The 72,089-nt window shown below is 41.2% G+C and overlaps 2 protein-coding genes across 6 annotated transcripts; both read right to left on the bottom strand.

Annotated features, from left to right (window-relative positions):
- Window positions 1–15,590: 15,590 nt before the first annotated feature.
- Window positions 15,591–26,943, bottom strand: LEO1 (LEO1 homolog, Paf1/RNA polymerase II complex component). 3 transcript variants are annotated; one of them, XM_059823861.1, is made up of 12 exons: window positions 26,852–26,943; window positions 24,918–25,643; window positions 24,553–24,657; window positions 23,712–23,806; window positions 22,889–23,034; window positions 21,402–21,486; window positions 20,965–21,059; window positions 20,548–20,682; window positions 19,806–19,941; window positions 19,318–19,504; window positions 18,949–19,046; window positions 15,591–15,721 (listed from the first exon to the last, which is right to left on the bottom strand). In XM_059823861.1, exons 1-12 carry the CDS (start codon window positions 26,907–26,909, stop codon window positions 15,617–15,619), a joined length of 1,971 nt encoding a protein of 656 aa, XP_059679844.1. In that variant the 5' UTR covers window positions 26,910–26,943; the 3' UTR covers window positions 15,591–15,616. The 3 variants fall into 3 exon arrangements, with proteins under 3 accessions (XP_059679844.1, XP_059679843.1, XP_059679845.1); XM_059823860.1 differs by having other exon boundaries at window positions 24,553–24,660; XM_059823862.1 differs by lacking the exons at window positions 20,965–21,059; window positions 21,402–21,486.
- Window positions 26,944–27,893: 950 nt separating this feature from the next.
- On the bottom strand, window positions 27,894–54,142 carry LOC104251801 (tropomodulin-3). Of its 3 annotated transcripts, none has more exons than XR_009484265.1 (11): window positions 54,122–54,142; window positions 47,344–47,529; window positions 45,741–45,897; window positions 38,166–38,288; window positions 37,459–37,548; window positions 36,813–36,943; window positions 35,510–35,617; window positions 33,914–34,057; window positions 33,424–33,568; window positions 29,524–30,977; window positions 27,894–28,184 (listed from the first exon to the last, which is right to left on the bottom strand). XR_009484265.1 is itself a non-coding variant. In XM_059823834.1 (10 exons), exons 2-10 carry the CDS (start codon window positions 47,467–47,469, stop codon window positions 30,946–30,948), a joined length of 1,056 nt encoding a protein of 351 aa, XP_059679817.1. In that variant the 5' UTR covers window positions 47,470–47,529; window positions 54,122–54,142; the 3' UTR covers window positions 27,894–30,945. The 3 variants fall into 3 exon arrangements, 1 of the variants encoding a protein (XP_059679817.1); XR_009484264.1 differs by lacking the exon at window positions 27,894–28,184 and adding an exon at window positions 32,153–32,294 and having other exon boundaries at window positions 30,943–30,977; XM_059823834.1 differs by having other exon boundaries at window positions 27,894–30,977.
- Window positions 54,143–72,089: the final 17,947 nt, after the last annotated feature.

Genomic DNA, 72,089 nt, shown 5'->3' on the forward strand with positions numbered 1-72,089 from the left:
GACTGCAGTTCCCCCTTGCTGTCCCTACACAGGCCACTGTATTAAGAGCAGGCTGCATCCCACCCCACCAGGAGCCAAGAGGCATGTGATGGGTGGTGGTTACAGGCACTGAGGTTACATTAGGAGACATTTAGCTCTTGGCTTGTGACTTCTAAATCCTTCCTTCTCCAAACAGTTTGCTGAACCCTTAGTACACAAGATGGTACAAGCAGCACAAACTGCCACAGACTCTCTCACTGTGAGGTCCACCTACCACGAGGTCCACCTAACTTAGGGATGATCAGTCACCAAGACGAAAATCCTGCCTGTTTGCAGCAAGGTGGAGTTCACCCCGCCTGGGCAGCAGAAGTGGCTGACGTCTCCTTCCCACCTCACACCAGGCTGCCCCTCGGGCTGTCAGCGACAGAGCTTTTTATGGGGCTTCACTAACTGAGGAGCAGATCTAGGTCTTAAAATCAATACTATTAAAAGCAAGAAAGATAAAATCGTTTTTGTGTTTGCTTTAAACACAGACCTGCTCGGCGCAGAGTCCCACACGCAGTTGCGTCACCACGAGGGGAGGCTCACCAAGTTCCAGAAGCCGGGCTGAGAAGCCAAGGGTGGAGTGGGGAACGTTGCCACCAACGTGCCTGCACTGTGAAAGTACACCCACACCAGCCCACTGCATGAACAGCCCTGTCCTTCACCCCACAACTTCCCACTGAACCACCGTGACGGTGGCAGCAGTACTGACAGGGCTGAGGAGCGGGCTGCTTCGCAGGTCCCCAGCTGGACAAGTCTGCCGAGAGCCCTCCCAAGCCAGGCAGTGAAGCAGAGCCTTCAGACCACAGCACGTGCCAGACTCCTTCAGGGGAGCCTCCTCTCCCCGCTTCTTCCGTGTGCCATAGATGGCCATGGAAAAAAACAGCACTATGGGAGGTGATCCTGTCGATGGTGCCTCCTAAGCTCCGCACACCAAGGACAGCATCCTCGAGCACGGTCAGGATCACGGCGTCACATTCTTTGCTTGCCACAACCTTTCTTCATGGATCTAAGGGGACCCCACATCTCCTTAATGACTGTTTCAAAAAGAATGCAAGAGTGGATGTATCTAAAACACTGCAGAAACCAACATTTCCACCAGACACCAACTAGGAGGCATCTCAACGCCAAGGAAACTGTGCTGGACTGGCAGAGCAGGGATTAACCGGCTGCTTTGGACACTCACCATCCCGAGGAGAGGCTGCTCAGAGAAGCTGTAGTGCTTGAGGGACAAGGTGGTGCACAACAGGCAAGGATGGATAGCAGACTGCGGGATGCCTGTGGAGAACAGCCTGCCTTCCAGCCCCTGGCATGCGAGGAAACCACATCTGCAATGCAAATTGACCATGCACAAGCAAGTTACCACCCCAGACAGATTTGCAGGCCTGATCCTCTTTTGCTTCTGAAAGGGAAACTCGGATTTTCACCATAGACGTTCATGCGGTAAAAGTACTGTCCAGCAGCCAACTACTAGAGGAGGAATAAGCCAACTATTTCAACTGCAATTCAACAAAGATTTCTCTGGAAAAAAATCCAAAGTCTTGGGGGTTTCACTGCCACTCCCAACATACCCATCCCTGTTACTGCCTACCTTTACCAACATCAACACCCAAGCCCCATCCACCAGCATCAGAGGTTGTTTTGATGTTGCACATCCCCAGCAAGCCGACTCCAGCACTGGGGAAGAGAAAAGGCCGCTCCCATGGGGATACCATGTTAAATCGGGCAGCTGACAGGGACAACCACAGGTGGAAGCTAACAAAAGATCTTTCTTAAGTGCAGTTTTACACAGTGCTCTCAGTATTTGATATATAACCCATTTATCAGTATCATAGAAGGTTTGTACTCGTATAATTAACCTAAGCATTAGGTGAATAATTTACCTGGCCCAGAAAAGAAAACAAAAAAAAAAAGCAAACCTCACAAGCCCTGACACAAGTGTAAATGTGTCACATCAGACAGCAAACCTTCTGTAGAAAAACATGAGACATGATAGCTCTTCACCCAAACAAAAAGACCTGCCGCACACTTTTGAACCTAAATTTCCTGATTTCTACAGCTGCTGTGGCAGGGGGCAACAATGAATTACTGGAGCGCATGAGAACTTATTAACCTGGTTTGTTGCTGGCAAAGCTGTGTGCAACCCTACGCTGCAACACAGCCAGACACCCACTCCCCGAACAACGAGGGGACCCGCAGGCTTCTGCTGGAGGTTACCTACCGCTCCCACGGCTCCGTCAGCCCCAGCTTTGGGCACAGCCAGCCGGGTCACCTGAAGTCACCACCCAGTGCACGTTCAATGATTCCTTCTACCGGCACAACTGTGGCAGTGTCCAACCGGTGGGCAAAATGAACGGTAACATCTTTAACATGCACAGTTAGCAGCTCTCAGGGATTCTCTATGGCTTCGCTAACTGGAGGGCTCCAACTGGGAATCGTTTTAAGAGGACTTCAAGCCTTTACCAGACCTTCCAGGCTCTCACCTCCCCACCCGTACCACTCGTGAGGAGCACGGGGAACCTTTGTATCCGCACCAAAGGTGAGTGAAGCAGAAAAGCCCCCTCAGCACGCTTCTGCACAGCAGCACACCAACCTCCAAGTGGTGAAACAGATTATGTGATAAGAAACAGCAACAGTGACTGAATAATTTATGTGATAAACCATTTCTGGAGCATTTGATCAGCTCTACTGGCTACCATTATTTTTGCTGAATCAACAGCCCCCATCAGCACATATGCTCTAGCAAAAACAAGCAGCACTGTGACAGGTTAGGAAAGACATTTACTAAATTAAATGTACACTCCACTTGCTCCGCTGAGCCATAATGCAGTACATACATGGAAATCTAAGCAGCTAAATGCATGCTTTTCCTGAAGTGGCTGTCTGACCGTACACAATCTGTCCCTTCAAGGTTTTTCCATTAACATACCCACGTGTAGAGCTATAAATCAAAATGAAAGAGAACAGAACAGGCCAGCAGAAGAGCAAGAGAAAGAAAATACACTGCAGGCCGTTTTGCAAAAGGCGGTGATTAACTATTATCAGTTAAAAGCAGTCATGGATAAAGCAATTCTGCACCTCAGCGGTCTGCAACAGCGGGCTGGGGAAGTGGAAGGAGGTCAGAGAGAAACAAGGTGTTCAGCTGCTATTGAAAACAGAAACAAACATGACAACATTTTTTTTAAAAGAGATTAAAACCATTGCTAAATACACACTTCAATTCAGAATTTACCACAAGCAGAAAGAAGACAACAGTGTTGACTTCTGTAGAGCAGTTAGAGGACCCAAAGCAAAGGAGGCGAATGCAGCAGTGAAGCACCGAAAGTGCCCTGGCAAGAGGACGGTCTGCACAGCTGCCCTGGTACCTCCCTGAGGCTGCTCAAAGCGCTGCTGTGGCGCAACAGGCTGTCCACATCCAACACAGGAACGGAACTTACGCCAGCCATCCCTCCACTTCAGAAAGTAGTACCTGGGATTTGCTGGGGGTGGACGTTACCAGGTTTTTACTACAAACATTCCCCAGGGACATCCCTCACTCCTACAAAATCTGAAATCCTTCCTTGCCACCACCTTTCTCCAAATGGCAGCGGTGAACCACTCTTCTTGTTGTACAGAGTTGGCAGATTTTCAGAAAAAGAAAGAAAAACTGCCATGAGGCATTGCTGTTGAACAGATGATAATTTGATCTGCACTGGGATTACAAGACTTCCTTTGCTAGCGGAAGAGCAGGCATGGTATGCAAGCCCCCATACTCGCACCAAACCTCTGGGATCACCTTGGCAGCAAAAAATCACTGCTGAACTTGTTTTCCCAAAGGTGCATGGCGATGGACAAAAGGAATCCCAGCATATGCTGGGATCTTCAACTCAAAATATGAACTCCCCTCATATTCGGTATTAATACACACAAACTCCCAACTACCAGCCGCATGCAGAAGGCAATCTCATTCTCTACCCTTGATCATGCTGAGATGCCAGTAGGGTTCACAAGAAGGCCCTGGACCAGCAAATAGTTTTGGTTCACGGGGCAGCGGAGAGCGCGGCAGCGCGCATGACAAGGCAGGAAAGCTGCCAGCTGCCCTTCAGCTGCCGGAGCAGTTCCTATCTGCACAAACACACTGGCACAACACCCACTTGCTATCTGGCAACAGCCGATTTTACACTGCTCAACACTGCTGTTAAATACAGGAACCATTTTAGAGCACAACAACAAAGTCACACATAACGGGTTTAACGAAAGCTGCGTATTTTCCTGCTATGGAAACCGGTCACAAGAACCAAAAAGCTGCCCAAAGACAAGAATTTTGTGTGCTGCTCTCTCTTAATCTGTCCTGTTCCCGTCTGAAACCCTAAAACTGATGAACGGCGACATGGGCTAGTTACAGCCGGCACAAAGCAGCAATCTAAGCTTTTCACATCAAAGCTCTGCCAATGCGTTATCAAGGGTCACACCGAAGCGCAAAGATATTTCACCTGCCACCTCCAAACGACCTCATGCAATGTGCAGCCTTGCTTCATCTTCACAAAACGGGCTCCCCACATACAGACAGACAACAGACCTTTACGTTGTAAGGCCTTAATACACTTTTTTTTTCCAGAAGGAGTAATAATCCAGAAGTCCAAGAAAATGGGAGCTGGCGAGAGCTCAGTGGTCCACAACTGAATGAGAGAGACACCACCACATTTAGAAAAAAGCTGAAAAAGCAGCTGCGAGAATTACAGCTTGTCCTCGTTTACTGAGAGTAGAAAATGTACTGACTGAAGCTGTAGCAAAAGGTGAGCTGAGATTCAGAAAACCTGTGGAAAACAGAGATAGCTGAGCAGCACAGTCATCACTGGGAATTGACAGGTTAAAATCTGTCAGGAAGGCTTACCTCCAGTTTATCCTGTCTTAGAGCACGGAGGTCCACATCCAAACCTATTTTTCTATGAACATAAACCCACTGGTGTTTCATGCCGAGCAGCCCAAGAACAAAAGCACTCAGTATTCGTACTGCAGAATTTTGGCTTTAGATATTTGCTACTCTATACATCTCAGCAAACATTTTCCTGCTTTCTAAACATTTACGTAAACTCTTTGTAGGATTTGTAAGCTATGCTCCCATCCATCTAACACCAGACCCTCCAGCTGGTCCTCCCCTGCCATGTCACACCATGGCCCTGAACTCAACCCGAGCCTCAGCGGGGCTTCGCACACAGGCTAAACCCCAATGCTGTCAACAGCCACACACTCACAGGATCCCTCCCGTAAATTGACTATCTTGGAGCAGAATAAAATTGCACCTTGTCTGAAAAACGCTTAACAGACCGTAACTTATGCAACAGCCAAACACTTCATACGCAGGGAGGTGCAGCCCTGCCTTGCAAGAGCAGAAACACCCGCGAAAGCTCAGGCACTGAGATGGAACGATAAACAACGACTAGCAGGAGAAGACACACACAGAGGACAGGGGGCACGAGGAGCCCTGCTGCGCGAGCACGGGGCTCCGTTTGGGTTAGTCTGCTTTGCGCCCCAGCACGCCGCAGAGGTGGAGATGCACAGCTTGGTCCAATCGGTGGGGCGCAAAGGCACAGAATCTGTGCCTGTGAATATATGTGAAGTATCACATACTTTTGTTGTTGAAGCCAAATAATTTTTCAGCCTAAATTGCATTGATATGTGTTCTAAATGGGGTTTTTTAATGCAAGTTTTCAGTTTATTTTACAGTCTTTGTTACCAGTTTTAAAATACATATATTTATATGGTTTAGAAAGAACCATCTGGAATCACATCCTGAAAAACACATCCTTCTGGCAGACAACTTGTGTACTTCTGAGTAATTAATGTGTGTTTATAGAAAGACAGGGCATGCTTGGGGTTTTTAATTTGTGAGCCCACTCGTCATTAATTATATTTTCCAAAGAGCGAGAAATAACGTTCTGCCTCTCTCAAACTCAGCTGCAGCAAACCCCTGTGTACAAGGCCAAGATATAATATACACTGCAGATGACCGTGACCTGTGCCGTCATTCCCCACCACCACCTGTACATTTCCTTTGCGTGGTCCCGCAGGGCTCTGCCCCAGGGGGGTGGCTACCCATGGGGAGGCAGAGCGCCTGCAAGCACCGCTGATTCAGACAGCCGCAGCTTCATCCAACAAAGCCCCTCTGCTAGATTAAACACCTGCGAAGAGTTCTGCCATTCCTCTGCTTCCAAAACAACAGCTTTTCTTCCCATCTATTCCCTCTATTTCAGACTGCCTTTAATTTTAAAGCTCTTCAGGCTTTTGAAACACCTATACAACCTGATTCTTAACAGCTGCTAAAAGACGGACTCCTTCAAGATCAAAGGCCTTCAAAAAGACAATTTACCTAAAATCTCTAAATCTTTGAAAGCCGTGTAGTCTTTTTAAATTTCACAATCACAGTCTGCTGAAAAAAAAGTGTGTTTGCTCAGAGTTCAGCCCCGCAGCATGCAATGCGTCTGTCTTAAACTGCTCCCAGAGATCCCCAACTCAAATGTGACACCTTGGATGATGTTGTGTAAGAGTAAAAACCTGTTTGGCCTAGGAAGGTCTGAGGAGATTTAGTAAGACGTTGTGAAAGGGAGGCAAAAAAAAAGGGGATAAAGATAGGCTCAGAAGGAGTTTATGAAATATGCCTCAAAATAATTTCTTCCCTTAAAAAGCCTCCTCCCAGCTTCTCTGGGAATTGTTCTTTCTGTGCAGCCAAGTGTATTTCAGATGCGAACCACTGTCATATCCAGTACTACATACAAAACTATGAACTGTCCCAAGCGTTCAGGTCTGCGCTCTCAACCTTTTCCAATTTGCGGCCTCAATTCTTAACAGTAGTATTAGCTCTTCTGCATATCCGACATAAGCCTATTCACAAGGGGCCAGCTTTTCTTAGTAACGCGGTGTGGATCCCTTACAAATAAGTTCAGCAACAGAGATCACATTTAAAAACACTGCTCTACACAGCTATGTGACTTTGGCAGAGGTGTATTTCTAATGAACATATTGCAATCACATTGCATTACACGTTTATATAATTCACATGATGTAAATCCAGAATTGCCATGAACAAATGTCATTGTCACATTACGGACATTTAAATTACTTGAGAAAGCTCAGATAATCCTGCTTACTGAAAAACTTTGCTGGCTAACTGAAGGGAGAGTTGTCCTAAAATTTAAAAACACAGGAGCAGAGGTAGTAAATAACTAAGGAAAACAGCAGCCCTGAAGTCCAGTGAAGTGCCAAATTACAAAATGACTCAAGTCCTCAAACTGGCAGTGCAGCATTCACAGATTTCATTTTCCCCAGCATCTAGTAATGTCATGCTATGCAAGGACTAAATCTTAAGACAGACAACCACATACATGGTGCTGCCTGCTCCATGCCAGCAGCTACTCCAGATTTAGTGTTTGAGAAAGTCTGAGAGCCAGAATAATCCTATTTACTTCAGAGAGATCAAACAGGATTTGTAAAAGGGTAACATATCCACAGATTAGTGAAATGTTCTCAGTTTAAGTGTGGTCACTTTGCAATCATGTTCAGAAAGCATTTTCTTCTGTAGATACAAAGAAAGTTTTTGACCTTGTCCAGAGACATTAGAATTACATGGAAAATATACATTCATATATATGAAAAAATACTGGGAATGGTATTTGTAAAACACCAATCCCCCCTTATCTACTCCTCATACAAATTTTGACTCACTCATTGGTACAGGAAGGTTCTCCCGCAGCCATACGATCAACAAAGGGAACACATCAGCAGAGCACAGCATCTCTTCCTTAGCAAAGGAAAGCCCATCAATATTCTCTAGTAGTCAACTATTCTAAACAGGTTTTTTTCAGAAGGAAAAAAGTATTTAAAGATACTATCAAAATGCCAGTTGTTTAAGCAGGTGAATTCCATGCTGATATTATCTACAATTAATTCATAGTGAATCTAAAATGATGCACTGATGCAAGTGTCTTCCAACCCAGCACGCAGCTATATGCCTAAACATACCTGTAATGACAGCTATTAACAGTTCTGAAGTGCTTCCCAGAGCTCATTGTTGACACGGTCCTTAGCAATAGCTTAGATATGAAACTTCCAAGTCTTTGCTCTTAATTTTTTGTGCTCTGCCACTACTATGAAAATAGCAGTATCACTCAGCTCACCACAGAAAAGCCTCTACCCAAGGGAATTGTGAATGACCCGCTTCCAGAAGAAAATGCAGCCCACTTAGATCACGGGAAGATACTGCTCAGTGGACTGAGCTGACCGTTGGCAGCATCAAGCCACCGACATCACCTGAAGGGCGGGAAGGGACCCTTCTGAAGGAGCTTTCTACCACACTCTATTCCGAAAGCAGAAAACCAGCCACCTGCCACTGGAGATCCTGGGAAAACATTATCTAAATGGTTACAGCAGACACAAACCTAATTATCAACCAGACAAGGACCATAAATAACCTAAATAGATGCACAGATGTTACTTCTGTGATAAGAACAGGGGCAGTTAGAGCTGCAGAAAACTCTGGATCTCATTCAGCCAATATAGGATAATTCCTGCTATCCTTGAGTATTCATTCCCCTGCCCTGTAATTTTTTCATCCCATTGCATTTAAGTATTTTTATACTCAGACATGGATATTTTAACATCCATCAAACAGCAACATCCTGCCCAACATGTCTATACAGCAAGGGCAGCCAGAGCAAGTCAGCTGGCTGTCAAGATAAAAATCAATATATTCTCTATGCATATCCCACTGTCCATGACTAAACATGACTGCAGGAGAAGTGCTCTTGAGTTTAGCTGAAGATACAATCCCACATTGGAATACTTTGACTCAGGGGACAGCAGTGCCTTAAGGGTGCTGTGCTCGGCGGGATTTCTCTTCCCTAAACCGAAGGTTAAACCAGCCCCTGGGAACTGACTGGGCGCCAGAACTCGCTACCTGTTACAACGCTGCTGCGTTCCTCGCTCTGGGCTCTGACGGACCCTATTCCAAACCTGCCCATGCGGCAGCTGTATTGCCGCTTGCTGGCTCGTCCTGTAAATTCTTCGAAAAGTTGCAGTCCAGACCTGAAATTAATACTGACAGTGACCAGGCACTCCCTGTAACTGCACACTTCACTGGGTGCTGAAATGAAGACCCATTTGTCTTGATAACTTCAGGGAAGGGAACCGCTAGTAACAAATTGCGGTATTTTCTACTGAAGATAACTTGTCTCTCTTTTTCTTCTCCAAGCATGCTTTATTTGCACATCCTACTTAAGAAAAAGAAAACTTACTTTCTCAGGGAATCTGATCCCCCTCTTGCTTGAAACAAATCTCTTGTTTTTACAGCAATGCCTAGTCACACAGTGACAGGTCAAGACTGAGTTAGTGTTTTCACTGGACAACGCGTTTCTTGATTCTTTTACGAACGTACCGTAAATACTCACCAGGGACTATAAGAGGCTTTATATACCCTCCTTAGATGAACAGACAGATTTTTTTTCCTTAAGACAGCTTTCACATCCTAGGCTGAGTGCCTGTAGTTCACTGGGTTAAGGATCCTGTGTGTTTATTCTGGAAGCTGCTTGTTTTATCTGTACAGTACTTTAGCTTGGGTTGGCTATCCTTCACCATAAGCCCAAACACTTCTGAAAGTGTCAACCCTCCTTAAAAACCACAGGCCTGTCAAGTCAACTTGCTGACTTGAAGGTTGTTCCCCTCGAAATTGAGTTCCATTCATTGTTACGTATAGACCACTGCAATGTACAACTTAGGTATATTAGACCATTTAGGCATAACTGGACTGTTACAAAACTTACATACTTTCCCGAAACTGTAATTTGAAAGTTTAGCCTTCATCAGTTTAACTCTTTTTAAAATACAGGCGGTTGCTATAGGATTAAACCTCTTTACTGTTGGTACTGCAGGAGTTTGATTTGCATCCTATGTTCTCCCACTAGGTTGATCTAAATATAGTTAGTCCCAACATATGATTGTGTTCCAGTCATTTTCGGAAGACTAATTTAAGAATCCAAACGTATTTGGGCCAAAATTTGCAGTTCTATGAAACCATGAGCTTTTTACATTAGACTAAGACTGCCTATGTTCAAGAAAGCACTGGTGTAAGTTCCAAGAATAAAAAAGTAATACCATCTACATCCCAAGGCAATTCACAGAACTGTTGGGACGAATAACAGACAAACTTTTCTAGTCAGTAAGCTAACACGTCACTATTTCTGTCCTTGTTATTAAGCCTCTTGTTTCACCATCAGACATGAAGCTGTAAATGATCACCAATGCTTCTCAAAATGACAGTAAGTATTTTGCATTTTTTTCCAAAGGAAGAATATTCTCATTTCCTTTCCTAATCACCAGAAAAACCTGTACTGAGAGAAACAACACAGAAAATTCAATCCAAAAGACAAATTGCTGATCTGACATACATAGTGTAGCAAGGTGGGTATGCAAAAGGGGTAATAACTCAAGTTGCGTTAATGTTACTATAAAATGAGGTATTGTCTAAGAAAAATGTGAAAGATCTATCTTCACTTAAAGAAAGATACCTTTCAGAGTCTAAATTAACAGTTTCCCTTAAACCAACACAGATTAACTTGCTTGCAAGAAAGGAGAAATCCCCTATCAGGTGTGAATTTGGGAATACGCAAGCTGCCCAGGGTCAATTTTAAATTGCACAACTGTGATTTTGGCATTTGAGCTTTTTCCAGTTACTTTTGAGAGGGAACAACAAGAAAAGAAAAAAACCAACCAACCAACCACCCAAGTTTTAGCCACAACACTTTGGCTTGATCCTTCCTTATCTTCTCTGGGATATACTCCTCCCTTCACAAATATAGCATAGTCCAAGTAGTTTAGTTTAAGCTGAAAACTAAGACTAGGAGTTAGCAAGCTCACACAGTTTAAATACAGTTACCTTATTCTATAGAGTTACAAACCTCAAAGCTGCAGGCAGTAAACATGATCAGAACCAACAGTGGACCAACAGCTGTAGCAGGATTCTAGGGCTCAAAATCACCCCCCCAACCAAGCACATGAACACTAAATACAAGTGTACTAAACACCTGAAGGGAAGGGCTGGTACTGCTGTTACCAAACCCCTAATGTTTATTTCCGTTCCATATTGAAAATGAGAGTGCTCCTTCAGTATCCATGTACATTTTCCAAAAATGGATTTATCATAAGATCAACAATGAGTCTCATTGTAAGAACCTTTCCTGTACAGAATGTTTGTCATACATCGTTACGCTTGATGAAAAAAAAAAAAACAAACCTCAGAAAACTGCCAAATTACCGGGCTAAGGTTAGCACCTCACTTCCACAGTCACATTCTGAAGTGAGGTATCTCACAAGGAACAGGAAAAGCATGAAACAATATAAAATGAGATATAATCTGACTCAGTCATAGGTTAAAAAAAAAGAGGGTATGGTAGGTAATACTGCCACTGTTTTATAAGATTTTATTTATCTTTAATTTACAATAAATACAATGTGGATGTGACTCCATGACTAACAATAACTGCACGAATGCTACTGCTTCCCAGAAAATTTCAACATAACCCAGAGACTTGAAGTTACGTTTGTTGGTAAACTGGCTCTACCACCTCTCATTTCTTCAAGACTAAGTCTTAATGGAAAAAAAAAAAACAGACCAAAGCAAAAACCACTTTCTGGAGTTAAGCTTCCACTTCAATAACTGATTTATTCCAAATAGTAGCCCAGTAAACTAAGATTCATAGGGTTTTAAAGCAGAAAAAGACCCTTTAAAAACAACCACCAAAAATCTTAAGAAACCAAAAGTCTTGTCAAAGGATTTTTTTCCCTTTTTCTTTTTAATAAAAAGGCTTTGTGTCAGGGAATCATTTCAGCACAGATTTACTTAATTTTATGTTTTCTCAACTACGCAGCTTATATAATTCCTCAGAATGCCCAGGAGTTTTAAAGCAATTAAAGATACAAGCTAGTAATCAATACCAGTTTGCAGCTTTTCTGCAGGTCTTTCATGTCCAGACAAGTATTAAAAAAACCCAGCTCAAGTCAAAAGGCATCACTAGGCAACAGTAGGTATTAGTCACATTGCTCTCCAAGAAGCACTTCCAAGTCAAGCCACAGGCAAGTTCCTGTGCGTTCGAACAGCCTACCCAAGTTTCACAAGTGTAAGACATTATACCTCTTACAGCAAAAATTAAAAGAACATTTATCAGAAACAAATCATTTTCTCAATCGTTCCCGTGTAACAATCTCTAGACATCGAACACCACCCAGAGCCTGATGAGCAGTCTAATGCTGTTAAACAAAAGCACTCTACTAGAATGGGCTGGACCCCCATGCCTACTGGCTGCGAAATAAACACCCATGACTTCATAAGAAAGTCACCATCTCATGTTTAACACATTCCTCGGGCTGCAGCTTCCTATCAGAGCTGAGCTAAAAGTTGCTGCCATGTAGAAGATCTGTCCTGCTCCACCTCTGCTTCCCCTTGCACCACCCCAAGGCACAGCTGACTTCAGTGTGCCAGTTCAGGCAGCTACACCAGAAGAAAACTAGTCACTTCTTTCTGCATGGTCAGGACAAGTTTTCAAAAGAAAGCCAAGTCAATGTTTACCTCTGCCAAAGAGATCACCCTTCCCTGATGTCCCCCAAGTCGTGACCACACCAACTTACTGAGCTGGCTCTGATGCTCACATGGCCAATGAGGCAGGTCTGCCGGCATGCCTGGCAGAGAGCACAAGAACTCAGCAGAACAGAAATTTCCTGACAGTTTAGCAAGTTGACTCACTGAGCTGGGCTAGTTATCGCCCAACCTGCTGCTAGAAGAGCGAAGGACTGCATGAGTAGCTGCTCCTTTCAGTGGGCACTCCCCAGTCCATCAGGTGTGCTGCAACATGAAATCCACACCAAGTTGCATGGCTAGGATGGAGAAAAATGGCTGGAGGAAAACGCTACCAGGTACTAGAAAGAAAACGCCAAATCAACAACTGGAAACCAGGATAGAGTTGAAGGATATACTTGAAACAACAGAACTATATAGCCAAGAGCAGCTTTCAGTGACTGTTTCAAGAGAATTTATCCTACATCCTGCCACTTGCCAGAAATTCTAGTGCTCACACAGCTTAGCATCAGCTCTTCAAAGAAATATTTCTTTGTTGGAAATTGTTCAAATCATGCCCTTTCTGGAAGAAATATTCTGACCAGTCAGTACAAGAGTAAACACAGTTCAATCCACATTCTCTTTCCTTTGGCTTAATGTTTTTAATTTGGGTAAAAAGAAACAATTCCAAGTAATTCTCTCCTACTTGGAGGCTGGGAAAAGGGATAGCAAAAACTGTCTTCCAGTTAAATATAACTATACATTAGACTCACAACTAAAAAAATACTGTGGATAAGGCTAAGTTCATTCAAGTGACTTTAATTACAAGATGATTGTTAAACCAATTTAAGCTGAGAAAACACTTTCTAAAATGCCACATTTAAGTAAGACTTTAAAGGGCAATTTACAAAAGAAGACAGTGTAAAAAATTGCTTCTTTTCATCTTTGTAATCCAGAAAAAGCCTCATTTTTGGAAGCTAAAATGGATGACTTACTTAAAGGCTTAGTCAGCATCAAACCTATGAAAGTGATGAAAACATTTTCACTCTTAGGAGTGTAGTAACAATAAAAATTGTCAATGCTTTAATTAAACTTACATAAAAGCAAACATATCACCAGTGAAATGGTGGTGTTTCCCTACGCCAATTTGTTGTTTAAGAGGTATCTGGCAGGCTTTTATGTGGAAGTACAGCATGTTACATCCGTATAGAATGAGCCCCTTTCTATACAGCTGGCTTCTTCCCGAGGTTACAGAAGGAAAGCAGGTATCCTCATGTAAGGGACCCGTCTCCCAGCAGAGGTCTAAACTAAGAGGATTACAGGGTCAAAATTCCAGCAGATGGAGAAAGAGGCACAGAAACTCTTAGACAATTTAATTATAGAAAAAAAAAGAACAGTTTCTCAGGCACTCAAACTTCCAAGTTGAAGCTTTTCACTTTGTTTTCATACTCGCAAATGTCTCCGCTGCAGTCAGCTGCTCAGCAGAATACATTAACACATGCAGAGCTCCATGCCTCTGCAGCTAGAACACTTCCCGTACCTTCCAGGCAGAGGAAATGGAGGTAGAGTATTTTGACAAACTACTAGCCTAATTAAAGATGACAAAAGCAAGATGTCCACGTTGAAAGCTGTATCTCAAAGAATCAGGGAATGTCACGAGAGCACTTGCACCCTTCTACTGTTTTATAAAAAAGCAGAATTCAGCTGGGCAGGAGAGAGATGGGTAACACTCCTTCTTACATAACTATCAGCTACTTTACTTCATCTTATGTAACACAAATCCACATAATAAACTTTTCACAGCATCAGTCAATGGTTTTCTTGAAAGAGGCATTAAGCTAATTGTGTTTTCTTTGTTACCTTTTTCAAGTCGCATCCAAACTCTTCAAGACTGTGTGACAGGTCAGTTAAAAAAGCAACAGTTAAAATCTGAATGCTCTCTCACCAAGAGAAACTACATATGGGATATCTCATCTTGGAAAGGAAGTGTGGAAAAGTTCAGATATTTCTTCTAGCCTTTCCCCACTTTACAACTGGTATTGCATCATCAAATAAGGTGTTTAGAAATAGTGTAAAAGCACCAATGATTCTGTCCAGAACATTCTCCTCCAGTGACTTCCCAGCTAAACAAACCTACTTACAAAACCAACCAGGAACAATAGGAAATAGCACCATAAAGATTATACAAGATTATGAGACACTAATGTTAGGATATGTTTTTGCATTGTGGTTCATTTCACCTGTTAAAGGAGACTTTCATCTCTGCTGGCAGAAATTTCTTAGTTTTGTTTAAGTAAGTGGTTTTACTCTGACATTTATATCACTAGCATGTGGCAATTACTATTAATATTATTGTAATTAGTAGCAGTAGTAATGCTCAGGCAAGATGCAAATTTTCATTCTGGGCTTCAATGCATGAAAAATAAATGCCTTATGTGATCAGGTAACTATTCTAACTGCAGGAACTTCAGTTTACTCAAACATGATAAACATTTTCAGTCATCAAAATATACCAGCATAGTACTGTACTGTCCACAGTCAACAGGAAATAAGGAATATCTAGGAAAAAAACAGAATCGTACTGTACCACTCATATGTTCTTCCAACCCTTCCCTACAAATGGTAAGCTACATTGCCATACCCTTGTCAGGCAAACTTATCGTTTAAGCATTCTATAGAGATTAGAATGGTTTCTCCTAATGAACTCAGTAAAAATCACTGATCAATTCAGTTGGATAACCAGTTACTACAACTCTCAAAACTGAAATGTACTGTGCAAGATAAAAATCGCACTGTGATGGTCCCTGGTGCAACAGACGCTGCAATAAGAGAAAATCTTAACAAATAAAAGGAAGTCAAAAAACTTTATTCACACCAGAAACACAGACTTCAATGGAATTTTCCTTTATCAAAATAACCCCATTATGGTTACTTACATCTTTGCTGTAAGAGAACTGTACAATATATCTATAAATATATATTAAAAAAAAAATCCATTTTTGTGCTTCCTTAATATTAATCGTCATCTTCTTCCTCTTCATCGCTGATGACATATTTCTTATGCTTCTTACTTGCTTTGTCATCATCCTCTGCTTTTCTCTTTCCAGAAGGTTCACCTTCCTAAAGGCAAAAAAGGACAAAAATAAAAAAACCCCAACATACTTCAAGCTAAAATAAAACACTCAGAAGAACAACAAAAGGATCTCAAAGTATTTCTCATAAGAAAAGCCAAATTATTAGTTCTAGTTTTTCCATTTTGTGCTACTGTGATGCAGGATTTCTGATGTATTAGTACTTTAAGTTCAGTCAACATTGCTACCAGTCTCAACCCCCAACCTGAGAGGGTCCATAACACAGCTGCAGCTCCCTTTACCTCACTGGACATGCAACCATATCTGCTTCAAACTGAACTATGGCATGGAAGTAATTTATGTCATAGTATGGATTTATGGCACGTGCAATATCATTCTCAGCAAGTCTTACGAGCATGGGTAATTCCTAGAATTTGTAGTGAATTTTTCAACGTGCAGAAGCTTTCCCTTCAGGCAGCCTGTGTAGCTTTGCTAAGTTATCAGAATATTGACACTTGTACACCCTAAATTAGAGCTACTGAAGCAAAGAAGAGATTCAGCAAGTGGGTAGGCATTTTGTTTGTTTGTTAATTTAAAAAAAAAAAATAAACTGCTCTCTGGCATAAAGGAAGAAGACTGAGGAGAAACCGCTAGTATTAAGAATCAACATCACAGTTTCCAGTCTGAGAAAGATAATAGTTCAGGAGGCTTCAAAGAGCTGGTCAAGGGAACTCGTATCATTGAGTTAATTACCTGTTTGCAAGCAATACCATAATGACTTTTTTAGCACCTAACTATGCAGTCAACAGGTTGATTTTTATTCCATGTGCGCTTACACCAGTTCAGTTTAAATCACCCGTTCAAACAACACTTTAAATAAGAATGCTATGAAAATGTTTAATCAAACTACAAATCACTAGTTATTAATGCAAAACTCATCAATTTTGATATGAAGAACACGTGGTAACTCAATTATTGTTCAAAAAGAAAAGTATCTTTAAAAATACTACGTAACCTCATCCCTTTTTCCATTTGTTGGTTTTGGTTTTTGGGTGGTTTTTTTTTAAGCAACACATATTACTTGGATTTTAAGAAACAGCAAAGATTGAGTTTCAGAACTTCAATGAACTATTAAGAGTTTCAGAACTCTAATGAATAATTTTTTATTCAAAGCATTTTATTCTATATTAACATATTAAGTTAGTACAGTGGGAACCTCAGTTAGGAAGGAATTTTAAGCACAGAAAACAGAAATTAGTAGGGGTGGGAATCTCAATGATAGCTTCTTCCTCAGAACAGCATTCTCTTGTAAGCTAACTAGGCTATTGTTAAATGATTCATCTTCCTGTTTAGCAGAATATCCCTACTAACTACAGTAACAGTAAAACTACTTGCCGTGTGGTGATAAAGTGTATTAATAGTAGATTGATGTTTTCAGTAATGGTAGCAATTTGTTATCAGGAGAAAGATTTGTGCTGTGTTGTTGACTGACAGCACATAAAAGCAAGTCTGTGTACAAGGAAGTCCGTGTTTCACGTATGCAGATACATATTATAAATGCCGTGCTTCCTACGTGGTGACTGAAAGTAAGTAGTTATGCATCACGGCTTTTTTTTTCAGTAACACTGCAGCACCCCTCCGTGGCCCTGAGGGGAATATTACCTTTAAGTCATATAATTTTAAAATGGAGGCTATCGTTCCTCAAGCAGCAGAGAAATGCTGTTGACTAGACCTTTTCTTCTGAGAGACTGGAATTGCAAAGTCCTGAAATTGCTATATCATAAACTAACAACTAGTAGTGTCTTACAAATAAAGAATTCAATTTCTACTAACAAATAGTAACAGAGTTCACAAAATTACAGTTTTGTCTACATGCCTCACTATGGCTGTCTCCAGGATTACTGTCATACTTTCTGAAATACTAAATTTTCCTCAACGTATAATAAAAAGCCAGAATCTACGTCTTTAAAAGAAAAACTAATTTTTACTTCTGCTTCATATTACAATGCCTATTAGTGCAAATACTCAGCTGACAGTACAAAAGGAGTAGTGTCACAGCAGCAAGAACATGCATTCAGCTTGTAGCCAACATCCAAGAGGCTGGGAAAGACGACATGCCTCCCGAGAAGTTTACAGGCAGCACAGTATAGAAATGCAAATGAGAGTGAACTTACTCCTTCAAAAATTAAGATTTCTTACATTATAGAGGTATGTGTCATACTGAAAACGACGTCATGTATCAGTCATTTAAACACAGCTTTGGAATTTCAGCAGCTGTGATTACAGAAGTCTGACATGCATTCATTCACTAGAAAGACACAAAGCAAGCTACGCTGCAAAATTACTCTTTTAAGAAGAAAAGGATGTTTTATTATGGAAGCCTCTAAAATTAAAGAATAAGGTTCTAGCCACTTCAGCAGCTATTGGAGTAGCACACTAGATATGACTGTAGGAATGAGGAGCAAGGGTCAGGAAAATAGACTACACAGGTATAGCTGATATAGGACAGAGTCCATATGTTTCCTGGTTCCACTTCTACCACTGGATGAAAATACTTAAGTTTTAATCTCAGAAATGGTATCTGTCAATTTTGAAAACTGTTACACTGCAGTGCTGTATCAGAAGAAGCGGCATTACTTGAAATGAACTAAACCTCAAGACATGATATATGCAAAGATTAATTTCCTTATACCCAGCAGTGATAAATTACAAACCACTAAAACACAGTTTTAGAAGAGGAAACAGCAATACTGCTGTAGCTAACAGTTAACTTGATCATGGCCTAATTTTTAGGATGATACTTGGGCAATGGATAACAGCTATTTAGCAATGGACATTAACTCTTTTCAACTCAGTTTAACTCTTCTATTTAAAAAGAGCAGAAATACTAAGTAAAAATGCTTCTGCTATTTCCATAATAAACAGGAGAGGACCATGTAGCTTAGGAGACAACACTGCACTAGGATTCCGATATTAAGTCTTCTTACTCCTTGCATAATTTTGGTAAAGTAATTTTAAATAACTCTGCATAAATTTTTCCATCTTGAAATCAGCAGTAACAATAGTGACCTCCTTTGGGAAATCACTCAGGTCTATGAACTAATGCAGCGTGTAAGAAATTGGTGATTAATTACTATGGAAAGCATGCCAAGTCAAATAATACATTCATCACAGCATAAATGAAACTACAAAAGTCTCAGCTTTAAAAACTAGGTTTAGTGCAGGAAATGTTCCTGACTGAAAATCGTTAGCTTAAGAACAAAATCCTTTTCTTACCTCATCACTAGTAAGTTTCTTTGCCTTGAGTAGTCTTTGTGTTTTATCTTCATCTGAGCCCTCATCACTGTCAGAAGAGTAGATTCTAGCACGTTCCTCTACAGTGAAAAATGAAAAGACAAATATTTATCTTTATCTGAAACTGGTGAGGAGAGAGAATATTAAAAATAATTCTCTTACATTTAGTCTCACAAAAAGCTGGCAAAATCTAAGCCCAGAGTAAACAAAATAAACTTAAATGAGCTGAATTTATGTCTCCTCATGTATCAAATGAACTAGCAAAACACAATCTTACCAGGACTATCCTGTGAAATTAATCCATCTGAATCGCACAGATCCTACTTATGTGCTGGTAAGGTTTATTATTACCTCTGATGCCACCTTTGTATCTGTTTTTGATAGCTGCTAGACTGATTGCATCATCTCCCTCATCCTCTTCATCATAGCGATCAGGTTCTAAATAATTTGCACTCAGACCACGCTGATGCTGCTTCTCCCGCATTCTTCGCTGCTGAGATTCTCTACGGATGGAAGCTCTTAATCTCTCCTCTTCTTTCTGTCCAAAGAAAGAAGCAATATGTAAAGACTGAGGGAAAAAAAAAATACTGAAGAGCACCTTGGATTCTACTGTAGCTTTTGAAATAATTTCACAGAAGTGTAAAGTTTGTACATATTCTGATTTTTTTGTAATCTGTAAGGTTAAGCAAACTGCACCCATGGCTAACAACTCTTGTCTATAACTCCAAAATACGCTCTGTTTTTCATGAAGTCATAAAATGTTCAGAAATATTCAGCTATATTACAGTTGTGACTTTTTAGATTAAATCACCAGATAAGAAAGTTCCATGCCACAATACCTTAATCATTTCTGTGCGCTGAGACTCTGGATCACGACCTGCCATTGGCAAAATACGAATTTTCTGGGTCTTTGAACATCTATCTGCCAAAGACAGAGTCATCTTCCTGTGAGTAGCACTGTCCGTAGAGTGTGGCCTGTTAAAAAATTGCTATGGGTTAAATACTTCTTAAAGGAATGTACCCAGTTGTAAAGAACAACGGTAAGGCCAGCATACTTAAGATTTCAAAGATTCATCTGCACAAAAGTAAAAGCATCATCTTTTTTTTTTTTTATCATTTATGTGCTTTGTAATGGCTACTGGAGACATCCAATTCCTCTCTCAGCAAACCATCTGCAGTCCATTACCAGCCTAAATAATCACCCTCACATTTCACATGAATATCCCAAGACAAAATCATCATCTTGATAGCACCTGTGCATCAGAAGAAAGGTTAATTTCAGGGAATATTAGTATTCTTTCTGATTCAGATGAGGACTTGAACTTAAAAATGCAAATTAAAATATGTATTAAAAAATGAATGTAGCCTCTGTATTGCAGTGAATAGCATATTAACCTTCCAAACTGGGACACCTAATTTAGGAAAAATCTTGTCGAAATACCGACTTTGGAAAATAGCACATGCTTATTAAACAGTTAAGCTCTGAAGGTTTACGAACTGGTATCTCTAATTTTTATATACTAGTTACAACCCTTAATTGCAAAAGTAGTATCAACATTTGATATAGAATAGCATGTTTACCTGAAGGTTAACTTGGTCTTGAAAACAGCCTGTCCTTGTAGACCTGTCCCTTGTCTGATAAACAAATGGTTGTGATCTCCCTGTAGTGGTGCCTTGTACACATCAAAGACCTCATTGCCCAAGTGGAGAGACATGCTTAAAAGAGATTAATGTATCAGTTACTTGATAAAGCCACTACAGTCTATTTTTCTGCCTCATTTATAAATGAAGAAAGCCTTCATGGTTCCTCTTTAAATACAGTCAATAATTATATTTCAATCCAAACTAAGCAGAGCATAAAATTTTCAAAGCACTGAGACTAAAATAATTTCTGCTCTGCAGTACTGACAAAGTTTGTTGACCTTCCAATTTTGCATGCTATGGCATTTCACTGTAAGAACAACTGTATTCCTTCAATAGCAAAAAGTTCAAACTAACCTTCCATCCGACCATTTGACTATCCGTGCATTACTTTCTCTGATCTCATTCCCTTCCTCATCTCGCCGCATCCGCCATCGTATTGTGTTTTCTACCTGTGGGGAAAAAACCCAAAACGCTTTTTCTAACTCATAGCAAGGAATACTGAGGTATAATATACTCTAATAGGTCAAGAATTACAGCTAGAACGGCTAGATAATTTGCTGCATGATGCAAAGAAATGAAGGTGAAAGGTACCCCTTTTATAGGTGAAATGCAGCTTTCAAGCTTTTTTAAAATTTATTACTAAAATGGATCAACTTTCCTCAGTGCTGAACTGCTCCACACTTTCATAATCTGAACCATAACTCAAAAAACCATTCTGAAATACCTGAAACAGACTTTGAAGAAGTGTGGCTAGATAAGTGTAAAAGAGAAAAGGAAAAGTAACGTTATACCTTAAGTTTTAACCTAGTTCTACCCTCTTCATCAAGCATCTCCTCGTCTTCAAATTCATCTTCATAATACTGGGGATCAAAAGGTCTGCAATAAATGATATAATACAGTCTTTATTCTTCTAAAAATTAATCCCGATTATACCTGTAAAATAACAGGTGCTTGAAAGGTTTAAATCATGCACTGCACACAACAGTAGGCACTGCAGCTGTGAGACAGCCACTTCTGCAGTAATGTAATTTACTGCATTGATTCTACACCACGGGTGGCCTACCCGAGTGTCTTCACTACCATCGATTACAGCCACTCTGACATTCAGACCCTCTAAATGGCTCTAAAGAAAGCAAGTCTGCCTCAGAAAATACTGTTTGTTTAGTAGCAGGATGATAAGGTCAGGGTTAAGTCTGGAACAAAATATGTACAATATTATACAGAGAAAATAAAAGCAAAATTATCATCTTATAAATGCAGTGAGTTAGGAATTTTCTAAGAGCACAATCTTTGCCATTTTTTTACTTGAATCTCAAAAACAACCAAAGGGAAAGGAAGATGGGATTGTTTTTCCTCTCTTCCTTCAAAAAACCTGACGACTGGGGTGGGAGTGAGTGGGGGGAGGCCATTCCCTCGCCTCTTTCGTAATAGTTCCCAGGCTGCTGCAAGCGAAAGAAGTGATAAACAAACTCTGCTATTGTACAATTCTATTTTCAGTCCTGTCTGACCCCCAAAGATCCTCAGGACTTCTCTCACTGATTACAGCCACTAACCGGGTTCTTAACAGTTGTCTCCTGAAACAGTCTATAGCATGAAAGCCAGAAAGAATGATTTAACTAATGTATAACAGAAACAATGCCACACCGTCAGCTCACAAGACACCTATTAAACAATGCAATAAAGTTGCTTAACAAATCACTTGAAGGGACAGATTTAACAGCAATTTACTGGAAGTGCTGAAGGTGGGCTTTAGTGCCAAACCTAACATCACAAACAACTCTAATAATTTATTTTGTTTCTCCTCATGAATTCCAGAAAATTTCTTCAGCTTGGGTTAGGTAAATAGGAAGATGAGTAAACAGCCTCTTCATTGTTAAATAGTACATTTAGCACAGACAAATAAAAAAGGGATTATTCTAAAACTCAGAGTGACGTTTTTATCACTCCAAAGTGGATTAAGATCCTGTGCATTAGGCTTTCACATCTCTGAGATGTGTTTAAAAGTCAACTGATAGCATGTGCTTTCAATTAAATCATATTTGTTTTTTGAAGACAAAAAGTTATTCAATCAAGCTGAAACCCAAGCTCCTAAGAAAATTACTCAGCAATTGATTAGATAACAATAGATATTACTATTGACTAATCACAACCAAAAGTGTGTAACTTAACGTCAACCATTTTAAATATGGCCAACATCTTTAATTGTATTACTAAAACAAAAGCAATATAGGGAAACACTAAGAAAACCTTATCAATCATGTATTTAAGGTGCAATTACCTGGGCTCCACGCTAAGGAAGTTGGGCAGCTTCACAAAATACAAATCATTACCCAAGTCTGTGTTTACTTTTGGTATTTCTACCTCTATTCTAGTCTCTGGAATAGGCTCTTCTTCCTGCTGTTCTTGACTTAGTCCATTCTCATCCTAATGAAAAAAAGGCAAATAGGAGCATAAGTGAAAAAAGTCTAGCTGGCTACTGTTGCTGTAAGAAGCACTTGCATTTTGCTTGAAGAAAAGTCATCCATATGCACAGAGAGAGATCAGGAAGCTTCAGGTAAAAGAGCTTGCACATTTTCAGTGAAAGCAATCCAATTCAGTATTTTCATATGCCACTTAAAGTGATTTCAAGCACCAGTGCAAACTCAAGAGACGAAAGACAGCAAGGAGATAGCAAAGGAGCTGACATACAGTTTTCAGCTAAGCACTGGAAAGTAAACGGGGGAAAACTTTTCCCAAATAAAAAAAAATATTTTTCAGTATTATCATCAAGACCCAAAATTAAGTATTTGTCAAATAGCTGTACGAAGGTACCAAAGACAGCTAAGACTTTGTATTTTACTTGATGACAATCAAAACTACTCAGTATATTTCTTTCAAGTACAAAAAGTGGAGCAGGGATGGGGGAAGGCAGATAAATCAATCCATCTGATATTGCTATGTATAAAAAATTAACAATTCTTTTAGCTAGGGCAAAATTATCTGTAATGCTTACTTAATGCCAGTAAGTCTTTTTTTCACTAAAATATTATCAAACTCAACCAGTGTTCCCCATTTCAGAGTGGAATGGCATGTTAATTATTCCAAAAGTCAAGTCTACTCACAATGGGCTGTCCTGGCGTTGGTGGCTTGTCTTCTCCATCACTCCCTGAGGAAATGTCATCTGCACCTCCAAACAGATCCATGACATCTGCGTGCTCTTGAGCAGAAAAATTACTATTTTAAAACACAGATATATATGCACACCCCCCCACACACACATGCAAGCACACTCACAGAAAAAAGATTAACGCATCCTTCACTTTTATTACCACTTAAAATCACCTACAAAGGTTAAAAATTGAGAATGTTTATGAAGCACACATTATTCTCTTATCCTGAAAAAGAGTTTTCCCTTGTATTTTTAAGCTAAGGATTCAAGGTATATTTTCCTGGAAAAGCTCTATCAAATAAGAGAATCTAGTTGAAAAATGGAAACAGAAGAATCAAGAGTATAAGATCAGCCTTTACGCAAGTAAACAACTTAAATATATGTAAACAGCAACTTCATTATGCATTTTGGAGGTTTTACTTCTCAGAAGAATCAACACGTCTTTCTCAGCCAGCTAAACATCACAAAAACAGTTTCTCTGGGCTACTCTGATTAAAGGCACCGTTTCTTACCTTCTTTCAGTAAAAATGTATGAACCAACATTCACAAAAGAAAAGCTCTGTCTCTCATGGAAGAAACTGAAAAGCCGATACAGCTAACTGGAGATAACCACCAGAAGTTCTGAGTGTACTTCCCCACACGGAATTCTGGCTGTGGGGTTCTGTTATTTCGTTACCATGGTTACACTGTATAGCCTGTGCCATCGATTTTATCAAGTTCTGTAGCAGATGAATGGCACACTTAAGATGGGGATTAAATGAACCAAAACCCCACAAAACAATGCCACCATTTACCTTTCTGTCCTTCTGTATCACTGTCCACTTCTGAATCTGATGCAATTGGTTTCTTTCGCTTCATTCGCAGAACTTCATCTTCGCTATCACTGCCCCTTGCAGACTCTACTAAGGAGCATAATTATTCTCAGCAAATTAGAAATTTTGTTCCACATATTTTAAAACTCCTTTGTATTAATAAGTTGTTTCAGATGAAAAGGAATTTAAAAGTGCTGCATAAAAAAGCATTACAAAGATGACTATAGTTGAAAGCTATGGGAATAATGCCTTTACACTGAAGTCTGAATCTTTTCAGGCCAATATAAATGAAACAATAAAGAGAGATCAAACCAGAAGCAAATCATTACCGCTGTATTCAGCCCTACCAGACTTATGCTCTTGGTCCTCCTCATCGGAGTGCTGGGCCCTTTCGTCATCGTCAGAGTTCTGCATCTTCTCCTCATCAGAATGCTGGGGTCTTTCATCATCGTCTGAGTTCTGCATCTTCTCCTCATCTGAGGCCTGTGGCCTCTCCTCATCATCAGAGTTCTGCATTTTCTCCTCGTCTGAGTTCTGTAGTCTTTCCTCATCATCAGACATCTGCGGCCTTTCGTCTTCATCGGAGTTCTGCACTTTCTCCTCATCGTCAGAGTTCTGCTGTCTCTCCTCATCATCTGAGTTCTGCTGTCTCTCTTCATCATCTGACTGATCACTTTTGTCCTCCTTGCCCCACTTCTCATCCTCTGAAGGTGCTTTTTCAGAACCATCTCCCTCTGAATGATGACTGCCTTCATCTGACCCATGACCACGATCCTCCTCCTCATCATCATGAGCAGCTTCTGAAACACTGTGCTGGTCCACGTCTGACTGATCATTATCTTCATGCTCAGAATGTCCAGAAGCTTCAGATCGATTGTAGGATCTTTCAGAGTGGTTGTCACTCCCTGTGTGATGGGATGCCCCTTCATCCTCACTATCGTCTCCAAATAACTCCTTGTTACTAGGTTTTATTGCCTCCCTGTCATCATCCTGGTCACTGTCGCTTCCAGAAGCATTACTACCTGAGCCAGCATTCTCCTGATCAGAATCAGATTCAGATCCAGAGTCGGAATCTGCAAAACAAACATCACCCTTTCAAGAGTTAAAACGTCCTTACAAGGATGCACATAAGATGATGGGCATTGCTTAAAAAAAAAAACCCAAACCAAAAAACGCCCCAATGCAGAGAGAGAACTTACAGAGAACTGTAAGAAAGAACTATGAAAGTTACCTAGAACAATAAAATAAAATGTCTACTAATAAAGGCACAGCCAATGAAAGACACAATGAAAAATGATGGATGCCACATAGTTTCAAGCCACAAGCTGTTGTCTAAGATTCTAAAGATGTAGAAAGAATAAGCAGTTAAACAAAAGTAAAGAAAATAAAATTTGAAATAGTGAGGGTTTAAAATAAGTAAGTACACACGTATGGCTTATGAGATCCTACAAATCTAAAACGGTCATCATTTCCCTAACCCAAGTTAGCTGCCTCAGGTACCCTGACACGCTCGTTACAATGGCACTACCCTTGAATGCTGAGGTTATTGATGGCAGTTTCCAGCAGGAAAAACACAGGAACGTCTGCCTTGAAAAATAACTGCCAGAAATTGAGACAAGCATTTAAAAAACATACAAATGACTTAAATCGGGAAGTGTTCATTTTTCTTTATATGTTTACGACAGCTAAAACTTCTGCAGATAAGAGGGGGCAAAGAGGAGACGCGCCTTGTTTTCACCATCCCGAATCCAAGCAGCTCTAAGCAAGCATGCGATTAAACGTTGGCAGACGCCGAAGCGCGCTTTGCTTTTGTTTCTGATCGGGAGTTTTCCACGGCTGCAGCGATGGAAAAAGAGTCACTACAAAGAGCCGTTCCATGCAGCCCCCGCCGTGCGACCCGCTCTTTCTTTCAGAGCGGGTAAACGGGAACGGAGGCACGACCGAAGGAGTCGGAACGCCCCCCGCGCCGTGAGGCACTCCGGAGCGGCGGGCAGCTACGCCAACGTGGTTTTCTTTGCTTTTTGGCCATAAGAGCAGGAGTGCAAAGGCGGCCCGGGGCAGCGCCCGCGGCCTGAGCGCTGCCGCCGGCAGGAGGTACGTTCACCCCTCAGCCGGGGGACCAGCGCCACCCCCCCTTCGCTCCGTCTCCCGCTCCCCGCTCCCCGCCGCGCCCGCGGGCTGCGGAGGGGACGAGGCGCGGGAGGGCGGCGCGGCCCGCGCCAGACCCGCCTGCGGGGCGCCCCCGAGCGGGGAGGGAAGGGGGAGCGCGGCGCCCCCGCACCTTTCTGCTCAGCCTCCGAGTCGGCGTCGCTGCCGAAGAGGTCCTCCATGTCGGCCATGGCAAGAGGACGGCCCCGCCGCCGCCGCACAACAGCCGCGCGCCCGCGGCCACACCGCCGGCGCCGCTCAGTGACGCAACTACGGGGCGCCGCACGGCACCGCCGGCCACGCCGGGGAAGGAGGGGGCGGAGGAGGCAGCACCTCCTCTTAAAGGGGCCGCGCCCCACGGCGGTGGCGGGCGCCGCTGCCGTCAGTGGTGAACGCGTGGCGGCGACAGCCGGGCGGGCGGCGGCTGCGACCCCGCCGGAGGCCCCGAGCAGCCTGGAAGCGGGCAGTCAGCGGGCGAAGGCCGGCGGCAAAACGAGGAACAAGAGCCACGGGCCTGGTGGCTGTCGGCACTGACCCCGCCCGCCGCCCAGGGGTCACTCCATAGGCATTCTCTCTTCAAATGCCTGTCGCTGGCGCTCGTGGAGTACAGGTCACCCCGCTCTTCTGGCATCTACTTTAAATAGCAGTTCTCCACCCGTTCCAGGCTTACAGACCACGCCGGTATCGGAGCTGGCTCCTCTGCCTTTGACATCGATGTCGAAGGGAAGACCCCGCCCTGTTTCTGCAGGTGGGACACTGCACACTCAGCTGAGAGAGGTGGGAGACTCTCCCCCGCTGTGTCTAAGAAAGGGATCATACTTTGGCTTTACCGCTACACCTTCCCATTGCCAACTGTGGCTGAAGTAACGCTGCACAAAGCAGCCTAACATCCCACCCCATTTCTTCTGTACCTGCTTCCATGGATTGAACAGGCGTGACAATATGCTGTCACTCCTTTTGTGGGCTCGTACACATCTTCCTGGTGCCTGCTTTGTGAAAATCAAGTTCCACAAGAGTAGCCCTTTACTTCCAGAAGTGCCCTTTGCTCCCTCACTTGCCTACCAGAGGAAAAAAAAAAAAGTAATGGTTTGACATAAACACCTGGGTCAATGTTAAGCAAGTCAGTGTACTATTTAAAACAAAAACAAAAAAACCACACCACAAAAACGACAACAAAAGAATACAGTACTTTAATCATCCAAAACTTTTACTGGTTTACAATCTGACAGCATATAGTGCTGATACGCGAAAACACTCAATTCATGTTTCCTCAATGGAAATTTAAATTGAACACTTGCTCGTTTGTAGCTTACAAACAGTATTACTCAAGCTGTAGAGAGAATGAGGCTGTTTCTTTAAGACACAACAGTAAATAGCTAATTGCTTTGGAATATAGGCTATGTTTCCATGCTTAGCTTGGAACCAGCAGACTCAATGTATGTGGTCATTTGACTTCTGCATTAAGCCTGAAAAATAATTAAGAAGAAAAAAGTATCACCTCTTTTGGAAAGACCTTGTGTTTGTAGTAGCTTGTTATCAAAGTAATACCACTTTTGCACTCAAAAATAACAAAGTCATACACAAAAATCTCACTACGCTTGATAGCACTACATCAGTGTTCACTTTGCTTGTTGAGATTGTTTATGATTCTTGGCTACAGACTGAATTCCTTCATTTATTCCAAAAAGGATACACATCGTAGGCACAAAAGTGATTATTGTAACTGTTCCATGCACCATGCCAAATGTCTTGCAACAATTTGGAGGGCCAAACCCTTCTGGTTGAAAAGAACTAGCTTTCTATGCCCAGCCTGTCAGATATCTATCCTGAAAGTGCCAACAAGCAGTCAAATACTTAGTTTAGCTGCTGCCTACAGAGCTAAACCAATCATTAAGGTCCACTACTATCATCTGTGACAGGACACCTGAGAGTTGCAGCTTAAAGCCCCTGCATTTGATTGGAATATAAACCATTAAGCAGCTAAACTTGATTTAATAAAGTAAGGAAGGGATTTGGGCTATCATTTCCATAATCCAGCCTTTCATTTTTCTCCATCTTCAAGTAGGAGATAACGGCCTAATCTTGTTAGATAATGATAAAATAAATCATCATAGAATCACAATACGTGAACAGATTCCCAGGAACACGCAGCCCTTCAACAAATGAAGGAAGATATTACAGCCTGGTTTTTTGACATAAAATTATTATGGTGCCTAGCAAATAAAAAGTAAAGTACAGCTTTAGGCAACTCAGCACATGACATGCTTTGGCCATGTTTATACAGCACTGTCTGTAAAAAGACACTTAACTTGTGACTTTATGCATACTATGTAATAATGTAAATTTCAAAATCTAAAAGTTCTTGAAAACTTACAAAAGCCAAAACCAAAAGAAGCCCTTTTTGTTACTAGCCAGGTTACTTCTAGTTGTTTCAAAGTTATAGTATGTATAGTCTTTGGTTTTAACAGAAGTCATTCCGACTTGCTTTTCAGAGCACACATTTATTTGTAACTATAATAAAAGGCTGATTTTGAAACAGGAAAAAAAAAAATGTTCTCCACAAGTATAAACCAGTTATATACATCTTCACTGAAGGCACTATAAGTTTAAAATTCTCTGTACAGTTGCAGTGAAATTCAAAGTCACCTCCAGAACAAAGTCTGTCTTTAAAGATCCAAAACAAGATTTGCAGCAAATTACAACATGGGAACAGTGTCAGAGAGTTGCTCTGTTAAGTTTTTATAGTATATAGAACCTGATGCAAAAATATCAGTCCAATATGTCTTCTATGCATAAAATGCTCACCATATTATGATCCTTTGATGAAAAGAGTTGTCAGTTGGCTTCTCTGTTGCTATAAATATAGCCGAGCAGTCCTTTAGAACATTTTTGAGAGTTTATGACCTCATGACAACATGGAGCAAACTAGTACAGTACAGTCCAAACAGACCTACACCAAAAAGCCTCTAGATTTTCATATTATTTCAGAGAAGTCTACTGTGATTATGTACAGAAGTTGAAGTGATTCTTGTCACCTTATTAGTTTGCTTAGATATAGAACTTTAAATACTTTAATAATTACTACACCATACAGATTTGACACTGCATATTGGTTAATTTCTGCTTGTCTTATGTAGTGTTTCAACATCGATACATAAGTAGAATAGAAAAATCCTTTCTTAGAAGTGTTACTTCACTGCTTTATTAAAAAATGATAGATTTACATGAAGTACTAATAGCTTAATGCAACAGCTTGAAAAAAAAGGATTTTTTCTGTTTGCCAGCAAATTAAGGACAGTGGTTTTACAGTTAAGGCTGCTTCGCCTGTACAGAATTATGCAGAATTTAACAAATGCATGTCCACTACTTCTAGAGAAAGATACTTATGAATGTAGATAAGGATTTTTAAATGAAGAATATAAACTAAATAATGCTGATGAACACATGAAATCAGTCTTAAAACATATCCAGTTTAGATACAGAGCAAGATACAGTTATGGGACATTTTGAAAAAGACTTTAAGGATTTAGATGTAATAGAAAAACTGTCATTTTGCAAGGCTTCCACTTTTTTATTAGTCCCTCAAATCTCTTGGGAGAAGTTCTTAGCCAATTTATTTTTGTTTGGTTTACAGGGATGTCTTTAAACTTAATCACAGTATGAAGAACGAATCAAAAGTAAAAAATAATTACAAATAAGATAGCTGCGAAAACTTTCTCTTCAGTGCATATGAACAAGGCTGAGCAGCTCTATACAATGAGTCCAACTGTTGTGTGAAGAATCCCTTATCACTAATGCATTGTTTTCAAGAATATACACACCCCTCCATGTAAATAAGCAACCCCAGATTTTCTAACAAATATTTCAGTTGGGTCATTATCTGCCCAATGATTTTGAATGTCCCATTCTTTGACTACAGACAATTATACCATTGATTGGCAATTACATTTTTAGTAGAAAGCACAGCCGAAGTCTTGAAATACAAAAAAGTTCTTAAAAACAATCGAAAACTATGGTACAGAGACTGGTGCAGTTACTGTGTCTCAATCTGAAAAATGTGATGCATACCAGCAGATTATTAATATAGCTTTGCTTTAAAAGGAATGAGGTTTCCAGTCTTTTCCCTTCTAACCCAGGTAAATGTAGTCCAAGATTGCCAAAGCCCACGGTAATGAGCGTGCCTTGACGACCCTTGAAATCTCCACATGGTTTTGACAACAAGATCTACTAGTTGTCTCCTTCAACCCTTCTCTTACGAACTGTGACAAAAAAGAAAAAAAAAAGTTTTACTATTTTATCATTGTAACTAATTTTCATATTTCTACAAAATCAACAGTTAATTAACAGTTACTCTGCCGCATAAAGTTTCACACAGTACAACTTAAGGTAATTAAGACTTAGTATTATCCATGATTTTAAGCTTATGCTTTAGCAGTGCTTATTGTGTTATTCATGAACAGCTTCAAATATTTGTGAGGGAAGACTTGCAGGAAACATTAATCATTCTATGTTAGGTAAGCAGATTTAGCCAGTGCTCTTTTTTTACAATGCAGTTTTCTAGTGGTGGAAAATTAAGTGCACATGGCTTCAAAAGAGTTTCACAGTATATCTAATACAATTTATACACTTTGCAAAAAAACGATGTTACATTCAATAGCCTAAAACATTCCATTTATTAATAAAAAAATATTCATTTATCAGAAAGTGCAAGAGCAACAAAACTTTGTGAATAAAATCACTAAAGCTTACATGCTGTTTAGACTTAAGAATATGCAAGATTGACTGAATGACTGGAGTTTTGCTCAATATTTGTAGTATGTTCAACTGGTATTTTCTTTTTCCCCTGTCAAACTGTGTTTTCCTTTTCTGTGCAGACACAGCAAATGAGGCTAAAGGTCTTAGAAATTATATAGGGCATCTCTACTTTGTTTAAAAAAGTGGAGCAAGCATGTCTATATAAGAAGGTGATTCTGTTCTCAAATCCACTAATGAGAAATTATCTAGTTTTACAGATATTTGCAATTTGAGTTGATCTTCTTTACCTTCAGATCAAAATAACAGAGGGAAAGCTATTTTGTTTCCCCTCCCTCTTCCTGTCTCAAGAAATGCTTTAGATACAGTCTAAAGACACAATCAGAATAGAATCACACTAGAATTTTACTCTTTACGAAGCCAATGTATTGCTTACATTGAGAGTAACCCATAGACTTATCTCCATTTGAATCCAAATTGTTTTCATCAGTGACAGAAGTTATGCATATCTGCTTTCATCAAATCGCAAGAACAGATGGAAGAGTTTCCAACCTTAGACTTCTCCAATCATGCAGTTGAAAGCAACACGTACACAGTTTCAGACAAAGAAAAGGGAAGTAGTACAACACAGTGTAAACAAGGGAGAAGGATGAGGTAGACTATTTTTTTAGAAGAAACGTACAAAGACAGAAATGAGAGACTTGGAACATCTCAGTTTTCAGTGCTCAATACCCAACTGGGTATTCAGAGTAACCTGTCTCTGTAGCTTCAAGGCTGGAGAGATGAAAAGGTATTTGCAGAAACATTTACTTGCATACTCCAGACTAAGAAAGCAAAGAAAAAAAGGCAAGATATCAACAGAAACATAGATTTCCAACAGTCAAACACTAAAATGAGAACAAGTGAAAAGAGAAACCTTAAAAAAAAAGTAGAGAGACACCTGAAGCGTTACGACGAAAAATAACTGATTTAGAATCTATTTTGAGAAAGTTATGCAGTGTCTGAGTGCCTTTCTTCTCTCTCTATGCTCTATTCTGTTACTCCCCCTCCATCTCTTTCAGAGCTATTTTCTTCCACTTTAAAATTTACTCAGAGGGGAAGCAGATCTTTAAACCAAGTTCCAATTTCCTATGTCATTCCTTCTAATTCCTGAACTAGTACTACTACTGAACTGCCTGACCCATTTTCACACTGATGAGATGTGTAGCCCTTACCACAAAGCATCTAAAGCCAAAAAATTTAATTAAATGGAGTTTTAAAATGTAATTCTATTTAAATAGATGGACCACATAGCTTCAAGTATTTGACATTATTATACAAGCGATTTCCATTCACGTGCTGTATTATTAACCAATTTTCTTTTATCCATTTAGTTAGGATTCTAACAGATAAGCTCCAACAAAACTTACTGCAGCAAATAAAGATGCCACTGCAACCACCTACCTTTAAGGGAGGCAGGAAAGGTACCTGTGCATGAACAGAACCATAAGGGAAGAGATGACCCAGTCCCAGCCTCTGCACAGGACAGTAGGTTCAGTTTCCTTGCTCAAGTAATCCAAATGAGACTGGGTGTACTGGCATTAAGGAAGGCATCCTGCACTATTAAATTCAGGTACTGCTTTTAAAGAAATGATGAATCTTATCTGAATAAAACTGATCAAAACTATTATTTTCCCTCCCTTTGCCACAACTCACGTGGAATTTGACTGTTCTTCTTTTAGACTATGCTAAAAACCCTCAACTCATAGACCTGAATGCTCTGCAACAAAATAAAAAGAGAACATCAAGCAGCAACAGAAGAGTAGGAGTAAAGCACAGGAGAAATCTGAAACTGATCTACTCGTATTTTGCTATCCTGGTTATGTCAACAGAAGAGCAGAAAAAACAGTCACCTTTAAAACCTGTGCCCCACACACATTCATTTAATAGTCACTCTTTACTGATGGGTCTTACCCAAATCATTATTTTTTGTGATAGCTGCAGCTGCCCTGGCTCGAGGTCCCTGTTGTGTGAAATGGTATCCAAATTTGAGGATCTTGGTGTTTTCTTCAAGCATCTTTGCAATTTCTACTTCTGCAACTGTGCCCAGCTGCTGCCTCTGTTAAAATAAAAGGTGCACAAAGACAACAGAGCTTATGTGTATTCACCCTAAAAGAGATCAGAATACTTTAATCATATTAGTCAGTAAACACTTAGCTTCATTAATCTAAAAGGCAGAAGGTCATAAAATATGTTTGTGCACTTTAAAGCACAAACAAGCACAGAAGTGACCAGGAATCAGCTTCAACTGGGTGCTTCTGAGAATCTTAAGGACAATCATTCACGGGGTTAAGATATTTAAAAGTAAAATATTTTGGAAGTTTATCACAAGCTGCATTCTAAAAATATTCAGTCAACTAGGATAGACTGATTTTAATTATGATATTACCACCACCTCACTTACCTGATTATCAATTTTGATCTCTGTCAATGTTTCATTGTCTTTCAGCGCGTCGACCAGTGCCAAAATTCCAGCTCCAGTGATGAAGTTTGATTCTATGTTTAAACTTCTTAATTTTGTGTTTACTCTCAGCATATCTGCAAGAGCCTTTGAATGCAAGAAAGCATCATTAAACTTTTGAATTTTGCTACAGTACATCATAGGACACAGTGATAACCATTTCCCCTAACTAGTTCAATACGAGCCACAAGTTCACAGATGCATGGTATAACTTTGCAAGTTTTCACTTATTTGAGACTGAAGTGAGTCTTCAAGCAGGCATTATCTACATTCCCTTTTTTAATAGTATTTAGTCAAGAAAAGGCCTGTCTTTCTCTTGTTACAAACTAAAAAGCTACACAGAATACAAATTGTCTGAAATTAGCATATTGGACCAATTCCATTTTGTAAGGCTTCACAGCATACAATGAGTAATGCAAGCTGCTAAGTAAAGGCCAAAGAAAGGGTGTTAGTCAACTGAAAGAAGCATTAGATATGGTTAATTTGTAAACAGGAGATCTGACTTTCAAAATGCTTGTGTCTACAGATTTGGTAGGAAGAGGTAAAATTCAAAGCTGTAAGCACATTACCAGCGTGTAGCTAAAAGCACTCTTATGGAAATGGCATATACCTGATCTTATTTCTGAGAAAATAAGAAAACAAGAATAGGTAACTGCTAAGGTTTACTGTCATAAAAATCATAAGATTTATTTTTTTTCTTTTTATCAAGTCATAATGCAAAAAAACCCAACAAAACCACACCCAAGAAAACAAGCCTTTATAGATTTTTGTTACAAATGTTTCAGTTCTACTGAAAAGGAACTTTTTAACTGACCCAAACCAAAGCTTTCAAACGTTCATTTGTTTATTTAATGGAGTCTTTCAAACCAGTTTTCTTTCTAATTTGAAATTAAAACAAATGCAAAGGATTGTCCTGGCAAAACAGTTACTGCTGTTTTCTTACCTCTTTATTTGCAAATAAATAAGGTACTGCTTTTGATTCAACATAGGACCAGACGATAAATAACTTAAGTTTCAATTGTGTCAAAGTAGATACCTTTACTAATATTATGCTTTATATACCAATGCTTTAAGCCAGTCTTTGGTAGCAGGGAGATCAGACGCACAGGTATTTTACAACTTTCTTCAACTAAAACTCTAGTTAGTTGAAAAAGATTATGAGCTTTTTCAGTCCTCACATGTGCTTCTTTTAATTTTGAATATACTATTGGCTTGTGGAATGAACATCAGGAACTAAACAATTAGGAAAGAAAAACAGGAAGGAGGCTAGCAAAATGAAAAATCAGAGGGAAGGGATTGGAGAAAAAAAAAGAATTCTCACTCATCTCATACATCTGATGCGTATCAGTCAACTAGTAATCATTTACCAACTTTGATTCAACAAAGCTTTGTTAAAGAAAACATACTTTACAGTGTAACGGAATTTAATAATTTTAATCCCTAAATATTTTAAACAGGATTCAATTCAATCCCTCACCATTGTTATTCCATCCTAACTTCTCTTGCACCCCACCAAAGCGCGTTAGCAAGGGTACTTACAACAGCAACAGGATCATTGCTTCGGGTGGCTGCAAGGCTAAAATTCTTCACATATGTGTTGGTTTCTAAGGCTTTTGCAAATTCTTTCAGCGTTGGAATTGGTATGTTCTTGAATTAAAAATAGCATTTCACTCTCTTGAGATACACAAGTTTATCCCCCCCCCCCCCAACTTCTTCCATTATCTTATTCCCTTTACAGCAAAACGTACTATAATATTAACTATCACTGGTATCCATCAGTCTCACAGTAAAGGCCTACATGTATAGCAAAGCTGTATGTAAGATGCAATGGCTATTAGAGTCACCAATTCTATAAAGCAAAGTCATCTTTACTACATTGATGCCATTGCCACAATAGAAGTGTTAAGAAATATTTAGCTGATTTGGAACTGTTGCTGAGCAAAATTTACATTAACCAAACATTCTGCTAACTATCAACATGAAATTAACCTCTCACAAATATAAAAAGATTTAGAGCTTTAGATTGGTGAAACCATTAGCATTTCATTTTCTGTGTTCTAATAAGAATAATTCCACGATTTGCCAATTTATAGTTCGATAATTTTTACAGTGTAGTAGCAACCAAGCCTAAAAGGAATAATTTTAGATAATTAATTAGGGTAGCAATTTCTCAGTTTATTATGCCAGAAATTTTGTTCTGTTATCTTTTTAGGCATTTATTTTGGCTAGTATTTCTCTATTGTACAATATTCTTAAGCCATGTATTTTATTTTCTTCCTTTATCAAGGGCAACAAATAGCCTAGGCTGCTAGCAAGGCTGCAGCTAGCAGCCCATGACTGCTGTCTGCACTGTAAGTCAGGAGTGTTATAGTTCTGTTTTCTTTCACGCAAACATACAAAAGTTTTAGTCATGTTTAAAAACACAACTGTTACACTTATGAGCAGAAGCTGCCCTAACTGCCAACAGCTCTTTTCTACAAGAATCAGAAGGATGTCAGGTAAAAATACTGCTTTGTTTGCAATAGCAGTATCTGATAGCACGTTGCTTCATCAAGGACCAAGGATTCAAAGCAGTAGTTAACTCCACAGTAGTGAACTGCTGGAACTGTCGCCAACTTGGCAGCAACAAAATCTAAGACTTTTTAAATACACATTTGGCAAAAGAAACCAAGATGGCTTATGGTTTAGCTCCAGGTTTCTGAGATTACACACACTGCAACATTTAGCAGAAAGGCTGCTGTACTTAAAATACGCCTATCATGTTCTCTTATAGAGTTTTGCTGCTAAAAGTGTCTTCTACTCAGAAAAAGCAGCATATTTACTGCAGACTTCAAGTAATTACCTTAATGTTATTTAGATTAACTTCAACAAGACGAGAATCATTATCTTTAATCCTTTGCAGTGTCTCCTCCACATTTGTGGGATTTGGCGGTTCATCAAAAACAGGCAACATTTTTTCACCTTTTACTATATCTGAAAAGTAAGGCATTTAATTGTAATCAAATAGGTTACATACATTCACTGTGAATAAATGATACACATTACTGTATTTAAAGATCATTTCATCAGTCCTTACATGTATCCCCCACCCAAAAAGCATACCATCCTCCCTGACCATATTTTCATAAAGTTCAATTCTTTTCCAAAGGTCCTCACAGCCTTTCTGCTTTTCTTGCACACAAGCTTTTTTCAGAAAGCATACAGGAGTTGAATTACAAACACAAACATGAAACATAAAAACCCAACACGCACAAATGCATGTTTATACCTACTTTCATCTCCCCAAAGTGACTTAACTGCAGAACAGATTTTAGTGTAGATTTATTTTAATTCCACTCTTGCCAGAACTCAATTAGCAATGTTATAGACATGCACATTTCCAACTCAAGACTGAATGGTCTATGAAGAATGCTAGAAAATAGTTAATGCTATAGTAACTGTATGCAGTACAAAGAACTCATTTATCTAGCACTTGCATACACACTTACTTGAGAAGCTGTCTTTGTCAACCCCATTACTGCTTCCTACTACATCACAGAACTGATTGTTTGTTATCAAGTTGGACATTCCCAGTATAGCTGTAAAAGGAAAACAAGAAAAAGCAAAAAAACAATTTTACCATTCCTGACTAATTCAGCTCAGATGCAGAGTTCCTTTAAATAATAACAACTGATGTTTGTAAAACACCCAGTTATCAGTACAATAAGCCATTCAATCTCTTACTAATTTAAACAAAAGTAGAAGAAAAAAAATTAATTAATTACAGACTTTCTAGTTTGCTTTCACATCTTAAAGATTTGACCTCACCAGGTTCAAGCATCAAAGTTAAAAATGCAGTTCAGTCACAAAATTCTTGACCGAAGCTTTCGGAATGCAGGCACATAGCAGCACATTCTTATATGCAAGAAAAAGCCGCAGTGTACACAACAAGAAACAGCCAGTTTGAGGAATGAACTCAAAGGTTTTGAGTTTGAAAATCAAGTATCTCTTGCAGGCCAAAATAATCTACCTTCCTATAAATTATCACAAATCAACACAGTTGATATGCTACAAGCAAACTGGTATATAACATGATCTAGTTTGTATCACAACTTCCTATAGTCACATTTCAGATAACAAACACACTACCACATTAATTACAAATCTTTCTTGTCTAAATACGCAACAGCCCATTCATACTTCAAAAAGAACTAACCTGCAAGGTCACCTAATTCTGTGTCTGTGGCACTGGTCAAGGCTTCCTCCAGTTCTGGATCAAGAGAGAATTTTTCTTCTGTATAAGACTGTACAGGCTTTTGCTTGGGGATAAATATTTTCCCTGGAGTAAAGAAAATGAAAAGTCTGATGTTACTTTGTATTATATAGCTACTTACCTTTAAACTTTTCTGTAATAAGGAATAAACTAAGGTTTACATTTAGTAAAACCTGAGAAGAGCACCAAGGACAACATAAAGGAATGAGGTTTCTTCTGTTTGTTCTTGAAAGTCAGAGATGAAGAAAGAGCATAAGCAGGAATGTAACTTTACTTATTCCAAATTTTCAGGAGTCTGTATCATGACTCCAATCTTATTTGTTTCTCCTAAGGATTAGAGAGTAAAATATAAGCCTCCATTACACATTTTAAACAGCCTAGAAAAAGTGCCTGTAAGGAAAATCTAGTATCGCTGAAGAACGATGACCGGTATCCTCTCAAGGGAGAAAGGGACCCAGGCAGAACTGTAATCTGAATGTGTCAGAGAAACAGAATATCAAAGAATCATCTGAAATCATGGACCTGAGTATTCACTGCAGTTTTACAGCATATATGATATTTCTGATCTCAGATGTAACTCTGTTTTGATGTAAAAAAAGAGATGCCGGACCTGCTTGAGAAAACCATGGTTTGTGAACAGCACTAAACAAGATAATAGATTTCTCTGCCAATGACAGTATTTTCTAAAATGATACTTAGAAAGGTTACAGAAGATTCAATGGGAAAAGGAGCAGTAGTAATATCACATTCTGCACCAACTTTTTATGGGTAATGAGAAAAGTTGTTTTTGAAGACATGGATTATAAATAGAGGTCTGTGTAGTTAGCATAACTCCTGCATTTATTTTCAGCTGAAAAGTTAGGGTAAGAAATGAGAATACGAGAAAACTATTCTAACAGTTATTCTGAAAACAGTTCAGATTTGAATGATTTAGAATTGGCCTTTCAGAACAAAGAAGTCTACCACTGGGTAAGAACCCAGGAGAGGTAAGGGGTGCTTAGGTTCAGGACAAATTAACGTGGTAAATAAAAGCTCCGGTACTGTATGAGAGAACAAAACTGATGCAATTTATAGAAGTAATTCACAACTAGAAAACTGTGAATCTAATCTTAACAGTTACTCAAAGGTTTTCAAATGCTCCAAGCTGCCTGAGCTATCAGCAGAGACAGCTGTGAAAAAGGGGTTCCAACTTCCTTTAGTTATTTCCCAGGGTACGAAGCAGTGTTGATAATCTTCCTACGAAGTCTCAGTGCTAATTCAGGAACCCACCCTCTTCCATATTCATAGCCAAAAAACATTTCCACACAAGAATCATACTAGCTTATCCCAATTACACGATGAAAACCCACCATGCACCAGAATCAGACCAGCTGGGCAGAAGCCAGAAGCCTAAGATTTTTTCCCCTCATACTGCATACAAGTGTATTTTGTTACATGTTTGGACTAAGACTAAGTTTAGCATTTTTAAATACCTCCCAGTGACAAGAAGCTTTATAGGGATGTTTTAGTTTTATTTCTGGGAAATTCCAACAAAGTGGGATTTTGGTTTCACCACTTGTGGGAAGCAATGCCTCAAGTCAGCTCCTGTGTCCTACAGCAGACACAGGCATAACAAAACCCATCCACTTTTTCTCGCTGTCCAAATCCCCATCCTAGATTACACTAGTTTGTGGTTCATTTTCTTTTTAAAGGAACTTAATGCATTACCACTAGCACAGACTACAAAGAAGTGTATCAGGTTTTTCTCTGACAACACAGTCTGATGACCAAGATCTGTTGCTAGCAACACACTATTTTCATTCCTGGGTTGCTATCTCTTTGGAAAGTTGTATAAATGGTCATTATCCATATTTAGAAGCAGAAAATAAATCTCCTTACATAACTGTACTGACTACAAACAGTAGCTGAAAGCAGATGACATGCATTACCACCCATACCTCAGGTTTGATGGACAGTGCAAAAGAAACCAAGTTTTGTGGTGATTCAGGATTAAAAGAAAACCTTCATAAATTGAAGGCTTAAGTAGTAAATGTGTAAGATTATTTTGATATAATTGATACTGTACATTTCTACCGCCATTTTATTTTACCAGCATCACCTACTGGGGAGAGAATAACTTTCAACTTTAATTGTAATTTTCAGAAGAGGTATGAGAATGATGAGGTTTTCATTAACCTATGAAACACTCTGAACAGCATAAACATGATCTAAAGCCTTTCATGAGCTATGTTTGCATGATTTTCCCTCAGTAATATAGACTAGTAAAAAAGGGAGGATTTCAGAGTACAAGGAAGGAGAAGAGAAGCGCAATTTGAGCGCCTGAGCCTTCATTGATGTTGTCCTATTTGCAGCATCAGTGCAGCAGGCAGCGAGCGGGAGAAGGAAACTGATCTCAATTAGAAGCAACTTTGTCAAAACGTGTTTCAACCTAGATCAGCCTCCTGGCTGGTTCATCACACAGTACTCACAAAAAAGAACTACTTCCCTATGTTACTTTAAGTAATTCTTACATTCATAGGTTAGGAACTTCTGGTTCTAAACATTTGCTTCCTGAGAGTAAGACTAAATTTATCCATACATGCCTGACTCTTAAGATTACCTAAAGAGAGAGAGAAGTGTATTTAGTTTTTATTAAAGCAAAAATGTTAAAAGCTGCTCCCCTCCAGAAATGTTCATTGCAGCCAACTGCAGTCACATGAACTGGGTCAGGAGCAGTTTTTGTTATAAAACAGGTCACACCCTTGTGTATATAACCTCTCATCGATTGGCTTCATCTCATCCTAGCCCAGAGTTCCGAGATTTACAATGCGCATATGAAAGCAGGTCCTTCCTACTCCCCACTTCTAGTAACAAACTTACTTCAAAAAGGGTAATACCCCTGTGTCTCTGGGGACAATGATCTAACTCAAGGCCTGCTGCCAAGACAGTTTGACAATTCCCTTCCCCCGTTACTAATGTAAGCTTCTTTAAAAAAAACCCAAAAAACAAAACAAAAACTACACATCTGTGCAGCCCATGAGATGAATAGCTTTCTCGGCCCTCAAGTGGAGCTTTTCCAAATAGCAGGGGTTTGATCACATGAAGGAACACGACATCCTCCTTTTCAGCCAACAAGGATACTGCAAAGATTAAGCAATACAACACAAAGAGGCAAATTTCAGAGATGTTTACATCATTTCTGTGATAATTATATATTCAGGTCTTCTATGCCTTTAGCTAACATGTTCAATGATGCACATCGCAGGATTAATTCATAGGCTTTCTTTGCTACAGAATGAACTTTCAGTTCCAAGTTCCACACAATCGCATTGCTCAAAAGGCAGAAACGTTGGATGACGTGTGTTGACGTGCCCTAGACGTTTCATACACAGACTCACAGTATCTAAGGTGGGACTGAAAATCTTGCAGAAATCAGGTCTGTTCAGCGTGGCCATGCACCACATATTGCGGGTACTATTCTCACATATCCTGCAGTCCTACCCCCATGCTAGTAGGAAGCAAGTGATTTGCAGATCAGAAGGAAGTCTAAAATCCACTTTGCAGTAGTCTGTTTGCAGAAAAGGAATCAAATGTCACCTGAGGACAACCAAATACAAGCTCATCTCATCAGTGACTTCATGAAGAAGAGCAAGCAACATCTGATATACTCTATATGTCTTATGTTCCTTAAAGCTTCATCAGTCCAGAAACTGATATAATCCACAATTCATCAATCACCAATTCTTACCATGTGATAGAATTAGGTTCATCAATTCACTTGTAAGCACAATTTAATACTATTTTTTTTTAATTCAACTTACAAGGGACTTCCTTCGAGTCTTACTGTAGAAACAGTACTGTTATTTGTTACCTGATTACAGAGCACATAGCAGTTAGTTAGAAAACTGTTTTACATTAAGGCTAGAGTAGCACATATTATTTTGTTCCAATAGTCTTGCATGGAGAATGTCAATTCAACAAGTTGTTTCCCCAAAGCTCCTACAGGAGATTAGCTTCATTATATAACATGTAACACACTTACTTTAAAGACCAGTGATTGAAAGGCAAACAGAGAACACAGAATCCCAAATCCTGCTGCCACAGAAGCAAATGGTGATTTAGAGCAGGACAGCACCAAAAGAGCTCTAGCCAGGTGACTACAGCTTCAGCCTAACAATATTTTCTGGGTGATAGAGCAGGAAAAAAACCCCAAAACCAAACCCAACATTAAAGCAAAAGTTACATGAAATGCAAATCTACTCAGAACAAACATACCCCAGCAGGACTGCAGAGGGAGAGCTAGAAGAGAAAGCTATGATTAGGAGAGTGGAAAGGCTAGAAATGCAAAGCTTAGTTTGCATAATATTTTGCTAATGCCTTGCACTACACAGCACAAAGTACATCACTGATGTTAGATATGTTGTTATCTCAGGTGTAATAATTCTCATCTTTTGCTGTTCCAAAAGAAAAGAGGAGCATTGGTCAGACTTGCTCAGATGTGTGGAACACACTTGAGGGCAACAGACTCCAGTGCTGAAGCCTTGCTTCACTGTTTAGATGAGAGATCCTTCTCCTTGCTGTATGCCTTGTAAAATCTTTATGACATACTTACATACACAGATTGAGACAAAGCCAGTTTTGTTGAAATTATTACCACATTGCTCTCATGAATCTCTTAAACAATGGCTTACTGTATGGTTCAACACTTAATTGGAACAGAATGTGACTTTAGTCATTGAATAGTGTTTAAAAACAAAGTATGTTTTTAAGGATGCGTTTAGAAACAGAATCAAGCACTGGGAAAATGCAATAGAATATAATTTAGGGGTTGTTAAGCTTCACATTTCTTTAGCACTGTTCATCTCACTACATCAGGACACTTTACGTTATTTCAGATCTTCCATATTTCATAGCACAGGGCAAGAAAAGGTTCCAAAGATTTGGAGAAATCACGTCATCTATCAGTGAAAACATTGTTTTAATAGCATGTTACCCAAAAATGAGGTACTTAAGACAACTGGAAGAGAGGATTTTGCTTTACACTGTAGTAGGGAAAGAAGGTTTGTTTTTTTAATATTAAAGAAAAGCGCATTAGGGTAAGAGCTCCCTTTAGATAAAAAACATCCTACATAAGTATTAAGTTTTGTTCCATTCCCTTTCCAAGTTTTAGATCTAGATAAAGACCAAGATTTCTTGATTTAAAAGATTAAGTTACATAGGTTTGCCATTTTTGTGCAAAATGGCTACAAACATAGCAGCAAATCAAAGCTGAACCATAACATTTTCATGAGAGGAAAAGGTTATCCCTCACCTACTACAAAATAACTTTAGCCTTCTTGCCTCCTCCTGCCCATTTAACAGAGCATGAATTTCCATACTGAACATTTGTTTCCATGTTTTTAGTTTTAATGAAAGTAAGCTACATTTCATTTTTCATATTATTTTCTCTTCTATGGTACCAAAATAAATGGTAGAAAAAGCTATTAAATAGCTACTCTTTTTTTTCTTTAAGATATACAGGAAATTTTACTAACTGGTATGACATATTGCAACATCCAGACAGACTGCTGTTTAGTAATACTTTATTACATAAAGGAAATGACATTTGATCTTTCTTAACCAAGATTTGTGTTACAGCTGGACCCTTCTGTTTTTCTACATGATTCTCACAGATTTTATCTACCCAAACAAATAGTATTTTGCCGTGTGCACATATACGTAAGCCGACTTTAAAGAACCACCTATCTGAATGAAGCGCTAGTACTCAGTAGAAAAAGAAGTACTAACTGGAACAAATCCTCCATGCCCAGTCTCACATCCTGAAGGAGCGGTGTACAAGCTAGCCGGCCTCCAAGGATTCCCTAAACCAGCTGTGAGCCCCGAGTATACTTGAACTCAATCACGTTAAACCATTAGGCCGTCTCCAACATATACTAGAAAATATGTCAAGCAAGAAGCAGAACAGGGGAGGAAGCAGCAGCACACTACACAGCCAAACATGGGATCAACAGATACTTGCCAGCAGCAGAGGTACCATAACATTGTACCACTGCTGTAGGTATCTTTGACTGCCTTTTACATTCAATACATTGCATTACCCTTAACTCTGTTACTCTTACAGGTTCAGTTAGCAAACTCCCATTCTCCTTCCAGCAAAGGAGTGTCACAGTTATCATCTCTCAACAAAAGTGGTATTAAACTATACAAATAAGGCAAAACACAGTGTATTAAGGAAGTAGCACATCACATACAGTGCAGCACATTCTAAAGTCACAATCTCTCTGTTACTTCAAGGAAAAGAAAGAGAGAGACCAACATTGTGAAGTAACAGCTATCTAGTACAGGCAGAGAAAATGCAAATAGCCCCAACAAAATTTTCACCGAATATACACCATGATCACGATCATATATACAAACTCAGTAGATGAATGAAGACTCAAGTCTGAAATAAGCAATGATTTACACCAGAGAATTAAGTAGAATTAAAGGGTTTCAAACCCTTAAGAAAAGAGGAGCCTGTTCATCTTGGGCAGTTGGAATACAACTTATCAAACAATTTACTGAAGTCTTACTGCAGCAGATCTGCCCTACTGCTAGGGAAGGTTCAGACAAGCTAGGATTCACAAGCAGTACACAAACATTGTGGCGACAGCTGAAAGCCTCCTCCTACGCATATGTGCCCAGCACAGGACTGGGAGTTTCTGTCCCTACCAACAGTGCTTAGCAAGACACAACAAATTTGGAAACTCTTGTTTTGTGGGAAAAAAATAAATAAATCTATTCTTACAATATTTAAGATGAACATTCTTTTTTAATTTTCTCCTGAAACGGAAAATGCTTCACATCAAGTCAATGAGAAGACTAGATCCGAAACAAAGATTTAAAACCCCAGGCTTTAATAATGTGTCCACTCATTGGGTCAATGTTTCCATAGTTTTTAGACCACAAACCCACTGCCAGATTTGAAAGCTTCTTGCGATGTTAACTATGTAATTAGTTAATAATAACTATGCAATCTTATTAAACCTCTCAGTAAGGACACTAGAAAGACAACATGATTGCATACACCACTTGCCTGGCCTTATCAGCCTACAATGTCTTTGAACATTATTGAGTATCTACCATGACATCATTCTACTGCTGTTTTAAATTCAACATAGTATTACAAATGTTTCTGTCTGTACTCAGCACCACAGGGCATAAGCCACAGGCACAACGACAGCATTTGTTATTATTAACACAAATCAGGGGTAGCTCTTATTTTGAGGATAACGCCCCCATCAGAACTTTGCAATCTTTGATAAAATCTTTGAGTCTTATTTCCTTCCTGTGCTACATGCAAACAGCACAGCAGCCCCAGCGTCACTAAATGCTTGAACAGGAAGCATCCCGCCTCTGCACAGTAGCACTCATTTGGAAACAACGCCAGTTAAAAAGCATTAGGGCTGCCACTGCTTCAATAAACTTTGGTTCACAGTAGTTCTGGCTAGTCCACTTCAGAGATTTCACAACCACCTACACCGGAAAGGGTGGTGTTACCTTTCTTTTCTCTTGTAAAAGGCACATAGTCTTCCCTGTCTTTGTGCTCAAGAGCCTGCTTCTCCAAATATGCAAGGAGTCGCTCCCTGTCGAAGGGACCTGAAGCCTTTTTAGCAGTCTGGTCTTTCTGTCGGAAGCCTGCAGGCAGAAGCGCGTTCTGCAAAACAAAATGGAGCAAACAAGTACAGCTTAGAAAGTCTGAGCGAACACCTGTTTAGTTTCATTTCCCTCTTCCTTGTCCCTCTCCCCAAGGTTCAAACCCAATACATCATCCTTTTTAGGCAATCTTTGATCCCTTGCCAACTTCCTTTCTTTTGGGGCAGGGGAGGACGCAAGGTAATCTATTATTTAGATACCAAGAATGTAATTAAAACTAGAGCACACTGCACTCTGAATAGGACTGGAGCAATACTTTAAGTACAATAGCTCCCAGCACTAGACTTGCTAGTTACTTTGTATTTCTCGTCTAGAATGAACACTGTTTAAATGAGTAGTAGTAAATAAAACTCAGCTATTTACGGTTTAGACATTCAGCAAGACGACTGCTTCCTCCATCACTTATATCCATGTGCTTCTAAGTCTTTAAGACAACTGCCTATACTATTGTTCAGCATTTAACACAGAGCGTTTCTACTTTTGACCTTACTCAAGGTGGGGTGTTTTTCACTACCATCAAGATATTTCAGCTAAAGAAAAAAAAAAAAAAAAAACAGAAAAAATGGGGGATATTAGTATGGAAAGAACAGAATGTATAGAAATTTAGACTGTCATAAAAGACAACCAATCACTTTTTCCAGTTCTCATCTGTTAAAATGTCTATAAAGCCAAAGCCAATTAAAATATCAAGAACATCTTGCAGTGCAACAAAATAGGTAATTATAATATTTTTAAGTGATCCCTGAACATCAAGCTTAAACTTAATCCTGGTCCTATTACAGCAAGAAAAGAGAATCAGGAGGTGAAAACACAAGTCTTGGACTCTGACATTAGCTGCAGTATCAGTAGAGGACATAACTCAGCTCTTTATAACAGAAAGCTAAAATATTCCTTATTCAATACCCCATGCTAACATAATCATTCAGGAGCTGAGTAATTATTTGCCTCCTCTTTGCAAAGTCAGCACAAGGACAGGAATAGATACAGGCTACCAGATACAGGACCAGGAATCTTTAGAAGAGGTTAGCACACTCCCTCTTCCATCAAATTCCAACGGTAGAAGCAACAAAATAAAAATGCATGCAAAAGGGCTGTTTACCAGACAACACTGGAAACAGGAAAGTTAAGCAGGCCTTTCTAAATAAACTTTCTTTTCAAGAACATGTGTAAAAGCAATTTTTTTATTTATAAATAAATCCCAGAAAGCTCCTCCTGACAATCTCATCTTCCATTTTCCTCTCCTGCAGTTGCATTCACATTGCAAACAGGAAATAAACAGTGGAAACATTGTATACACATACATATCTGTAAATAAGATCCTTAGCAGACTAGGAAAAAACTCTGTCCATGAGTATATTGTTTAAGTAAAAAAAAAAAAAAAAGTCTCATTTATTTCAGACTAGTTTCTGAACAAATGAAAAAAAAACTTCTCTTGGCTAATACCTACCTCAGGGTCAAGATCATCCAAAACAGTTTCCAGTTGTTTCAGTTCTTCTTCCGAAAGTTTGCCAAGAATTTCGTCCTCATCGAGATCTTTGTACTTGTCCAAGTCCTTTCGAAATGGGAGTGTCATGACTTGGGCAGTAGCAAGTTGCTCAAACACTTCAAACCCAAGTCTTATTCTTAACCAGATCTATTTAAAAAAGTTTTAAAAAGAATTAACCATAGTTAAGGTAAATATCCCAATGACAAAGCATCTTCAACCTCCAAATACATCTCTGAAGGAAAACGTTTTCATCCAGTATTCATAGCTATTTGTTATTCTATAACAGAAAAAGAGTGCTTGGAAGCTGTCTACACCTTGCTTCTTCACTGACAAGAATCCCGTCCTGCTATGCCCTTTTCCATCAATAACTAAGCTACGTATACTTTCAGATGAATGCCAGTACCCAGTTTTCTCAATAACAGCTCCAAGTCCATAATGCCTACAGAGCAGCTCAGGCTGCGGGGTAGGAGGGAGGAGATACCAACTATACCTAGTATTCATGAGTCCAGCCTAATGCCATCAGTTTTTACAGATACTGCAGTCAAAAGAAGAGCTAAGATGCTTTACATTTATTGTTGCTGCTGCTGTTTGAGGGCAGTAAAGGAGAACTTCACTACAAACAAGCTAATTGCTTGTTACTGACTCATATCCCTGCGTATTACCTACAGAGGGAACAAAGGAAGTTTGCCTCTGAATTAATTATAGCACTACCATTGAAGTAACATTCTGTTCCGTCTGAGGAAAATTAAAATGCCTTGATGAAAAGCGTAGGGAATACAGCTCCTAAGTAGCAGCACTCCAGTCAATCCTACTGCCAAAAAAAAAAAATCTAAAATACAGAACAGACTGGATAACTGCTCACTAAATATTATACTTAGAGGAAATTGGGGTCATTCAAAAGATGTACAGTCTATATAGTACTTCTCAGGGACAAGGAGAGCACAGGGTACCTTTTTCCCAACAGTCACAATTTTTGAGCATTTGGCTTGGAAAAAACAAACAGTTAATCACGACAGTGTTCAAGCAAAGTTGGTTTCTCTCATTTTTCTGCAAGAAGTTCGGGGATTCTCCTTTTGTTCAGCCAAATTCTTGCTTCAATTTTAGCACACACACCAAAAAGGTAATTTGAATGACTCTCTGTAAGTGAGCAAGAGCATCCATAATGTATTCGAGGAGCAAAAGCTAGATCTATACATTCAGGCTTATTAGCCTCCCTAACCCCTTTCTCAGTTCTATAGAAATACTCCACACAGAGATCAGACATAGAGCAAACGTTATTTGTTCTCTAATAGCCCACATTGCAGTTCAGATGCTCACGCCACATATACTAACTGCATTACTTCAAACCTGCACCTACACTGTACTTCAAAACCAGATCAATTTAAAGTTATTGCCTCTTAAGTAAAAGAAAAAGAAGGACTGTATATACATACTATAGCATGGAATCCTGTTTACAGGATTCCTTCACCTCAGTTTACATCAAGAAAGGTCTTCCTGGCTGTCACAGTTACATACGGTGATATTTTAATTCAGAGACACTGAACAGACATGAGCACATAATGGTTCATCCATGTCATTCAGTCAAGTTTACCTGTAAAGTAAATCTGGTTTTAACAATTGTCTTTGCAAGAACGGTAAATTTTCAGTTCCTACCAACATCTACACCTGAATGAGGAATATATTTACAGCTATTTTCAAGATGTCTGCTTTTAAAACAATATATTACTGACATAAACACTAGAGCTTACTTGTAAACCACAGTTGACATCAATAGGACATAATTCCAAAGCTGAACTACCAACTTAGGTAAAGTTTTCTTGAACATAACAAAAACCAGGAGGAATTCTCAATTTCATGGTAAATTATGTCAAAAGAACAGTGTATAGCATCCTCTGAACTAAAATCAATCATGTTGGAAGAGCCTGGTCCTTTTGCAAGAGGCCACAGAGCTGAGAACATCAGAGTTTAACGCCTGCAGAAAATGCAGACGGTAGCACACCTATGGTTTTCAAAGCCATGTTCCAAAAGTAATGGAGTGTCTCTACGGTCTAGCGTGCCACCTCCTACAGTTTTCATAGCCCCGGAGTATTTGTTTCTCCAGGTGCATAACAGCTGAAGGACAATTAGCTGATAGCTGCAGCAGATGCCACACAATCTGCATGCAAACTTGTCATTCCTAGAGCCATAATGTTTTGCCCTTCTTTACAGTTTAAGCCATTACACACTATCATAAAAGAAAAACATTTCCTGCAGCTGATTACACAGCATTGTTTGTGACCAGGCCGCACCATCTGAATCCTACATCAACACACTGCTATTTACCACAGTTCTGCATGTCCATTTGCATTCAAATATTAAAAGGTGTAGTTTTAACGGGTAATTATAAGGAGCAGAATAGTTAGCATACTGCAGAATAATGCTCCCCTTACTCTGACAGACTAGCACTGCATAACCATACATTGCGTTCATGTAGGCTGTATTTCCTCTCCATGACTTGCTGTAAAATGCTGTCACCCAGAATGAATTACCTTTTATTTACTGCATTGGTATGTTTTACATTGGAAAACTACTCATCCTTTATAATACGTTAATTAATGTTCAGGTCACAGCCCTTAGTCTCACTTGTTTTTATAATGTGATCAAAGTAGCCATTTCAAACCCTGAGCTACAGTGTTCACACACACACAAAAGTGAAAAATAAAGCAGCAGAGCAAAAAAACCCACTATTTCTGTAACTGAGTCTTCACTTCAGCAGGAAGACAATTACATGTTGCCTGGCAAATTTAAACTTAAAGAGTTTTGGACACATTTTCTAGTACCTATCAAAAGTATTCTTTAAAATATGAAAGCACACTTAACATGGACACCTTTAAAAAGCTATGATGGTAGCACTGATTAGCATGTCTGTACTACACAGAGATTGCTTGGTAACGACTTTCAGAAACATTCCCTACCACAGCATAGATGACACTCATATATAATGTGCTAAAAATCAGGTTTTAAAACATGGTGTCAGGAATTCTCATGGCCTAAAATGGGCATAAAGGCCAGCTGAAGCCCTAATCTAATCAAACAAGCCCCTTCACCTCCCATTAAAACACTTTCGGTACTCTATTTGCTTTCCATCACTCACTGTAGCAGTGCAGCATAGAGCAAGATACATGTGTAACAAATTACAAGTTTTTTTAGAAGGACCAGTTATTTAGACTGTGAATATTTGTGGCACATCTTACTGCAAAATCACAGGCAAAACTGTAACCATCAATTTTGGCTTTGCAAATACTTTGTGCTATTTTGATGAGTGGAACTAGTTTTCTTCTAAGTATCCTTCTTAGCTTTTCCATGAAAACATTACATACGTTAAAAGTCAAAAGGACTAGTAGTCTTTTTTCAGATATATAACTATAAGGTGAACTAAGTTCTTCACTCTAGCAGCTTCATAGTTGCATAAGAAACATTTGGGGAAATGGAAACAGAGCCATCACTTCCAATCAATCAAATTTCAATTCTCTGCTTATTAAGCAGAAGAGAAGTTGAAAAATCAGAAATTAAGATATTCTGCTGGACATCACAAAGACGAAAGTCTTGCCATTATTCCTTCACCTCAGAAATCAATGAACAACTAAAGAAATTAGAAGATAGCAGTAACTTTACTTCAGGCAATTTTATAATTACCAGAATCATCCTATGAAAGACTGTCAAGCAACTTTCACACACTTCTTAACTACAAGTTAAAATATTTCTGTTTTCTCCTATCTGAAAGTGTATTTTTAAAAACCAAAAGATTCTAAAAATAGCTAGCTTCCAATTTTCTTTCAAAAATTCACCCCCCAGAAATTTCTATTATACTTAAGAACACAATTTCTTGGAACCCTAACAGGAATTAACTCTTTAGAAATATCTTGCCCACAGGAAACTACAGTTTTGTTAAAATCCACTGTAAATGGTTTCCGTAACTTGGATTTTAAAATAGAAGTGACATCATGAAAAACAAACCAAGCCGGTTTTGGCTAGCACATTCACAGAGTTCACTTTAATCTCACTTGTTCCTTCAGAGCCTCCTTTCACCCAGCCTCTGGGTGAACCCGACCCGGAGCAGGGAGGTCCGCAGGGCTGTCAGCATTCCTGCACCAGTCAGGGCCCCAGACCATCCCAGCTACTTGGAGGAGCCTAATCTGAGCATTTCCCCAGGGAACTCCTACGATGGCAACAATTTTATTTTCCAGTGTGTGAGATTATACAGAGCTGTTTATGAAGAACGTGCTGCACTTGAAAGAGCTGTTTACCAAAGCTAGGAGAAAAATGAGTAAATATAAATATTATCATAATCCCAGCAGGTTCCTTAGGATGTTTTTGTAATAGCTTACAATAACTCTGCTGAACAGCCCAATGCTGCTTTTCTTAGCAGAAAGCTCTCAAAAACCCACCTGAGCCTTCCTAATCTCCAGCCTGAGGTAGGGTACATGAACCAGGTTCTCCTGCCCAGGGAACCAGCAGGCACTCCCCAGCCCCAGGCTGTACGGAGCCAGCAGGTGGCAGCTCATCTTTGCCTGTGCTTTCTGTCAGGGTAAGCTGTGTTTTCCAGGCAGTAAGGAATAGCTATTCTGGGCTACTTTCCTACACAAGCAAGCCCGAGGCTTCATTCTGTTCAAAGAAACAATTCACTAAGTTTTATACTCGGCAAACTGAGCTTCCCCAACTTCACATTTGTCCATACAGTGGACAGTGTCCAAGGAGTGGAGGGGGACAAACAGCTACTGCAGAGTAACTACACAGACCATGATGAAGGAAATCAGAACACACCTGTATTTCCAGTTCCTGTCTGCTCCTCCTCTGTATCAGAGGGCACCTGGAACCAGACAAAGCCCACTTTGCTCTTTTATATGTCCTGTATACAACTACACAGAACTAGGACACAGCTATCTTGCAGGCAGGGTGCTCTGACTGATGGCTAAGCTGCCGAGTTGGCCTTGTCCCATAAAAACTTACTCCTGTGCACCTGTTCTTGAAAACCAGTCACCCATGCTGCAGGGCTGTATGGACATAGCCATCCAGGCCAGGCAATAGCAGAGGCAACAGAGCCAGGAGCCCCGAAGCATGCATTTGGCAGGCTGCACAGGGCACGGAAGCGTCAGCCTCGGCAGCGCGGGAGGTGGCATTTCAGTACATCCATCTTCACGACACTTCCAGGCGTGCTCATCAAACTAGCTCCAGGGCAGCTGTTATGATCACAAAGAAATACAAAACTGGGATAAGCTAAAAATCCCAGTTACCGCAGGTACTGCCCGCCCTGAGAAATTCCTCTGGCAGAAATCGCTGCTCCAGCTGTCCATTCCCTCTCCCAATGCACAGGGCAGCACCACTGTGTTGGGAGTTACTAGCTGGCCAGGAGGAGGGATGTTTTGGTATCATTTTTGTTCAGACAATACCTGGATTTTCTTCAATAGAGATGTACTGCCGATGGACATTGATACGCAGTATCTCCTCCTGGAGGAATTGCCTACAGGCATTTCAGTCAAAAAGAAACATCAGATGCAAGCTATCTGAACATTTACAGAAACATTCAGATGCTGGTATCCACTACAAAAAAAGTGGCGAAACTTACAAGCCTAGAACAGCACAGCAGAAGAAATTCACTTTATCCCCATGATGTTAGTTAGGGAAAACTTCCAAGTACTAGCCAATTTCAGGTTCTCCCTTACATCACAGGCTGTCTTTCAAGCAAAACTTTAGTCTTGAGGATATATTCAATATATTATAGCAAATTTAAAGCACAGAGCAACATCTCTAGAACAGCACTTATGTTCAAAACAACTTACGCCTACCCGCAAAGAAACAGGCTGATAGCGTTCAGAGGCTTATACCCGAGAGCTTATGTGCAAAATTCTCAGGAAACACGGAAAACGGGGTGTGCAGACGCGCACGGGAGCCTCCTGGGCCTCGGCCGCTCCCGGTGCACGGACAGGCTGCTCGGGCCCGCTCCCTGCCCGGGCACAGCCTCACCGGGCGCCCCCGGCAGCGGAGGCCTGTTGTCAAGCGCTGCAGAGCACAAACCCTCCGCCAGCCACGGGTGCACCGGAAAAGCGTTCTTCCGTAATGAAGTGCCATTAACCTGCATGCTTTGTAAGTCGCAGAAAACATACATAGCAAGTCGGAAGAATTATGCTAACCAGATCTACAGGCGAAGTTTATAAAGTTACAGTTTTCGGGTTTCACAGAAAAGTTGGGTGCTGGCTAAAAAATGAACCAATACCCTCTACCTGAGCGCCCACCAGCAGACACCCCCCCGGCTCCTCTCAGCCCCTGAGCCCACAAAACCCCCCTCACTGCCAGCGGCAGGAAACCCCCACTGCTCCAGAGCCCGTTTCCCAATGCAAACACGAAAACCCCGCCCTGCACCCTTAGCTCCGCGCTAGCGAAGCCCTGACCTTCCCGCTCCGAAAAAACAACCGAGGCTTCGGGGGCCTCCCGCGGAGCCGCTGGGGTCCGGGACGGGCGGGCGCCGACCCAGCCCCTTCTTCCTCCTCCCGCCGCCGGCGCGGCCCCTCCCGCCGGGCTCCCGCTGCGCTGTGGCAGCGGGCGGAGGGCTGCGCCCGCCGCCGCCCACCGCCCCGTACCCTCCCCGGCACCCCCGCGAGGACTGCCCGGCACAGCCCGCGTGATCGCGGCCACGCTCGGCCCCGACCCCGGGCCCGGCCCCGACCCCAGCGCCCGGCTCCCGCGGCCGCTCCCCACTCACCCGGGCGGCGGCAGCGACCCAGCTCCCTCACCCGCGACCAGCAGCTCCGCGCCTGCGCGCCGCCCCCGAGCATGACGGGAGCTGTAGTCCGGCCTCCGGGCGCCGCGCCAGTGACCGCGCGCGCGGGGCGGCGCCGCTGCCGGGCGGTTGAGGCCCGGGCGGAGAGGCGGGCGGCCCGTCGCGCTGTGCCGCGTGGGGCGGCCCGGCTGCCGCCATCTCACAAAACACAGGGCGGCGGCGGGCCCTGAGGGACGCAAACGCTGCAGCGGAGGGGGCGAAGCGTGTCCCCAGGCCGCGCTGTGCACCTCTGCTGCCCGCCCGGCCGGCCTTGCTCCTCGGCCGCCCTGGCCGTGGGCAGCCTTCGTGGTGCGCGCCTCGAAGGCTCTCGGCCTCACAGCTCCTGCCCCTCAGTCCTCCCGAAACTGTATTTGGTTCAGGGAGAGCTGGCGTTCGCACGTTAACAGCGCGCCTCTCTGGAGCCACGGTGGATGTTGAACAGGGCAGGGAGGCCGGCAGGTTCCAGCTGGGGGACGTGTGAATGCAGTGAAAGAAGAGGATTTGCGCTTAGGCCGAGAGCCGTGTGTGCCCGGGCTGGCACAACGTGTGCTGCCACCGGGGTGGAAGTGGCCAGGCCCTGCTTGCCCTGCAGGGTGTCCCTGAAATTCCTGTGTGCCTTTACAGCTCTCTGCATCCTCGCAGATCTCTCTGGTAGCTGCTGCTTTCTCTTCTGTGGCGTCTCCAGGCTCCTCGCCTTCACCTCTGCCTATGTTTTGTTTTCTTTGTATTCAAATCATGCAGCTTCCCACTCTGGGCTGATCAGCATGGCACTGGGGACGAGTCCCTTGTAGTTGGGTTCAATGCCCCGTCCCTCCCTGACCCAACAAAAGGCACAATTACGAGGAAATGGTGGCTTCTCCTGCAAACCTCTGGGCCAAGAGCACCCTCAGCGCTCCCTCCCATTGGCATGAGGCTGGTGGAGTCCAAACACCAGCGTGTCCTGTTAAGGGCAAGCATGTGCTTAACGAGCATGAATTTTTGGATGTTTCAGCTATGAAACGTCATGCGCTAGAAAACGCCACGTGCTAGTAAACATCAGCTATGTACAGTTTTTTTAAAGCTTTATAACGTGAAAGCAATCGGGACGAATTGTCTTGAAAACAGTAAAAGATCTTACCTGATTTAGTCTGTGCTCTATCAGATTTCAGTGTACATGAAAGCTGGAGCTGCTCAAAGACAGCAGTTTTCAGAGGTTTGTTCTTCTATCTTGGTGTTGGAAACTGTTAGACTTTCCACATCTCAAAATAAAAAAAACCAAATAAAATTAAGGCAGTTGTCTGGCGTGTGCCATTTAATTTGAATGGCTAAGTTTCAGCAACATAAAATAATGGAAAATATGGTTTTATAATAGAAACTGTGGAGTAACCTTCCTAGTAGACATTGCTATTCCTGCTTCGAGGATAAGGCATTTGTAGCAGAAAAATAATAACCATCAATCGTTAATACAGCTATAGCAGTTTGAACCTCAAGGCATTTTCCAGATATCAAGGGCCCTACAACACTGCCATAACCTAGAGAAAAATTATTCCGAGGCTTACACAGTAGGTAATACTGAGATGCTGTTCAGAGTCGCTGGAAACTCTTGGTAGATTTGGGAAAAGAAACTGGGGGTGAAATGTTGGCCCCGCTGGCGTCAGTGTAAGTTCTGCTGTCTGCTTCAGTAGTGCCAAGATTTCATTTCTGTAAAATATATGGAGTGTAAGGCAACATACATAATCCATCTTATTTAATATGGAATTTATTTAAAACATGCAAAATTCTAGTAAGTTATGACTAATACATTAATTAAAGATATTTTGCAAAGTCCTGGCTGTGCTGAAGTCACTAGTGAGGCTCTTATTAACTTTAATAGAGACAGAAATTCATCTGATAAATTATATTAAAATCAAAATTGTGCAAACTTAAAATGGAACAGTCCAGTGTGTTGGGCTGAAGCATCTAAGAGTGCTTTGCTTCAAAGAAAGAAACTCGCCGTGTGTGCAAAGGAAGAGGAGGCTGGGAGCGGTCAGCGGGTGATGGAGCCGGGCTTTTGACCACTGTGAGCTTCTCCCTTGTTCGGCCCTGGAGGCAAAAGACACACAAAGCCACGCTGAGCCCTTCTGGCACCGAGCCTGTGGGTGAATGAAGAGACACTTTTATAACCACAAGAGCACTTCTGCAAACGCTCAGCAATAGATTCATAATCCTTCAGTCATTAAAAGGCTGGCATTTTCCAAGCTGACAGACCAATGCGTGTATCAGAAGGCAAACATAATGTTCTCAAAAGGATTAGTAGAGGGATTTCTTTTTCAAAGGCTGCAATACAATTTACGACAATCATACATGGGTGAGGGAAGTGTTGCAAATATGAAACCTCAAAGGACATAGAAGACCTGGACAGCAGTGGAACTTCCACTAGTACTGATGCACATGCAAAGCAACAGCAGATAGAGCATGAAGCATCCTCATTGCCGTTCACTGAGCTGAGCTGCGCGTGATAGGAAAGGAACATCCAAAGCCTCAGACATAATCCTAAACTGATTAAATCATAATATATTTACTTTCTACAATGCTGATGTGGTACAAATGAAGAACATGGGTTCAATGTATATGGCCTGAGACAGAAATATCTTCCTGTCTGGGGAATTCACACAAGATATAGACGAGAAGGATATTGTGGGTAAACTAAATGATAATAAAAAGTGAGGGTCCAGGGACCCTCTATCCTATATAATTTTTTTAATGAGATTGGCCAAACTCAGATTGAAACAAATGATGAGTGAGGAAATCATATTCCTTCCTGTGGCAGCAAAGAAGGACATGGTTCAGTCCTGGTTCTCTTGAGACACAACCCTAATGCTTTGAGAATTTTATGTTCTGACATGAAGAGTTAAGAGGAGCACATTCCCGCGAGCAGGCAGTCTTACACAGCCTTTGGTAGCAGGCCACAGGGGTAGCTACCTATGTGTGTTTTGGAATTTTCCCCTCTTCTTGCAGATGGCTGCCTTGCGGCCAGCCTGGGGCCAGCCTGCCGAGGCGTGTCTGGAGACAAGCTCAAGCACCGACCGTCAGACTTGCAGCATCCTAAGCCTTATCTGCAGGAGCCCACATGCTGTCTGACGTGCTCTCTACCCAGCACCGGGACCACCCCGCACAGGGTTTTGTTTCTCGAGTGCACCGTTAAGACAGCTTAGACGTATCCAAAATAATTCAATTCACTGTGCACTGGCTGTATAAAAGAAAAATATGCTGAGAAAAGCATACCCTGTGCATATTGCTGAGCTGCAGAGGGCCTTTGTCTGACCTTGGGCCTCAGGCTCTTTAGGTAAAGAAGGAAATCCAACACTGAACAAGCTGTCCTGCAGATCTGTTCATGGAGAAAGAGGTGGAGCAGAATGATCTTCACCATTAGCAGGCCCTGTAAAGAGAGAAGGACAGTATCTATCAGCTCCTGTTCCCTTCTGAGGAGCAAACCACTTTAAATGGGGCAGTTTACAGGAAGTGGAGAGTTGGCCTGTACCTCCAAAGCCTCCTCCTTCTCATACCAGCGCAGACAGCAGAGCTGGGACAGGTGGAGGAGCAACCGTATCTCAGTGGATGCAGCAGAAGTCATGTTGCCTGTACTCAGGGGTGGCACTGGGGAAGTGTGTGCCAACCCAAGGCATGCTCTTGGACATGCTGCCTGAAGCAGAGCGGTGCTGCGTAGCTCTGTGAGCGGGACGTAGAGGATGGTGAGCTGACGGGTTCTGGTCCCAGGGTCAGCACTGGTCTTCTTATGTCCTTGGGCAATTCCTTCCACCGTTCAGCTTTCTGGAGTCCCAAAGCATGAGACCCGTGTTCCTCTCGCCGGTGGCATGCCCACAGAGTGGGGCCCAAAAAATAACTTAAAATAACCATCTGTTCTGTGTCTCACTTTCCACACCTGCAAAATGGAAATGGTGATTCAATTTGCAATCTACTGCTGCAAATTAGTTGGTACAGATGAGGTATGTATTATTACTGTTACTACCACGGCAAGTGCAGTGTCCAAATCTAAATGCATTGCTTCAGGATTAGTGTACTGTGGATACAGAAGGGTTCACAGAAATCAAGTTTGGGCGAAGTTAGTGGTTTTTAATGTATTACTGTACTCTGCCTTACAAAACAGTCCAAGAAAATCCTATTACCTGTCAAACCAATGCAATTTTAAAAACCCAGCCTAAATATAGTTGCTGTTTGACCACTTGAGATGCTGCTGGCCAGCATTTTAAGGCCTGAACTACCAGGCTCCTGTGAACTGGGGCTGACTACATACATTGCTTTTCTTTCAAAGCCAGTTCACAAGTGTCACCACAACTCAGTAATTTTACATGTGAACAAGAGTCAAATTTTATCTCTACCCTAGGTCCAAGATTTGCTGACCAGGCATTGAGCCAAAGGTTTTTATACACAGGTCACTGAATTTGATCAACAGCTGGTCTTTAAGGGAAGAGATCAAAACATGCACAACACAGTAATCGAGTCCAGATGTTTGTCTAAAAGACATACTCCAGCTCAAGCAGGAATTAATTAAGCAAAGTCTTACAAGTTGCATTATAAGGAAAACAGATGAAAAGATCACAACAGCTCCTCTGCTTCTTTATTAAAAAAGTATAACAAACAATTTAAAACAACTGACCACATTTTGGCTACAAACAGTTCAGTGAAATAAAACTTGCTTTTGGGTGCCCCAGTTGAAGAGTTACTGGTGCAGCCTGCTGGTAGTAAGCTCAGTTTAGGCAGTGCTGGAAAAACGCCAAACCTCTACGCTGCATTCGCCACGCAGCGGCTCTGAACCAGACTGTCCCTGGCCAAAGGGAAGGCAGAGCCAGGAAATACGTTGTTTTGGGATCCACAGGACTGCTCACTCTTGAAGGTGCCTCTCCAGAGGGGAGCAAAATTTTTTCTAGAGTTGTCCCCGTGCACATTGTATCCTTAGGGTGTTAACTCTGCCACTGTGCTTCTTTCAACAAGTCAAACATAGAAATACATAAAAAGCCCAGATGGGCAAAATGTTATGCAAAGATCCCTACCAGGGGAAAGGACTGTTTTGGAGCTTACCCTGCACTTTTAGATGTGCTTTCGGGGTGCTAGTCTGTGAAGTCCCACACATCAGAAATACAGTCAGTCCAGGTAGTCACAGTCATTGGATGTAAATGTATGGTAGCGGGTATAGCCCACACATGGGATATAGTGTAACCCAGGATGTAGCTCAGATTTGTGAATTGTTTTGAATACTTTTGTCTTTTAACTTTGTGGTTTGGGAAGAATCAAAAATTATTTAGAACACACGCTTTGTACACGAGACTGAAGTGTGATATGGTTTGCTTCGTGTGCTGTGGTTTTAAGGAGAATGTTAATCCTATACATGTAAGTATACTGTTGTGTACATCTGCATTTAATATATTTACCATGGATATTTTTGTCTGTATGTCTCATGAATACAGGCGACCTGTATCTTTTCTTGGACAAAGACTGATCATGTTTCTGGTTTTTTGATTGCAAATTCTATGTATGAGGTAAAAGGAAGAAAGAAACATGAAACCACAGCCAAAGAAGAGAAGAACCTTGACTCCAGCCAAACTCTGAACTCCCTGCAGAGGTCTTAGATTGTTACATTTCTAACAGAAACTAATGTGAAGTGAATTTGTCAGCAGATACAAGGCAACTGCAGACGGAAAAGTCAGCATGGGAGGGGTTCTTTCCATTCATATCCACTGAGAAAGAGTTTCAACTTGACAAATACATTTAAGGCGTGACAGGAAAATCTGAGTGAAAAACTTGCCGAAGTTTATCAAGAAACAAACATTCTACAGTTAACTTTTGCTCTTTGTTGATAGCGTACATTTCCCTTTCCCAGTATTTGTATAATAATAATTTGAATAACTCATTCAACCCCTGATCCTACAGACGAAGATTAAACCCCAAAAGCAGGTTTAATCCGTGTTAAGAATTAAATCCACATTTCTCTGCCTCATGTCTGAATTCAGCCCTCTTTGCAGTGAAGCTATCACCAAACCAACAGATTCATCTTCAGCCTGAGCCATCAAGCTACAGAGCAGCAGATTTCAAAGCAATTCAATTCAGCTTCCCTGCCAGGTCTGGTGCTGATGAGAGACAAGTAAAACCACGGATGCAAACCCTGTTTTCTCTGAACACTTCAAGGCAGAGAAAGAGAGGGGAAGATTGTGGAGTAAATGGATCTGTTTCTTTTCCATTTCTGTTGACCTGATAACATTTTGGATGTTTGGCAAAAGCTTTGTTAACTTCTGGCTGAATATCCCATTTCGTAAGAAGTTTGAGGCAAGTAGGGTCCAAGCAGATAATTGCAGTTTTGAAGCATCTTTGTGTATTCTGCGCATTATTGTGGATACAGGTGCTTTCCTGAGCAGCAGTGGCAAAATGCCCAAGGTAACCCTTCAGTCCCTGATACTAGCCTGAGTTTTCTGCTGTAAGTCTTCCTACAGATGCCTGAGGTGTTTGGCAGGGTATGCAGTGAAGCCGAAGGCATTGTATTTCCTGGTTGCACTTTTATTTCCGTAGGAAAATTCATCTCTGGTGCAGCATCTGCTTCTTAACAAGGCAATGTCTTGCTTTCCTGCCAACATATCATGAAACTTAAAGACTTTTTAATCATGGGAATAGCTTTTCTGCTGTTAGTGACTCATCCCTTAGTGCTCAGAACCAAGGGCCTCAGTTCAGCTAAAACACAGTACCCAGTGAAGGCAATTTGATAAATTAAATAATGGACATACTTGATTACAGGGGGTACATTCAAATCGTATTACATATTGTATACAACTTCAACCAATGGTTAACTTTAGTATAGAATAAAAGCACAAATATAAATTGAATTGTCAAAGCTAATTAAAAGAAGAGAGGGAAAGCATCAAAATGGTCTCTTCCTATATCCTCTGTTAAGATCAACATGTTCTTCTGAGAGGTTTTGACCCCACTGTAGCACCGCAACCTCACTGCACTATGATACAGCCAGCGGTCTCCTTGAAAAGATCCACCAAGCTTTTAGGAAGTGCCAGGGTAGTGACTTGTCCTTCTTGAATGGACAGGGGCACCCTGAGATGCTCCTGTCCTTTAGGCCTCCAGATGACACCCATGGAGATCCCTCTGAATCCTTATGGAGGTGGAGGACCGGTTATTAAAGAGTCCTTCTCCTCCAGCCTGTGTCCTGCACGCTGGCTGCAGCCCAGGCAGGCTGGCTTTGGGCAGAGGCCAGCACCCTCCACTCCAGAACTGGCTCCCTGGAGGGACACGTCCTGGTGCAGGGCGAGGGCCGGCGGCTTCTGCTGCAGGACCTGTTTGGCTGGTCCAGCTGCCGGCCGGTTGGCAGAGGGCGTGTGAGAGGAGCAAACCATGCTCCTCAGGGCCAGCTGCCTGCATGTGCACCCAGAACCGCCCAGCACATCTGCCGAGGCCGTGCATCCGCGTGCAGTGAGTGCATGCCCAGCTGCTGAGCGATGTGCACCGGGCAGGGGCCATGGGTGCCGCTAGCAGAGCATCCAAGCCACAGCATAGCCTACTTTCATGGTTTCCATACAGGGGGGCCACACAGGGGAGGGGTAAGGCTGAGGCTACGTCATGCCAAGTCGAAGGCGAGGGGGAATAAGCACGGCCTGGAGAGGGGTTCGGTGGGACTTCACCTGCAGGCTTGGGGCAGAAAGAAATGGAAAGGGGTGAGGGAGGATGGGGGGGCCGGGGGACACCTGGTCAGGTGAGGATGGGCGTGATGCTGCTGGTGGGGCTGGTGGGGCTTGCCGGTGGGGGGTGCGGGGCTGGCTGGGGCTGGCAGCGCTGGTGGTGCCGCTGCTGCGGGTGCCGGTGCCCGCGGACCCCGCGGCGGCTGCTGGCGGCTGCCGGACTACGAGTCCCAGCGTGCCCGGCAGGGCCGGGGCCGCGGTGCGCAGCCGCCGCGCCGGGCACCCACCTGCCGCCGCCGGCGCTGGGCTCGGGGCGCGGAGGGGCGCGCAGCCGGCGGGCGGCGCTGGGCTCGGGCGCGGAGGGGCGCGCAGGCGGCTGGCGGCGAGGGCCGGCCCCACAGCGGGGTAAGGCGGCGGGCCGGGGCCGGGCGGGCCGCCGGGGCACCGCCCGCGGGCCCCGGGCGGGCGGCGGCTCCGCGCGGTGCGGTGCGGTGCGGAGCGGAGCGGGGCGGGAGGCGCGGCGGGGCGGCGGCGGAGCATCCCCGGTGCGGGGCGCGGGGCGCGGGGCGCCGGCTGGCTCCGACCCCGCCCCGGCGGCCGGGCAGGAAAGGCGCTAGAAACCGTCCTCGGCGTGTAGAAACCGGCGGGGCTCGCCCGGGCGGCCCCGAAGCGTCCGCGGCTCCGCGGTGCGCGCAGTGCCTTCCCCCTTTCTGCCTTTTTTTCGGGTTAGTAGCGCGTTTTGCAAGGGAATGCGTGTGTATTTATTTCGATGTGCTCGCATCCTTTATGTCGGGCGTTCAATGACAAAAATTAGATGAAGCGACCTCATAAAATACGAAAAGAAGGTGGGTTTGTAAATGAAGATGAGCTGTCCCTCCTTAGAGCTCTCATGCCTTTTGTATGTCAGAAATACAGCAGGACTGGCGGAGGGTGGTTATGCTCTGCTGCCGCCGAGCCGGTCAGAATAAATGTAGCAGTGACAGCTTCAGGAACAGGATGCGGATTTAGTAACATTCAGAAACATTTCCAAGCTCCTGATGAGCAAAATGTGTCCTCAAAACCTGCACGTTGGCATTAGATATGGCACATGCTCCATTTTGTCATCTTCTGGTTACAAAATCGTCAGGGTGGCCCTCCGCTAATTGAAGGGGTTTTGCTTTGATGGAAGCTTTGGGGGGTTTTCTTTCGCCAGAGTAAAAATCCACAGCTGATCAATGAGAAACATGTAGAGAAATCTGAGGACTATAACACCAAAAAATAAATCAAAACTGGTTAGATTCATATGACCACCCTGAGCTTAGGAGTAACATAAACTTCAGAAAAGAACATTGTAACATCATCAATGATGAAACAAATTCAAAAATGTATCAATATCAGTTTAAAAATGATTGGAAGAAGTGATAATCTTTTTCTGCCATGAATGATACACTGTGTAGATCTATGATTTTGAAAACATTCGGTAGAGGAAGTCTTCAGTAAGTTATTAAGTTGCGTATTTACAGTAAATAGGTGCAGTCTTTCAATTTCTTATCATGTGAAAGCTTTTCTTTAACTGATCATTCTCAGAAATTGTCCTTGAACTTCCTCTGTTCTGCCCTCCGGTTCTGGAGATAGGAACATGTAATGGGAGAGAAACACCTGGGACCAACTGGCCTAATACTGCGAGCATCACATCTGCTAATTCCTTGCAAGGGATACAATTGTTAGAAAAATGAACTCAAACTCAGGGATGTATGGTGGTGTCTCACTGGATTGTGCTAACGATACTGCAATCTTTTCCACATTGTTCTGCATCCATTTGCTATCTAATAGACTGTCTGCCTTTGCTGTGGTGCTGTATGCTGTGCGGCTCTTAACTGGCTTCCACAGTAAATATACATTTAAATTTTTACCACTATGTAAAAAATGAAGAAGGTTATGTGCATCATTTTAGTGACTTTGCCAACCTAAATTCCATATGCATCTTTTCTCCCATTCATCTAGCTTGGTTGGATTTGTCTGAACTTAGTCAGTAGCCTCTCTCAGCTTGACAATCTAAATAGTTTTGTTCAAAATGGTGTGTTTTGCATAACTTTTCTTCCTTCCCCCAATTATTATTATTTTCACTATTTTACAACTTCTGGCAAGCAATGTTTATGCATTTCTGCTGTTATGAATCTGCTCTAGGGTTTTTTGTAGCATTCCGAAGTTATTGAATCTCATAGTTTGATGTCTTCCTGTGATGAGTACCCTTTTGACCGAGGCTGCGGTAGCTATGCAGGGTTTTGCACTGAGAGGCGCCAGGTAGGACCCTGTGGCCACATGTCTTCACACATGGTAGGTTAATACTAGGGTGAATGCATATGTTCTGTTTACTGTGTAACACACAAGTGTAGCAGTGGCTTCTGTGTAACACTGGAGTTTGGTCAACATTATTTGGTGCCACAGGAATCTGTAAACTTATTTTTGTAAATCCTTCTTTATTAGGATTATTCCAAGGAACAGCTGGGTCTGAAGGTCCATTTGCCATTCTAAAATAGGGAAATCTGAGAACAAGAGTGACAAAAAGGTAGCACACCGTTTGCTCTTTGTTGGCAGCACAGGTGGAACAACGCTTTTGTTAATGTTACCCAGTGTCCTTTTTTCCTATTGATGTTTCCAACCTGTGAAAAACAAATACTAGTGTTGTCTTTTCCAGGGCTGGTCTGATCTATTTTGTTTTCCAGGTACAATTCCTGCTCCTATTTATTGTTTCAGCTCTCAGGATGGGCACATCACGAATGGTTTCCGGCTTTGGTTTGCAGCTAAAATGCAAAAAATGTAGGTAGTTACGATGTCTCTGTACATCATAAGGAGAAAAAACAGCTTAGGAAAGATGCAAAAAGAGGTTTTTTTAGAAGTTATCTAACAGTGATCGTTATTAATTATCATAGTTCTGCAATCAGTAGTATATACTCTTAACCCCGCCTTTGGTTCTCTCTCTGTTGTGTTTTCACTTAGTGTATATTGTTAATTTAAAAGATCCACTTAAATGAACGAGACTGTCCATGGAAGAAGGGACCCATAGCCAAAGGAAAAGCTGTCCAACGCTTGATACTTGGAAGATGGTTCAATTCCTTGTCTTGCCACAGACCTTCCGTTTGACCTCAAACAAGACATTTATTTCCTCTGACAGGACAGTGAAGTGGAGAGGCTCCCGTGTGGTTGATGGTGTTTAAGGCACCACAACAGTTGGTTCCATGCAAATGTGATCAATCAATGAGGATACCAGAAGCTGGCCTTTGGCTTCCTGAGGATGCCTTTTTACAAAGCTGCAGATAGTTCATAGCCCGATGTATGCTTTGCTTTGCATTCATGGTAGATGTGCTGATGGCACGAACCACAGTTCTTTACCCAACACACAATCTGGGAGACTGAACTGGATGAAGACACCATCTTGCAAACATCACGGCTACTACTGTAACATGCATGATATAGGAACTGATTAATCCATGTTCATTTGGGGACCACAGAGCAATGGGCTGCTGTGTCACAAGACAGGGAGCATGTATGCTCCAGGGCGGTGCTCACCAGGGGAGGTACAACCTCTTGTTCCAAGGTAAATCAGCACCTATCTACTGCAGAATCAAACCTGCAGAGTCTGGTAGTTAGTGAAAGAGGTTGAAATATCATTGGTGACCCACAGAAAATAATGAGGCTGTTTTCTTCCAGTTGCTATCAAATGGGCACTTACACTGTCACTTATAACACTGATCAGCACCATCACTGATAGTCTCAGTCAATAGTGATATTAAGTCTTATCTGAGGGACCGTCAGTCAACCACCACTGGTACAGGTCAGCAGCAGGGTGTTTCTGTTCACATCAGAGCTGTGGCTTACAGATGACAAATTGTGGGTGGAGCTGCCATTTCATAGTCCATTTTGTCCATCCTGCTCTCCAGGATTTTCAGCCTAGCAATTCACACCACCCTCAGTTTCAGACAGTGACTATGTTATGTTTTTATTTTAGAAAAGCTAATTAACCTTGCATGGATTTTCAAAGAATCACTTACGTTCTGAAGATGGAAGAAACCTGCCTTCCAGTTCCACAAAGTTACCAGTTGCAATGAGCAGAAACAGAAGATGGTTGCTTCATTGTTTTGTAACTAAACTCTACCCCTCTAAAAGCAAGGGGGAGTCCCTCCCTGCAGGAGGCACGACAGACAGACAGGTCTCTCTGGTCTTTTCCATTTCCTATACTTGACACACCACTGGAGTGTCAGAGCACCATACACAATCCCACTAATATCTGTAATGCTTACAGAATCACAGAATCACTAAGGTTGGAAAAGACCTGTAAGATCATCAAGTCCAACCATCAACTCAACACCACCATGCCCACTAAACCATGTCCCACAATGCCACGTCCACACACTCCTTGAACACCTCCAGGGAGGGTGACTCCACCACCTCCCTGGGCAGCTTATTCCAGTGCTTCACCACTCTCTCAGTAAAGAAGTTTTTCCTAATATCCAGCCTAAACCTCCCCTGGTGCAACTTGAGGCCATTTCCTCTTGTCGTGTCGCTAGTCACTTGGGAGAAGAGACCAACACCCACCTCTCTGCAAACCCCTTTCAGGTAGTTGTAGAGAGCGATAAGGTCTTAGATAAGAGCTTAGGTTTGTTCTGTCATCCTCTTCCTGTAGGTAGGAATTGAGTGATTTAAAGGTTGCTTTTTTTAAGTAAGACTGGCTTAAATCATCATATGATCACTGTATAATTAGTCATAATTTTTTTATGGAAACAAGTCTAGTGGTTATGATCTAAAAATAAGACGATACCCAGAAACAGGTTATAAATTCATCAGGCATTGTAAAGAAATCTACTTCCTTCCCAGGACTTAGTTTCATGTTTTGAATGGTTATGAATAATACCACTAATGTTATTGTAGAAACAATCAGAAATTAGTTATTATATAACTCTATTCTGCATCAGTAGGAGAAGCATTAACATTTTGTCTTTCTTTAATTGCCAGTGAAAAACCTTTCATGTTATCTGAATCAAAGGGAGTACATCCCTTTATATCTTCTATAAATAACGGTATGTTCACATGGATAATTTTGCATGGTACATTCATATGGATAATTATACATGATGGCTGTTTTCTTATAAAGGGCACGACTGAACTCCCATTAAAGTGAATTGAGGTCTTGCATTTTATTTGCATAGGAGTTGTTAGTCCCTTAGTAAAGAAGCCAACTGTAATGTAAACTATGGAGTGGCATAAGCATTACCAAGGTTCAGAGAGGCTCATCCAATTATGAAGTGGAGTTTGTGATCACTGAATGATTATCCTAAAAGTTCAGGCCTAGTGTAATATTAGGACAACATAATTGTTGATTACTTGCCAGTCTCTATATGGGACTAAACCAGTTCGTAGGAACAGAACATGAAATAACCCTGTATTAGCCCTGGAGAAAAACAGTCTTTTAAATATACAGGGATTTTTAGAGATTCTTTGCTACAGTATGACGAAAGATGGCAAACTGGGCTGGAAATAGAAGAGGTTTGGCCACGTCATTACTCGCCCAGAGCCACTCCTGAGCTCAGTGCCATGTGCAGCTGAGAGCGCTCTCCACCAGACCCGGAGACACCCTCTTGAAGGACCCTATAAATCCTTAAACAGGTTATTTGCTTTGATCCGCCAAGTGATCGTGCTGTGTCCTGGATGGAAAGGGTTAGAAAAGGTGACTAAACCGGAGCAGTTCAGCGCTCTTTACGTTGTGAGTTCTTCAGAAGTTTTTTGGGGAAAACAGGCAGAAAAGTTGGGGGATTCTAGAAGACCAAATCCTTTGCTATATACCTCTCTTCCGTTTTCTACCTATGTGAGTTTCTTTCATGTGTCTACTGTCTCTATCTACATCAGGACCTGTAGCTAATACCATTTTCATCATACACACAAAAAAATCAGTTTCATAATGCTTCACTGTATGTTCCTGTCATACTTCTGTGCTGTGCTGGCCCTAATGCATCCTTTCTACTTTTTCTGAGGTTTCTGAACCTCCTAGTCAAAACCAAGAAGTCAAAACCATCTCCCATATATTCATGGTTAGAAAGTACATATTGGTCTTGCTTTTTAAGTATAAAACCAAAAAAGTAACCTTATTTATATGTCAAATAATGGAGTATTACTCAATTTTTATTTTTGTTTTAAGTTTGAGCTTTCAACAGCCCAGCTTTATTTTTCATAGCAATTCCTGGACAGCAGAGAGGTCTCCTGTCTGGTATTGGATTAAGTGTATTGGTGGGAGCACTCCCTTGCCTGGACGGTGCGGACAATCACCCTCCTTCTGCTGAGCGTCTGCTTGTGTTGCACAAATTATCAAATTATGATCTTAATCATAATGGCCCCAATCCTATTTATTTGGTCCAGTATCAATTTAACTTGGGATTTATTCCACCTGTTTCTTATTTTCATGTTTAGCTACTTGAGCCTATTTAAAGAGAGGGAAGAATTTTTCCACATTTACAGATCAGTTTCACAGCTATTTTTCAAAACACGAATATCCACCACTGTGGATACGGAGACAGTTTAAAACAGATCGTGCATCAGGATTTCCTTTCTAAACATCAGTTGCCATGATTTGGAAAGGAAAAGTGAGAAAAATTTCTCAAATCTGGTTATAAAAAAAAAATTCCTTTTTTCTAGAAAAATGCAAAGAACTCTATTCGATTATTTCTCATTCAGCACGTCTCTTTTTACGTAATAAATGCACGTTGCCATGCAGCTTCGTTCTTAGCTTGTACACTCTATCAAAAGCTAGAAATTCACATTGTCTATATCACAGTATTCTCACCTCTACAGAACCCCAGAGACATTATGTTTTTCTAGGTGTATAGCCTATGTCTTAGACAGGGTGAGTGACCTGATGTGCCTTTGTAGCTGCTGGTCCACAGAAGGTTCTATAGTTCAGGTTGTTCCAACATTTCCCAAGGGATCCAAGCAAATGCAAGTGGGACCTCTCTGACATCTAACGTTAATTCAGCAGAGGACTGATTCCATCTCAGAAAGAAATAGCTGTATCAGCAGCAGAAAATTATGACAGTATTATGGTATTAGCAGAAACTACACTCTAGCTACTCTAAAAAACCCTTTCAGTAGTGTATAATCCTTATACCAAACAGTACTTACGGAACACCGCAAAGTATAGAGGAGTTACAGCACAGCAGGTGTTGACTACATAGAGCAATAATGATTTTATGCAGGCTGACTAATGACACCCTTTTTGTCTTTGAAAACATAGTTTGAATCCTGATGTTGACAGGCATGGATGAAAAAGCTGCCCAAATAAAACAGATGTATTTTTTCTTTTAGAAAGAAACAAAGATAAAAATACAGCAACAGAGGCTTGAAGCTCACTGCAAAACACTTGTGCTCCACAAAGATTTTGAAGTAGCACATGGTTAGCAGAAATGCTACCTCTTACAATTCTGCACTATGCTGAAGCAGCATAGATCTCACCTGGTGGGCATCTAACAGCATGCTGTACTGTTTAACAGCAGGTATTTGAGCCCGTGGTAAACTGATGCTCTGTATTGAAACTAAATGGAAAAAACCAAATGGGATTTGTGCTCCTCCATTCTTTACTTTCCTTGTTCACTCTTCCCAGTAAGTTTGAAGGGAATCTCCATAGTCTTGCCCGTGGTCCCTCATTCTGCTTCCCTCTGTGTCCCTCATGCAGTGTAACATTCAACAGCGTATCATCTCTGCAATTAGATTGAACATCTCCTTTCTACTGTGTGACACCTGATCTGCTTTTGTATGCTCAAAATAACAGTAGCTAGGAGCTGTTGGTTAGTTACGATTGCTTTTTTAACTGATGAAAGTTTGGAGTATGTTTGTTTCATACAGTAATCATAACAAAGGAAATCCAGTTGATATAATCTGTAAAAAGTAAACACTGTGTGCACACTCAGAAAAGTCAACCACAATAAGAAGCAGCACAGACAGCATATGGCCCTGTTTACATACACAAAATTAACAGTATGAAATCCAATTAGGAAGGTGGAGATCATAATCATCACATTAGACAGCAATCTCCAGAGTATGTGAACACAAGACTTCAGCATTTCCTTCCCAGACTGAATGATGCTGAATGGTTAGATTTATCTTGTTCCCTTGGTTTCCAACAATGTGATTGTGGTGAAAGGGCAATAGAGAGCATAAAGCCAGAACATGAACGATAGGCGTTTCAGCGGAGCTTTCACTAGCCTGTACAGCAGGGTGCAAGCTCCAGAAAAGCTTTACTACTTACAGGGATTGTGGACAAAGAAATTCCCTAAGCAGTGTCTTTTGCTTTTCTTCAGCCACTGAAGAGTAAGATTCAGTTGTGAAAGGGAAAATATCAAGGGAATTTCTGTTGCAAATGTATGCATGCAAGAAAAGCGTGATTTCAAGCTCTTCCATGCACCGTTAATCTAACAAGGGTTATCCAACATAATGCTTCATGCCACGAGAGAAGTTAGACTGATACATCTTTAATACCTGCTTTTATATTTCTCTTTGGGTATCCTTGCTGCACATGGTCATGTATCTTATCTTCCTAATAATTAAAAGGAAACCGTTACAATATTGAAAACTGTCACGTGTTGAAAAGTGTGTCCTGGCATGTCTTCCCTTCATGGCTAAGCCATTACATACATGGTCTTGCTGGTATCAGTAAAACAATTCTTAGCTGTGTTCCCTGATGGGAATACGTGCAACGCCATACAACCGAGGGAGAGTTACTGGTACCGGGCATCCTGCACAACAGAAGTGCTGAACCTCAGCCAGGGAAACTGTTATGTACTCTTACCAGTGACTTTTCTAACAATATTTAATTAATCTAACCTCGGGATTACATTTCTGTCTTTTCCAGTGATGCAATTAAACTCTAATAAAATAACCAGTTAAACTGTTAAATAGTTTTAAAAAGCTCTAATCCCCTCAAAGAAATTTTTCAGCCCAGTTAATGACTGCTAGCTGAAATGTTACATTTTAATGAGTTTATCCAAACAAACTTAGAGAAGGCGCCTGGTGCCTTAGTACAGAAATGTTGTACTGCAGCTGAAGTTGTTTTTACAGTTTAAACAAATATACTTATCACTTTTAAATAAAATGCTTTCATTATTTAACAAGTAGTTTTGGTAATGAATTGTATCAATTAAGTGTATGTAGAACTAGTGTTCTCTTCTCATCAAGTACACAAAAACATTGGCTCTTTTGGACTTTTTTTGCCAAAATCTCTCTCACACTTATGATAGAATTTTGATAATGCAAGGATTTTTCACAACTGCTGTAACTTTGTGAAACATCAGATGCTGACTAACTTCCTAAAAGAAACTCGCAATTTAAAGAACAGTTAAATTCCACCATGACATTTGGAATGGCTTGACAATGATGTCATGCTATGAAAACATGGACAACGAATAGAGGAGTGATAAGGAAAAAAATGAGAGTGTATAGGTGAAGTAATGCTTTTTCTTGCAATAGGGTGTTTAAGTGTTTCAAGTCAAGGCTTATCATGCCTTGCAGTTTTCATAGAATTCCATATTTTTCAAATTTGCAATTCTACTCATTATTCTCTTCCGTTTCTATAGGTTGCTGACTTCTAGTCTTTTCAAGAAATAGAAAAATGAGATATGTTTTAATATTTAGTATTTTAATAGAGAAACTCTAAGTAAATGCAACATTTTCATTTGGATTTTGAATAGAAGAAAAATAAAGAACAGGCTTCCAGCTCACACGAAGAGCGACAGAGCCCGCATGGATTTCGTTAGCTTATGACAAGTAAGGACCTGGCCAAAGGAAGTCGGAGTTTGGGTTGATACGTAAGCCAGATGTAGGTGCCAGTTGGCTGGTTTCCATATCAACCCTAACTTTGAAATTTGTGAATGCAAAAACTCAGCTGTAAAACTGCTTAGCTAGCTGTGTAATTGGGAGAGCTCTGGTGCTGGTTTGGGAAACTGGGCAGACTTGGGAGGGCCTGGAACACAATTAAAGTCCCCAGCTAATGCTGTTTCTGATCATACATTAATTCTCTTTCACTCCATCCATTTACAGGCAGATTCTGGCTCTAGAATTGGTTCTGGACAGGAAAAAAAGAGCAAGTAAAGACAGAGAGTCCTTTGTCATATGACAAGTTATATGACAATGACTATTGGGGCCATGCAAATGACACTTTCTTGTTACTGATCAGTTGGGATCATCTAACAAGGAACCACATTCAAGTTTTAAAATTTAAAGAGTTTGTGAAATACTAA

This window comes from Gavia stellata, chromosome 13 (genome assembly GCF_030936135.1).
Source record: "Gavia stellata isolate bGavSte3 chromosome 13, bGavSte3.hap2, whole genome shotgun sequence".
In the NCBI taxonomy this organism is placed as follows: Eukaryota; Metazoa; Chordata; class Aves; order Gaviiformes; family Gaviidae; genus Gavia; species Gavia stellata.

What these genes read in the sequence shown, in the direction of transcription:
- LEO1 (XM_059823860.1), bottom strand. Translation starts at nt 26,909, where the DNA reads ATGGCCGACATGGAGGACCTCTTCGGCAGCGACGCCGACTCGGAGGCT. An exon ending in TGATACAGAAGGACAGAAAG is followed by an intron (nt 23,807 to 24,552) that starts GTAAATGGTGGC and finishes TTTCTGCTCAAG; the next exon opens with AGCACGCAGATGTCATGGAT. An exon ending in AGCGCACAGAAATGATTAAG is followed by an intron (nt 19,505 to 19,805) that starts GTATTGTGGCAT and finishes TTCTTTGGACAG; the next exon opens with AAAGAAGAGGAGAGATTAAG.
- LOC104251801 (XM_059823834.1), bottom strand. Translation starts at nt 47,469, where the DNA reads ATGACACTCCCATTTCGAAAGGACTTGGACAAGTACAAAGATCTCGAT. An exon ending in AGAATTAGGTGACCTTGCAG is followed by an intron (nt 37,549 to 38,165) that starts GTTAGTTCTTTT and finishes TTCCTTTTACAG; the next exon opens with CTATACTGGGAATGTCCAAC. An exon ending in TTAATCTAAATAACATTAAG is followed by an intron (nt 35,618 to 36,812) that starts GTAATTACTTGA and finishes TTTTAATTCAAG; the next exon opens with AACATACCAATTCCAACGCT.